Here is a 72,089-nt window from a genome sequence, read left to right on the forward strand (position 1 = left end):
CGATAGAGAGGCATCCAGGCCCTCCATCAATACTGTACCCCGGCATCACTCGAAAAGTACGAAGTCACGGGGGAATGCGCCGGACTTGCAGGATATATTGGAGGACAAGGCAAGACAATCCAGATCTATATATGGATCACGTGGGCGCCCCACGACCCACGACGAATACTGTCGAGCCGGATACAACAACTCCGGCCGGGCCGAACACAGCAGACAACGCTCCCTTGAGCTACGTCGTGATATTGCTCAATACAGAGGCGCCGCACACCCGCTCTGCTTCACTGACGAAGTAATGGATCATCAAATCCCTGAAGGGTTTAAACCCGTAAACATTGAATCCTACGATGGCACGACAGACCCCGCGGTTTGGATCAAAGATTATCTCCTTCACATCCATACGGCCCACGGCGACGATCTCCACGCCATCAAGTATCTCCCACTCAAGCTTAAAGGACCAGCTCGGCATTGGCTCAACAGCTTGCCCACAGAGTCAATTGGGTGTTGGGAAGACCTGGAAGCCGCATTCCTCGACAACTTCCAGGGCACATATGTGCGACCAGCAGACGCCGAGGACCTAAGCCACATAATTCAGCAGCCAGATGAATCAGCCAGACAGTTCTGGACACGGTTCTTAACAAAGAAAAATCAAATCGTCGACTGTCCGGATGCAGAGGCCCTCGCAGCCTTCAAACATAACATCCGCGACGAATGGCTAGCCCGGCACCTAGGACAGGAAAAGTCGAAATCCATGGCAGCCCTCACATCATTAATGACCCGCTTCTGTGCGGGAGAGGATAGATGGCTAGCTCGCAGCAACAACCTCAATAAAAATGCTGGCAGTCCGGATACTAAGGACCACAACGGCAGGTCGCATCGAAGTAAAAACAAATGCCGCGTTAACGGCGACAACAATGAGGATACGGCAGTCAACGCCGGATTCTGAGGCTCTAAACCCGGTCAGCGGAAGAAGCCATTCAAAAGAACCACTCCGGGTCCGTCCAATTTGGACCGAATACTCGACCGCTCATGCCAGATACATGGCACCCCCGAAAAGCCGGCCAACCACACCAACAAAGATTGTTGGGTATTCAAGCAGACATGCAAGTTAATTGCCGAAAATAGTGACAAGGGGCTGCATAGCGATGACGAGGAAGAGAGCCGGCCGCCGAACAATAGAGGACAGAAGGGTTTCCCCCCACAAGTGCGGACGGTAAACATGATATACGCAACCCATATATCCAAGAGGGAGCCGAAGCATGCACTAAGGGATGTATATGTGATGGAGCCAGTCGCCCCGAAGTTCAATCCATGGTCCTCTTGCCCGATCACTTTCGATCGAAGAGACCATCCGACTAGTATCCGCCATGGAGGATTCGCCGCATTGGTTTTAGACCCAATCGTCGATGGATTTCACCTCACGAGAGTCCTGATGGACGGCGGCAGTAGCCTGAAGCTGCTTTATCAGGATACAGTGTGCAAGATGGGCATAGACCCCTCAAGGATTAAACCTACAAAGACGACCTTCAAAGGCGTCATACCAGGTGTTGAAGCTAATTGTACAGGCTCAGTCACGCTGGAAGTGGTCTTCGGATCCTCGGATAATTTCCGGAGCGAGGAGTCAATCTTCGACATAGTCCCGTTCCGCAGCGGCTATCACGCTCTGCTCGGACGAACCGCGTTCGCAAAGTTCAACGTGGTGCCGCATTACGCATACCTCAAGCTCAAGATGCCAGGCCCTCATGGAGTCATTACGGTCAACAGAAATACAGAACGCTCCCTCCGAACGTAGGAACATACAGCGGCTCTCGCGGCAGAAGTACAGAGCAGCCTTCTAAGGCAATTTTCGAGTCCGGCCATTAAACGACCGGACACAGCCAAACGCGCCCGGAGCAACATCAACCAAGACCACCTGGCACGTTCCGAGCACGCATAGCAATGCGGCCCCAACCCCAGCCCTCGCATGATTGTAAGACCAGCTCTCCGCGTACATCATTACGCTCTGGAGATACCATGGGCATAGGGGGGGCACGACCACAACATACCTAGAGTGCGGCTCGACCACACCAGGGGCTCCCAAGTGTGTCGCTCTTTTTATTTTTTATTTTCCTTCTTTTTATACATAGGACTCCGTTCACCAGAGGCCCTGTCCGGCGGTGAACCCGCCGAACTGATGATGCAACAGCCAGGGAGGGAACAAGGCTGTGACGAACACTCAGGTGGTCTCCATTACGAGCATTAAATTTGATTTTATACACCAGTCCGCAGCCCACGCTGGAGGGGGACATGTTTAATTAGTCCAATCCCTTGCTTACCACACTATTTGTATCATTCCGCACTCATAGCAGAATTCCTTGAATAAATAATGCAGCACTTTTTGCCTATAATTGCATTACTTTACATATATGTTCATTAATGACATCTTGCACCCTTATATTGTGGTACGGCCGAATACACCAGGGGCTTATGTTCCCCGTATTGTGGTGTGATAAGTCTGAACACTTTCACAAGTGCGGCACCCCGAACTTATAGCATTATATGCATCGGCTCCGAATCATGTCTTGGGTCAATAGTTGGGTTTGCCCGGCTCCCATGTTTTGGTACCTTACGTTCCGTTCTGTCGGCTAAGGTAGCACTGGGAGAACCACTGCGATTGCGCCCCGGTTGAGCTGGGCGAGCGCCTCAGTGGAGAAAGCTAAAACTGACTGGCATGATAAGGTGAGAGACTGGTCGCTGTTCGAGAGGTCTTTTCGAGTCCCTAAAGACTTATGCCGCTTCGAGCGAAGAACCGGATAATGTCCGGCCAAGGCGTGGATAGCGCCCCGAACTCGGTCTTCCGAATACTAGGGGCTTCGCCGATATTTAAAATTATAGAATTCTATGGCTAAGTGAGAGTGTTCAAGCATTATAAGTCTGGTTGCCTTGTTCGTTGTGTTGAGCGCCTCCCTAGATGGACCCAAAAATGGTAACAAGAGTGCTCAAGTTTATCCCGAGCACCCCAGCACTCGTGGCATGGGGGCTGAAGCCGACGACTTGCCATCTCTCAGATTTTTTAAAAAAATGGCCGCACAGAAGGTAATATTTTAAATCAATAAGCATTGCTTAGCGCATATGAACAAAGTTTTCAGCGCACAGGATAACACATTGCGAGTTTACTCAATAATTACATCTCTGGGGCACTCATCCGCAATCTTGCGGGCACCCTTCAGGACAGTCTTATAGTACATCTCGGGCGTACGGTACTCATTGCCCGCTGGCGGCGCGTCAGTGATAAGCCTCTCCGCATCCAGCCTGCCCCAATGCACCTTTGCGCAGGCAAGGGCCCGACGAGCACCTTCAATACAGGCGGAGCGCTTGATGACCTCCACCCAGGGGCATGCATCCACCAGCCGCCACACAAGGCCGAAGTAGGTCCCAGGCATGGCCTCTCTAGGCCACAGCCAGACTATGAGGCCCTTCATGGCCTGCTCGGCTACCTTGTGGAGCTCGATCAGCTGCTTCAGCTGGTCGCTAGGGGGCACCGGATGGCCGGCCTCAGCGTACTGAGACCAGAAGACCTTCTCCGTTGAGCTCCCCTCCTCGGCTCGGTAGAATGCGGCGGCATTGGACACACTGCGAGGCAGATCTGCAAACGCCCCTAGAGAGCTCCGAATTCGGGTAAGTATCAGGAAGTTTACATTAACATGCTTGCTTTGCATGAAAAATGCCTTACCCGCCGCTATTTTCTTCACATCCTCAACCTCCTGAAGGGCCTTATGGGCCTCGGCCTTGGCGGCTTTGGCACTTTCGAGTGCCGAGGCAAGCTCGGACTCTCGAGTCTTTGAGTCACGCTCCAAACTCTCATGCTTTTTCATGAGAGCCTGGAGCTCTTCCCGCACCTCCGCCACCCGCGCCTCCTGCTTCTCTCGCTCTGCCCGTTCCGCGGCCGCATTGTGTTCGGCCACGGACACGGCCTCCTTCAGGGTTGCCACCTCATTCGTGGCCCCTGCAGTACCCATGTTATCCTTGTTATTTTTTGTTGCAACCCAAATCCTTTTCTGTAAGGTAACTATTCAAAGAGGTGTTACTCACCTTCTTTGTCCTCGAGCTGCTTCTTGGCACGGTCGAGCTCTTGCTCGGACCGCTCGAGGTCCTGCTTCAAAGCACGGACCTCCGCAGTCAGTGCGGCAGAGGTCAGCAGCGCAGCCTGCAAACCCATATTGACATAATTGTTTAGCAACCCTGCGTATATCTTTTTTAGATCCTTAGTCCGGCTTTTCTTTCCAAACACCGAACTGAGCATCAGGGGCTACTGTCTATGCGGCATTACATTACATATTTTTAACTTCTTACCTGAAAGCCTGTTAGAAGGCTACTGCAGGCTTCGGTCAGCCCACTCTTGGCGAGCTGAACCTTCTGAATCACCGCACTCATGATAGTGTGGTGTTCTTCCTTGATGGAAGCGCCTTTGAGCGCCTCCAACAAGTTGTCCGGCGCCTCCGGTTGGACGGAGGCCGCCGGTGTCACGGTCTTGCCCTTCTTGCGAAGGGGCCGCCTGCCGGACTCCGGAACCACTGCAGGTTCCGGTGTGGAGTCCGGCGCAAAGTCTGCGAAGTTGCCTTGCGGCGCCTCCGGAGCCTCCTCCTGATGGGTCCCTTCCCGGGATCCCACCTTGGCGTCCTCAGCGGCGCGAGGGGTAGAGGCAGTCGGGATGGAATCTACATCCGACGGAGCCAATGACCCGCTCGACGAAGCGGGGAGATCATCATCGGCCGGACTGCAGGCAGTATGCGGCATTAGAAGGACACTATGTGACACAAAATAAATCGCAAATCATTCAGGAATCTGGATACTTACGATCTTGCCGGAGGCCTAGCCCTTGAGGGCCACTCTTCATCACCAACGTTGGCGTTGGTGGAGCTGTCCGGGGGAATAGTTCTTCCCCTCTTGGACACTTCGGCCTCCCCTGTCGGGGAAGCCTTCCTCTTCCTCTCTCCTTCCTCTGGGAGAGAGTCTTCTTCCTCCTCCTCGCCTTCGAGGGAGGAGTCCGCCCCGGAATCGTCAGACACCTGAAAGCGGGAACTCTTTCGAGTACCCGTGGCCACCTTCTTGGCCTTCTTCTCCGGCGCCACATGCGGTGCCGGAGCCAGCAGCCCCGCTAGATGGGCGTCTACTGGGTTTTCTGGCATGGGAGCCGGGCAGATGATCTGCCTGGCCTTCTTCATCCAGTCCTGTCAAAGGAAAAGACAGATTGAAACCTACATAGGGTCAAACTATCAAAAACAAGTGTCCCGTAAAGGGGTAGAATCACTTACCTTGTCAGCTGGTCGCTGCGAGTGAAATCCGCGATCTTCAGTAGCGGATGCGGGAGCTTCGGCGCCCTTGAACAACACCCTCCAGGCGCCTTCGTACATCGTGTCGAAGAGCCCGCTCAATGCCTGGTGCTGTGCTGGATCGAACTCCCACAGGTTGAATGCCCGTTCTTGGCATGGGAGAATCCGGCGGACGAGCATGACTTGGACCACATTAACAAGCCTGAGCTTCTTGTTCACCAGCTTCTGGATACAGGCTTGGAGTCCCGTCACCTCCTCCGAACTACCCCATAGCAAGCCCTTCTCTTTCCAGGAGGTGAGCTGCATGGGGATACCAGATCTGAACTCGGGGGCCACCACCCACGTAGGGTCGCGCGGCTCGGTGATGTAGAACCACCCCGATTGCCACCCCTTGACGGACTCCACAAAGGCCCCTTCGAACCATAGGACGTTGGGCATCTTGCCGAACATGGCACCTCCGCACTCCGCTTGAGTGCCCTTCACTACCTTCGGCTTGACATTGAAGGTCTTGAGCCACAAGCCGAAGTGGGCCTGGATGCAGAGGAAGGCCTCGCACACGACGATAAACGCCGAGATGTTGAGGATGAAGTTCGGCGCCAAATCGTGGAAATCCAGGCCATAGTAGAACATGAGCCCCCGGACAAAGGGGTGAAGTGGAAAGCCCAGTCCGCGGAGGAAGTGGGGACGGAATACGACCCTCTCATGGGGCCTTGTCGGGCAGCCGGTGCGCGATGCTGCGCAGTTTGGCGATGTGCTCCTCCGTAACGGAGGAGGCCAACCATTTACCTCCCGCTCCGGACATGGTCGAAGAAGGTTGAGACGAGATGCGTAGGCTTGGGCGCTGGAGCTTGAGTGCGCGGAAATGGATAAGCAAAGGAGGAAGAAGGCGTAGGTGAAAAGGCGGATCGTTATCCCCTTATATATGGGCCGACGAAGATTATGCGTCCCCACCGGCCTGGTAAAACTCGCTTATCTCCCAAGCGCCACCATCAATGGTGCGGTTGGGTTACCCACGTCCGTATTGATGAGAATCCCGGGATAAGGGGAACACGATCTCTGCTTCGACAAGACGTGCCAAGGAAACCGCTTCGCTAAACGCGCTGAGGTGGTATAATAAAAAACGATTCAAGTAAAGGCTTGGTAGTGGCGTGACGTCATGCCACGGAATACGTCAGCAGATTGAACTTGTGTGCATATTATTGTCTCTACGGTGGAATGTGGAATTTATTTTGCAGAGCCGGACACTATCCTGGTGTTCACAATCTTCTATTGATTATTTGGAGGAGGAACCCGCCTTGCAATGCCGAACATTATGCGCGCCGGACTCATCGTCATTGAAGCCAGGTTCAGGGGCTACTGAGGGAGTCCTGGACTAGGGGGTGTCCGGACAGCCGGACTATCATCGTCCGCCGGACTCCAAGACTATGAAGATACAAGATTGAAGACTCCGTCCCGTGTCTGGATGGGACTTTCCTTGGCGTGGAAGGCAAGCTTGGCGATGCGGATATGTAGATCTCCTACCATTGTAACCGACTCTGTGTAACCCTAGCCCTCTCCGGTGTCTATATAAACCAGAGGGCTTTAGTCCGTAGGACACAACAACCATTACAACAATCATACCATAGGCTAGCTTCTAGGGTTTAGCCTCCTTGATCTCGTGGTAGATCCACTCTTGTACTACCCATATCATCAATATCAATCAAGCAGGAGTAGGGTTTTACCTCCATCGAGAGGGCCCGAACCTGGGTAAAAACATCATGTCCCTTGTCTCCTGTTACCATCCGCCTAGACGCACAGTTCGGGACCCCCTACTCGAGATCCGCCGGTTTTGACACCGACAGGCCCTTAATGGGTATAAAGTGATACATTGTTCATTATGGGCCAGTTTCACCACGGGTCGTTAATGGGTGTAAAGTAATACACTGTTCATTATGGGCCAGTTTCACCACGGGCCGTTAATAGGCCAAGAGTTACATAGGGCCTCATATGGGCCGAAAGACGTCATGGGCCATACATGGGCCAGAAGTGAAAACGGGCTAGAATCATATTCGGTGGCCCAGATGACGCTACTGGGCCTAATTCGGATAGGGCGTAACGGGCCTTGGGTTAGCGGGCTGTAAATGGGCTATATGCGAATAGGCCGTTAACAGGCTTTACATGGGCCGGCCCGCCACCTTTTGACCAAGTCAAACGGGCCGACCTTTTCACAGGAATGGGCCTCTGTTGGGCCGTGCCACGTGTCGACATATCATAGGCGCCTTCTGTCCAATGGGTGGATGACATCTGTCCCAATGGTGAGCCGACATGTGTTTCCTCCAGCCAATGATGATTTTACACATGGAAAATCCCCATTGGTCAGGGTTGTTAACAGGTTACCAAATCCAAAACCCGACCCGATAGCTTAACGATGTTCCGTTACGATGGATGCCACGTGTCTGTCACCCTTGATGAAAGCACTTCTGTGACCCGCGATTTATCGTCATGGAAGTGGACACTTCCATGATGATAATTTTGGTAATGTCATGGAAAACTTCTACGACAGCACAGGTATGACTATCTTGATTCTGTCATAAATTTGTCATGGATGTACATGCATGACAAAAAACGCGACCTACTGTGACAAACACGTATCATCACGGAAGTGTATTTTTTTGTAGTGTTTGTGGGATGTGGATACGCTGGCCCAAAGGATCAAGAGGGCCAGGATTTCAGCAAGTGGCCAGCCCCCGGCAGGCACCTCCAGTACGCCACCAGTGGTGTCGAGCAGCCCAGACAGCAGCCCCCGGCCCAGCCCCCAGCGTAAGTCCCTCACCCATCCCTTGTCAACGTGCGCAACGCATGACGCTTTGGTAGTGACCCTGCCGTGGATGTAGGAGGGGAGCAACACCAAGGGGAGCCGCGGAGGGCTTCTCCCATCATGCCGCCCCCGTCGACCACGCCGCCCCAAGGGGCATCCCTGGCAAGGGCACCAAGCGCCGAGGCCATGCACACAGAAGAGGAGGGGGAGAACACTCGCGTTGGTGGCTTCACCTCGACGCCAGACCTTTGGCGGAGAAGGGACTCCTGCCTCATGGCCCGGCACGGGTAAGCCACTCGCTCTCCACTTCTCCTTGCATTCCCCCTGAGGGAGTCCCGGATTAGGGGGTGTCTGGATAGCCGAACTATCACCTTTGGCCGGACTCCTGGACTATGAAGATACAAGGTTGAAGACTTCGTCCCATGTACGGATGGGACTTTCCTTGGCGTGGAAGGCAAGCTTGGCAATACAGATATGTAGATCTCCTACCATTGTAACTGACTCTGTGTAACCCTAAACCTCTTCGGTGCCTATATAAACCAGAGGGTTTTAGTCCGTAGGACGAACAACAATCATACCATAGGCTAGCTTCTAGGGTTTAGCCTCTCTGATCTCGCGGTAGATCTACTCTTGTACTACCCATATCATCAATATCTATCAAGCAGGAGTAGGGTTTTACCTCCATCAAGAGGGCCCGAACCTGGGTAAAAACATCGTGTCCCTTGTCTCCTGTTACCATCCGCCTAGACGCACAGTTCGGGACCCCCTACCCGAGATCCGCCGGTTTTGACACCGACATTGGTGCTTTCATTGAGAGTTCCTCTATGCCATTGCCATTAGGAAGGATGCCTCATCTCGTCTTTAAAGACGACACTGTTGCTAAAGGAGCTTTGGCTATCGGCCAAACCCTCCGGCTAGGCGGTTTCCTTATGACCGCCTGTCCAGCCGCCGCGCTGACAATGACTTCTCGGGTCATCGAAAGCAATCTTCACGTTAGCTCGGAACTCGCCGAGTAGTTACATCCGATGGATCTCTCTTCCTTAAACGAGCTCTTGGATCGCATCGCTGCCCTGGGAGTCACTACAGACTACGATCAGATTGGGCCTAAACTTGATCTGAGAGAGATTAACTCTCCCCAGGTTACCCACCACGTTGCTGTGGTAGAGGAACAATATGGCAACCCTTCTTCTATCTTAAGGACTAGCTATGTCCGGATAACCGATCCATCCATGCCGGATTCCCACGGAGGGGAGGCTGTTACTCAAGCCCTGAACCAAAAGTCAGGCAGCGGGCTAGATTCGTTGGACAACATCCAAGAACCCAAGCTTCCAAGTTTGGAAACTACTTGGCCCCTGAGTCTTAATGTGGACGGGGTTCTGAATTTAATTCCACCCACCCACCCAAACATAAGCGATCTATCCCAAATCCTGCAAGAGCCCGCAGAAACAGTACACCATTACTGGGTCCGATTCCTCCTGGTTATGAACAGGATAAAGGAATGCCGCGAGGAGGACGTAATTTCATTCTTCTGCAATAATTGCACGGACAAGGGAATCTTCAACGTCGTAAGTCGTCGTGAAATTACACGCTTCACTGACTTGGCTTCCATAGTACGAAAGTACTGTGCGATGGAAAGCGCCTAGAAAACCGAAATCAAATTTTGGGACAATCCGGCCCTGAATACAACCCTAGTCCGAAATAAAAAGGGCGCACTATCGCCAGGCACCTGGGTTAAACACCAAAAAGCAAAAACCCTCTATAGGGCATGGAACGGTACTGGAAGGATGGCTCAATGGACCCTGCAAAATTCATAGTACAGAGGGTGCCACCCCAACTCATAGCCTTAGAGCATGTTGGATACTACGACAGGTGGCCAAAAGTGGCGAAGAGCTTCTAACTCCAGAGCACCAGCCCAAGGATACTAGTACGGTATTAACAGTCTTCGAGACTTTCGCATCAAATAATATGCGGAAATGAACACTCCGCAGCCTTGCCGAAGTCAACCAAGTAGCAACAATAAACCCATGGAGTGACACGACTATTACCTTTGATGCCAGTGACGAACCTAAATTCCGAACAGCCCGAGCACCAGCCGCATTGGTCCTCAGTCCAACAGTGGACGGCTTTCGCCTTACCAAGGTACTCATGGACGGTGGCAGCGGATTGAACCTCATTTACGAGGAAACCCTCCGAAAAATGGAAATAGACTGGAGCTGCATTGAGCGAAGCAGCACAACTTTTAGAGGAATAATCCCCAGTCGGGAAGCATGCTGTACTGGAAAAATCACACTAGATGTGGTGTTCGGCACGCCGGATAATTACAGGTCCGAGGAGGTCACGTTCCAAGTGGCCCCGTTTAGCAGCGGGTATCATGCTCTATTAGGGCGAGAGGCATTCACAATTCTTCAAGCTATACCCCATTACGTGTACATGAAGCTCAAAATGCCCGGGCCCAACGGAATCGTCACTCTTGCTAGTGACCCGGACATAGCACTCCGCGCTGAAAACAAGATAGTCGCACTGGCCATTGAGGTACTATCTGAAGCCCTAGTGGCCGAGGAACTCACTGCGCTGCGCTCCATGGTGAACAGGGACGATGTGATACTCGATAAGAGATCCAAGTCCACCTCCTTCAAACCAGCGGATGAAATAGTCAAATTCCAAGTCCATCAAACGGACCCTACAAAAACGGCCTCCATCAGGGCACAACTAAACCCTGATGTAGACGCCGCACTACGAGAATTCCTACGCGAAAATTGGGACATTTTTGCCTGGCACCCTTCAGACATGCCAGGAATCCCACGCCGGCTGGCCGAGCACAGCCTAAACATCCTAAATGGATTCAAGCCAGTCAAACAGGCTCTTCGGTGTTTCTCTGAACCCAAGAGACAGGCCATGGGAGAGGAGCTAGCCAAATTATTGGAGGCCGGATTCATCAAAGATATAAAACATCCGGACTGGCTAGCAAACCTGGTGATGGTACCAAAGAAGGACAAATCCTGGTGCTTATGCGTCGATTTTAAGGACCTCAACAAGGCTTGCCCAAAGGATCCCTTCCCCCTCCCCCGCATCGATCAAATTATCGATGCTACCGCAGGACACGATTCATTGTGTTTCCTCGACGCATACTCCGGCTACCACCAAATTAAGATGGCAGAGCCCGACCAGGCCGCAACGGCATTCATCACCCCATACGGCCCATTCTGCTTCAACACAATGCCCTTTGGGCTCAAAAACGCCGGCGCAACATATCAGCGCATGATTCAGACATGTCTGGCAAACCAGATCGGCAAAACAGTGGAGGCATACATAGACGATGTGGTCGTCAAAACCAAGCACGTCGAAACTCTAGTAGACGATTTGAGGTTCACGTTCGATAATCTCCGAACATATGACATTAAGCTTAACCCGGAAAATGTGTTTTCGGCGTACCAACCGGAAAGCTCTTGGGCTTCATTGTATCCGGTAGAGGAATTGAAGCAAACCCAGCCAAGATCCGAGCTCTGTCACAATTGGATATCCCAAAGGACCTCAATCAAATACAAAAATTGACGGGATGTGTGGCAGCTTTAAGCCGCTTTATCTCCCGTTTAGGAGGAAAGGCATTACCCCTTTATCGCCTCCTCCGACGCACCGAACACTTCGAGTGGACGGACGCCGCCACGGCCGGACTCGAAGAAATAAAAGCCATATTGGCAACAAACCCGGTCCTGGCCGCGCCCAACATGGGCGAACCAATGCTATTATATATCGCGGCAACTCATCAAGTGGTGAGCGTGGTGCTCGTTGTTGAACGAGAAATGGACAGACACTAGTTCCCCCTTCAAAACCCAGTTTACTACGTGTCCACTGTCCTGACTCCATGCAAGTGACGGTACCCGCATTATCAAAAGATAGCGTACGCGATGTTCATGGCATCCCGGAAGCTACGACACTACTTTCAAGAGTTTTCGATAACAGTAGCCTCCGAAGTACCTCTTAATGACATTATAAACAACTGCGACACGACGGGCCGGATTGCCAAATGGGCCATTGAGCTTCTCCCGTTCGACATAACCTATAATCCACTGCGAGCTAATAAGTCGCAAGTTTTGGCCGACTTCGTTGCCTAATGGACTGAAGTCGAACTCCCTAAAGAGTATGGCGCATATTCCAACTGGATCATGCACTTCGACGGCTCCAAAATGTTGTCTGGTCTGGGGGCTGGCGTCGTTCTGACATCCCCAACCGGGGATATGGTTCAAGAAGTACTCCAGATAATGTATATGGACTCCAACAACGCAGCCGAATACGAGGCCCTTCTACATGGCCTCCGGATGCCAGTCTCCATGGGCATTCAACGCCTAGAGGTGCTTGGGGATTCGAACCTCGCGATATCCCAAATAAATGGAGACTTCGATGCCAAGGATACGAAAATGGCAGCTTATCGCAACGCCGTCCTAAAAATGTCAGCTCGGTTTGAGGGGCTCGAATTTCACCATATAGCCCGGGATAACAACCAGGCAGCAGATGTATTGGCACACATTGGCGCAAAGCGCGATGCCGTCCCTCCCAACCTCTTCCTAGAGAGGATGTTCAAGCCATCCGTACTATGGGAGGTGGAGTCCGGAAATACCAACCCGGACCCAACCACACAGCCCAACACCGAACATTCTGACACAATTGGTGGTTCTGCCAACGAAGTAACATCATCAGCCCACGTAATAATGGCAGTCATTGCCCCGTGGACGGAACCAGTCCTAGCCTACCTAACCAGGCAGGAACTTCCCAAGGACCAAAACAAGGCCCGCTGCATAGTGCGGCGATCTAAAGCCTATAAGGTCCATGAGGGAGAGCTTTACAAGAAAAGCACAACCGGAGTCCTTCAAAGGTGTATCTCCGAAGAGGAAGGGCGGAATCTTCTGGCTGAAACTCATGCCGGACTCAGCAGGCACCACGCTGCAGCTCGGGCCCTTGTAGGCAAGGCCTTCCGTACAGGATTTTATTGGCCGACGGCCCGGGCAGATGTTCAGGACTTAGTCCAACGATGCGTCGGTTGCCAGCTCTTTGCTAATCAAAGCCACATGCCACCCACCACCCTCAAAACTATACCCATAACCTGGCCCGGTCTGGGGGCTTGACATGGTTGGACCCCTTAAAGGAGGAACCCACAAGCAAAAATACCTACTGGTCATGGTGGATAAATTCACCAAATGGATAGAGGCCAAACCTGTTAAGACGGCCGAATCCGGACCGGTGATAGACTTCATATCAGGGGTCGTACACCATTACGACGTCCCCCATAGCATCATCACTGATAACGGCATGAACTTTACGGACGACGAGGTCAAACTCTGGTGCAAAAACATGGGTATCAAGCTCGACTATGCTTCAGTCTATCACCCTCAAACTAACGGTCAAGTCGAGCGAGCAAATGGTCTAATCATGAGCGGCATCAAACCCAGATTAGTGCGGTCCCTCAAGGAATCTAACATGCACTGGGTAGAGGAGCTCGACTCTGTACTCTGGGGGCTGCGGACCACTCCGAATCGCACCACCGGATTTACACCATTCTTTATGGTATACAGCACAGAGGCAGTTCTACCTTGTGACATAATTCATGACTCACCTCACGTGCACATGTACGAAGAAAGAGAAGCCGAGCTCGATCGGCAGGACAGTTTGGATGCATTGGAGGAGGAGCGTGACGTGGCAAAAGCCCGTTCCGCATTCTATCAACAACAAGCTCGAAGATATAAAAGCAGAGAAGTACGGGCCAAAACTTACAACGTTGGCAAGTTAGTTCTACGCCGGCCAGACAAGAAAAAGGACAAACTCAAGCCCAAATGGGAAGGTCCCTTTATCATCGACCAAGTCCTGGCCGATGGAGCGTACCGTCTACAAGATGCATTGGATAACAGACTCGAGCCGAACCCATGGAACGCAGCCCGTCTCCGAAGATTCTATGCCTAGCGCCAGATTCTGAGTTCGTCTCCTTCCTTCGTCTATATTTTACATATTAGCTGTCTTCTGTTTCTCTCCTTCTCCTTCCTTTCTTGCTACAACCTTTGAAAGCTTGTTTGCACATTGTTCGTGCAAACTTGACGCGTTGTCCGCGCTCATTATACCTGGGGGCTTCTTTAACAGAAGCTTATTTATACGGGCCTCATGCCCAACACATGTGTCACACTTCCGCATGTACCTTTTATTCACCATTATATGCATCGATATGACTTAAGTTTTGGCCAAGCTGGGTTGCCTGGCTCCTGTGCTTACCCCTATGTTCCTGATTGTTTGGCTAGGTGGTAAAGGGAGCACCTCTGCGATTGTTACTGCCGGGTCAGCCGGATGTGTACCTCAGACAGGGTGAAGCCGAAAGCTAGCGTTCTTAAGGGAATAATCGGTCGGTGAACTGAAAGACGATTTCTTACCTATTTATTTATCTGCCCCCAGATGTTTTTCTGCTTTTTTCGCAGTCCAGACATGCACTTTAGGGCATGCCTCCCAGGGAAAGGAACCCCTAACGGAACTATTCTCCCTGGAAGATGTTTCTTACTAGCCATGTAATATAACATAACTAGTAGGGCACTTGTCTGATAAAGCACTAATGACCCCTACGCCTGGTCTCCACGCATGCCCCTATTCTTATATAACCGCGAGGGTATTCGGACATACTCCGGACTATTGGGTCCCGAGGTTGAAGCAAAAGGGTCCGCTATGACAAACGATCTACAATCCGTCTAGAAGGCATTTTACATGTCATCTTAAATTACATAGTCAACTTGACTGGGCATATTCCTCTTCAATGCCATCCAGCGGGTTGTCTAGTTTATAGTCCTGTTGGGAATACTTTGCGGCCAATTCTACTTGGCCGTACACTAAGCTCACAGGGATCTCCTTCCCGTCGGGCCCCGTAGGTCCGACCTCGGCCATGTGGTTTGGGTCAGCCTTTGTATACCGCGTCTTCACCATGGCCCAGGCCTCCCTGGCGCCTTGACGGCAGGACGATATCTTCCATAAGCGGAAGCGCTGCCGCGCTCCCTGAAGCTTCTCCGCAAGCTCTCCAAGGCCTTCGGGCTGGGAGACAGACGGCCACAAGGCCTGGGCGATGCCTTTCATCACCTGTCGAACTCGTTCGTGCAGTTGCAAGAGCTAGGGAAGATGGTCACCTGAAGAACCGGGCATTTCCTCTGCAGGACGGCCTGTGAGCATACCTACAGACATAACTCTGTTAGTCGACTTCCTCGCCGAACTCTTTTTTCAAAGTTCGTTCAAGCACTTACTAAAAATGCCGCGTCGAAGCCGCCGATTCTCCTTAACGGAGTCAGACAGCTGGGCACGAACATCCTTTAGTTCCTCACCCAGCTGGGTGTTGGCATCTTGGAGATTATTTTTCTCTTGCCTCACCCTTGTAAGCACTTTCTCGCCGGCCTTTAATCGGCGCATAAGTTATTGCTTGTCCGGATCTATCCCGGCGCCATCTACAATATTATTGTCAGACTTATACACACGCCGCACTTCACTAATTACTCATCTTTTGAAGCATATATTACCGGAGGGGGTCTCTTTGGCTTCCCCCGCTGCGGCTAGTGCGGCCTCAAGTTGGGCCTTGCACTCCTCCAGCTCCTAGGACAGTTGGGTATTCTTTTCCGTAAGATCCTGCACAATAAATGATCCTTAAATCAGTTATTCTAACTATTTCAAGTCTCGGGGGCTACTGGCATATATAACTGTCAAATTTTCTCACCCGTATGTCTTTTACATACTGCTCCGTGGCTCTGGCTAGACCATTTTGAGCGGCACGGAGGTGCGCATCTCCCGAATTGAAGGCATCCAATGCCTCTGGGGAGAAACATGCGTCACGAAGAACTGTCCGGCGACACCTGTGATTCATGGCACTCTCCACCTCGGAATTGGTGGCAGATAACCTGTCGGCATCCTCTGTCGGAGGAGCATCTGACGCACGCCTCGTGTTCGCCTCCGCTTCTGGACCTGGCTTTGGAGCCTGGCGAGCGGAGGATTGATTGGCAACCTCTCTGGATATAGTCCGGCGAGCGCTCTTCTTCCTGAAAAAGCACGAGCGTTAGTATGCCTCCCGGGAATAAAACCTGGGAGCAAGATGACACGCCATACCGTTGCATCGGTGTTTCAATCTGGACTGCACTTCTTTTCGGCCTGTTGGGCCTTGCTGTCCCTTGTTGACCGGCCATCGCAGGCTCCGCCTTCCGCCTCAAGGACTTCCCCTGCGAAACACCATTGGTACACGGTGATCAAAAACATGCACGGATGGGTGATTTTCAAAGTATTGGGACTTCGGTCTCAGTTACCTGTGAGGCGGGAAGTATTTCGGGGTAGTCGGCCGTAATGGCGACCAAGGCATTATCAATGCTCAGTTGGTGGAATACCCCGTCGATCAGCTCCACCGATATATTCGGATCCTCTTGGGAAGTCGGATTGAGGAACCGTTCTGGATCCTCGGGTTGTGGAGGCGGGCTGCTTATATCCTTTACGGCCCGGCGCAATTCCTGCGCCGAAATCACAAAATGAGATACCTGACTATGGGAGTATGGATCGGATAGGCAAAAATAAATGTCTGCTTACCCAGCTTGGAGGATTGTTAATAGAAAATCCGCCCTGCGGATTGACGCGGAGAAATTCCTCCTCTTCTCCCTCGTACAATGCGGACAAGATCTTCATCAGATCGGCGACCGATCCCGGCCCCTTGCGGCCGCAGCGGGTGGCATCATCCTCCCCGTTAAAATCCCACAAGGGGTGGCCTCTATATTGGAGCGGCTGCACCCCCCGCATAATGCATGTGGCCATGACCCTGATCATGGTCAGTCCAGAATGAGCTAATAGCCTAATTCGGCTCATCAGGTAAAGGACGTCCCTGTCATTTTCCTTCTGAGGGCTCCGTGGACGCCAGCTTAGGCGTTTCTGAAAGTGCAACTATCCCTAGGTGGTTTTGGTAATTCATAACAACATCTAGCTCATTGAGCTAATGCTATTCCAAGACTATTATTTTAGGAAAGCTCAATGAATGGCATGGCATGGATGATGAAAGTGGATCCCTCAAAATACTAAGGACTAAGGCTTGGCTCAAGCTCAAAAGCTCAAGACTCTTCATTTTATATTTTAGTGATCCAAGATCACATTGAGTCTATAGGAAAAGCCAATACTATCAAGAAGGGATGAGGTGTTGCTTAATGAGCCTCTTGCTTCATGTGCTTAGTGATATGCTCCAAAACCCTCAGCTACTTACTCACATCCAAAAATGACCTAAACCTAAAGCCAAAATCGGTCACACCGATTCTTCCTATCTGGCGCCACTGATTCCAAAAGTCATAGCCACTGCCACAAACCCTAAGCAAATCGGTCTTACCGATAGGGATCCCGGTCTCACCGAGATGGCATTGTAATCTCTGTGTTTCCCTTCGTAACATTTCGGTCTAACTGAAGTGAGCGATCGGTCCCACCGAGATTGCAATGTAAACTCTCTGTTTCCCTTTTGTAACATTTCGGTCTCACCGAAAAGAGAAAATCGGTCCCACCGAGTTTACTTGACCAACTCTCTGGAAAGCTTATTACCAAAATCGGTCTCACCGAGTTTGTGTAATCAGTCTTACCGAGATTACGTTATGCCCTAACCCTAATCAAATCGGTGACACCGAGTTGCATGTCAGTCCCACCGAAAATCCTAACGGTCACTAGGTTTGCTAAATCGGTCCGACCGAGTCTGTTGAATCGGTCCCACCGAGTTTGGTAAATTGTGTGTAACGGTTAGATTTTGTGTGGTGGCTATATATACCCCTCCACCTCCTCTTCATTCATGGAGAGAGCCATCAGAACAAACCTACACTTCCAGCTTACCATTTCTGAGAGAGAACCACCTACTCATGTGTTGAGGCCAAGATATTCCATTCCTACCATATGAATCTTGATCTCTAGCCTTCCCCAAGATGCTTTCCACTCAAATCTTCTTTCCACCAGATCCAAAACCTATGAGAGAGAGTTGAGTGTTGGGGAGACTATCATTTGAAGCACAAGAGCAAGGAGTTCATCATCATTGCACCATTTGTTACTTCTTGGAGAGTGGTGTCTCCTAGATTGGCTAGGTGTCACTTGGGAGCCTCTGACAAGATTCTGGAGTTGAACCAAGGAGTTTGTAAGGGCAAGGAGATCGCCTACTTCGTGAAGATCTACCACTAGTGAGGCAAGTCCTTCATGGGCGACGGCCATGGTGGGATAGACAAGGTTGCTTCTTCGTGGACCCTTCGTGGGTGGAGCCCTCCGTAGACTCGCGCAACCGTTACCCTTTGCAGGTTGAAGTCTCCATCAACGTGGATGTACGATAGCACCACCTATCGGAACCACGCCAAAAACATCCGTGTCTCCAATTGCGTTTGAATCCTCCAAACCCTTCCCTTTACTTTCTTGCAAGTTGCATGCTTTAATTTCCGCTGCCTATATACTCTTTGCATGCTTGCTTGAATAGTGTGATGATTGCTTGACTTGTCCTAAGATAGCTAAAATCTGCCAAACTCTAAAATTGGGAAAAGGTTAAGTTTTTATTGGTCAAGTAGTCTAATCACCCCCCCTCTAGACATACTTCAAGGTCCTACAAGTGGTATCAGAGCTTTGGTCTCCATTTGCTTTGATTTCCATAGCTTTTGGTGGTCATAGCCTTGGTTTCACAACCTAGGAGAGTATGGCGTCTAGCGAGGGAAATTATCACCGTAGAGGTCCTTACTTTGATGGTACTAATTTTGCTAGTTGGAAGCACAAGATGAAAATGCATATTCTTGGACATAACCCCGCCGTTGGGCAATTATTTGTATTGGCTTGCAAGGTGAATTCTTTGATGGGAGAGAACCGAACCGTGAAGCTAATGCGGAAGAATTGAAGATGCTGCAATACAACGCTCAAGCTTGTGATATCATCTTCAACGGATTGTGCCCCGAAGAATTCAACAAAATCAGCCGTCTTGAGAATGCAAAGGAAATTTGGGATACTTTGATTGATATGCATGAAGGTACCGAATCCGTCAAGGAATCAAGTTGGATGTGCTCCAAAGTCAGCTTGACAAGTTCAAAATGAAGGATGGTGAAGGTGTCGCTGAAATGTACTCTAGGCTTGCTCTTATCACAAATGAGATTGCCGGCTTAGGGAGTGAAGAAATGACCGACGAATTCATCATCAAGAAGATCCTAAGAGCATTGGATGGAAAGTATGATACCGTGTGCACATTGATCCAAATGATGCCAAACTACAAAGATCTCAAGCCAACGGAAGTCATTGGAATAATTGTTGCTCATGAGATGTCACTCAAGGATAAGGAGGAACTTCACAACAAGTCAAGTGGTGCTTACAAAGCCTCAAGTGAAGCCCCCACATCAAGTGAGAAACAAACCTTCAATAAAGAATTAAGCTTAATGGTGAGGAACTTCAACAAATTCTACAAGAGTAGAAGCAAAGAAAGAAGCTCCAAGTCAAGGTCTTACAATGACAAAAGATCTTCTAGTCGAGAGCAAAATTGCTACAATTGTGGGAGACCCGGACACTATTCCAATGAGTGTACGGCACCCTACAAAAGAAGAGAAGATTCTCCAAGAAGAAGAAGAAAAAGAGAAGAATCACCACCAAGAGAGAGAAGGAGTAGAGATGATCGTTATGAACGAAGACCCTCACGGAGAAGCAAGGATTCAAAAAGGAAGGACAAGTCATCAAGGAGCTACACAAAACAAAGACATCAAGTTCATGTTGGTGAATGGGTATCTGGCTCCGACTCCGACAATCACTCTGAGAGAAGCTATCACTCCAACTCTGAATATACTCAAGATGAAGGTGTTGCCGGTCTAGCACTTGTGTCAACCAACTCCTACGACATATTTGATTCACCAAATGAAGGAATTGGAAGATGCTTCATGGCCAAAGGTCCAAAGGTAACACATCCTGAGTATGTTGATTTCAATAGTGATGAAGATGACTTGCTTGTGGATGATGATTTACTTGTTGACAACTCTAGTGATGAATACTATGATGAAACGTCAATTAATCATGCTAATCAAGATAAAACGAATGACAATGATAAGGAGAATATTGAGCTTCTAACTAAAGAACTAAACACTCTTAAGTTAGCTCATGAAACTATCTTCGAAGATCATCGAGAACTTTTAAGGGCTCATGAGAAGTTACGCTTTGAAAATCTCAATCTTGAGCAAGAGCATGAGTTCTTAAAGGCAATCAATGATGATCTCCGTAAGAAAAGTTCTTCTTACATTGCCAAGCGTTTACTCTTATCTACTTACATGCCTCAAGTCAAGTCTAGTAACAAGTACAAGAAAGATACTTCCTCTAGTAGTAACAATAACAATGTCAAATTCAATATTGTTGCTTCTAGTAGCTCTCTTGATTCCACTAATGATTCTCTTAGCCAAGTTACACTTGAGCAAGAAAATAGCTTATTGAAGGGAATTATAGAGAAAGGTGTTTACAAGAGCCTTGCCGGGAGTAAGCAATTCGAGGAAATTGTACGCAAGCAAGGAAGGCACCAAAAGAATCAAGGTGTTGGTTTTGAACGAAAGTTCAATGCCAATGGAGTTGAGTGGGAAGAAGATCAATACCCCAAGATGAAGTTTGTTCCTCAACAAGAGAAGTATGATCCTACTTCCTTCAAGGGAACACAAGCTCAAGATGATCTTCCACCACAAGACCACAAGAACAAAGGCAAGGACAAGCTTCAAGAAGAGATTGATGCATATGAAGAAGCTCTAAAGGCCTTGGTCAAGTGGGTTCCCAAGACTACATCAAGTTCTACTTCATCAAGTACAACTACAACTCCAAGGATTCCCATCAAGATGATGTGGATCCCGAAGAAGAAGAACTAGAGAGTTCTTGAGGGTGACTCCGCCAACATACTTCACTCTTATCGTTTTGGCAATAACAAGTGCAATCAACTTCCACATCTTGGACTAGTTCAAGGAGTCACAAACCCTCTTGTTGGTAAGACAAGGGACAAGATAACCTAATGCTTTCATGGACATCATCTTGTGTGTGCATCACTCTATGTCCATGGGTATTTTTGTTTGTTCCTTGTGGGGCTAACCCATGTAGGTATTGAAATTGCAACTCACTCGAAAGGATTGCTCCAAATGATTTACATCAACATTGAGCATCCACATCTTCAACACCTACATGAAGTCATCATCGACAAAACCCAAGGTTAGTTCATCCCTCTAAGGGGGGATCTCACATCTAGGCGGAGCTTTACTCTAAGAATTGAGTTAAAAGCAACTCTAATGGTGTGAACACATCAATGCATTATGTAAAAGTGGTAACCCCACTTGAGCTTAAACGATGAGTATGACCTATGATCAAATGTTCTCATTTGACTCCAAAGTCAATATACTCATATATAGATGACCTAGTCATCGCCAATTGTTTGATAGCTGCTAGAATTGGTTGTGCATGTTTTGCCACATATTTCATTTGCCATCTTATTGTGTGAGCATGTTGGTGCATATTTTACTCATTCAAGGACATCCACTTGTTGTTTTGATTGTTTGGCTTCTTTTCTTTTTGCCAAGTGGATGAACAAGAATGCCTAAGAAACTTCTCTAGCTATCTATGCTTTTCTCGTCTCAAACTCTATTCATGCTACATCACAAAATTTGATCAAGTCAGATTCAAACCACTCTGTGTGAGGAGCACTCGGAGTCCCCGATTCGTCATAGACTTAAACTTCCAAAACTTCTTTGTGATTCTCGGTCTGATCGATTCCTCCATTTCGGTCCTACCAAGATCATTAAGTCGATCTAAGTTTTCAATCTCGGTGCAACCGATTTGAACTTTTCGGTCACACTGAGTTGCTGTAACTGTACACAGTTATGCATCTCGGTGCCGCCGAGTTGTTCCACTCGGTCACACCGACAGGGTCGGGCTATATATAGTCACGGGCAAAATTTTGGAAATTTCTCCGAACCCTTTTCGCCCGTGCAATAGCTCGCTCTGCCTCGAAGGTCTCCGGATCTTCTCCTTGTCGCCAGCCGCCTCCTGTCGCTGGTCTCCGCCGTCATCAACGGAATTTGACCCCGCCGTTGCCGCCGTAGCGAGTTCATCGCCAAGCTAGGGTATGGACTCGATCATTGTGCTATCCTCATCTGATTCCTAGCACATTGAGTTCTTATTGATTCTTGCCATGATTGAAACACTCCTATCCAGTCAATGCAGTCCGTAGAGTAGATGAGATTCAAAATTTTAGGGTTAGGTTTCCGCCGAAACCATCTTGGACCCACCGAGTTGAAAAACTCGGTCTCACCGATTTGGCTTATGCCATTGCACTAGTAACTCTCGGTCTGACCGAGAATTGCTAATCGGTGCGACCGATTTTAGGACTTTGTGAAACCCTAGCAGTCTCGGTGCCACCGAACTGTGACTCGGTCCAACCGAGTTCATCAGTTTAGGTTCCAAAACTGCTTCGGTATCACCGATTTTGAAAATCGGTTGATCCGAAATGCTTTTTGTGGAAAACTAAAACTGAATTTTTGAATCATTCTTTTTGCAAAAATCTCTGCATTTTGTGATGCTCATCCACTCTATCTCATCTATAACTCTTCACAGGGTCAGCAGTCAGTGTTTGCAGCATGTCAGACCAGAGTGACAGTCAGAACAGGTCAGAAGAGCAGATTGACATGAGCAAGGGCACTAGTCCCTCAAGTTCTACATATGAAGGAAGCAGAAGCACTCCTAGCAACCTGCCCAAGGCTGCTACCAGGCAAAGGAGGAAGAGAACTTCAGACTCAGAGGATGAAGACTACAAAGCTGAAGAAGATGAGGCTACTTCCAAGAAAGTAGTGCTCAAAAAGGAGTATGGCTCAGCACATAGCACAAAGCCTGGACTGAAAAAGAAAGTTCCTACCAAGAGGACACCAATGCCCAAGGCCAGAAGGTCCACTCAAGTGCCAGAACAGACTGAACCCAAAGAGGCACCTGAAAAGAAAGTCACATATTCCAAACCCAAGAAAGTTCCCACTGGAGAAACAATGAAGTTTACCATTGAATCAGAGGATGAAGGTGCTCAGGACAAGAAGAAGAAGAGAGCAAGAACCACAACTGCCCAGGTCCTTGGAAAGCCCTCTATGAGAAGAGATTTTGAAGAGGAAGAAGAGGTTGCTGCACCAGCACCCAAGGCACCAAAGCTTATGGGTGATGCTATTAGATCAGGGGCTGCAACATCTAAGCCCAAGGAAGCACCCAAAGCTACCTCCAAGGCCAAGCTTGCACCAAAGAGGAATACCAGGAGTATTCCAGCTGCTGAAAAGAACAAGGCCCTAGTGCCTAATGTTGCTGATGAAGAAGATGAAGAAGGACAGGTCCTAAGGAAGCTCAAGCCCAAGATACCAGACCACAATGATGCCCATCCTGTTGCTGAGGACATGAGGATCAGGAAGGACTCAGGGTTGAGGATATGGAGGATGGAAGATCCATATGCCTCAAGGAGTAGAACTGCTATTGATTACAGGTTCCATAAAAAGGAACAGCAGGACTTCTATGAGACAATCTTGTTGGATAAGAAGCCCATAATATGTGATATGAGGTGGGTCGACTGGACCTACATCAAGGACAATGAAGAGCACTATCCTGGAGTGCAAGACAGCTTTGTTGCTTGTGGAGTTGCTGATTTTGTTGGGCAAAAGCTCACCAACTGGAATGATGAACTTATCATGCAATTCTACTCCACAACACACTTCTATCCAGATGGAAGGATAGTTTGGATGTCAGAAGGCACCAGATACCAGTCAACTGTTGAGGAATGGGCAAGTCTGATCAATGCCCCAAAGGAGAATGAAGATGACCTGGATATTTATGCCAAGAAGAAGATGGACCACAATTCCATGGCACACATGTACAAGGAGATCCCAGACAAGGCTGTTGAAACACATAAGTTTGGATTAGTCCACTTCCTTCTTTCAGGGCTGCCAACTATCAATTGGATTTTGAGGCACACTCTGTTGCCTAAGTCTGGTGACCACAACATGATCAGAGGGCATGGCATCAACATGTTGCATGTGTTTGATGTGCCACAAAATTTCAAAGTCATGAGCCCTATGATTGAAACCATTAAGAGGACAACAACAGATCAGAAGAGGAGCTGTGGATATGCCCCTCAGATTCAGGAGTTGATTAACTCAAAGATGGGCACAGGGAAATATCAATTGGATAAGGAACATTTACCACTTTATCAAGACTTTGAGGACAATCAAGTTTTCATGAATGAGAATGATCCATCATCAGTTCAAGCTCAAGAGAAGAAAGAGAAGGCAAGGAAGGAGAAGGCTGCCAGGATGCCAACTCAAGAGGAGGCATCTGAGTATTTCTTGAAGAACAAGCAGGAGTAGCTTGGTTACTTGATAGCATCAACACTGAGGATTGAGAAGGGATTGGCCACCCTCACTAAGAATTAGGAGAGCCTGGAGAGAATCATGGAACTCAAATTCCATGACCTTGATGTCAAAGTAACTGAGAGTCAGACGGTTGTACATCAGCTGCAGGATGACATGCAGGAGAGGCAGGGCAAGACTACAACTAATGTGTTTGCCAGAGTGCCCAGAGCCCAGAGGTCAGTTGCAGTGCCTGTGACAGACACTAGAGCAACATCATCTGCACCAGCTACAACACCTACAGCTCCAGTGCAACCAGCTCCAGCATCAACTCCAGCACCCTCTACTTCAACTGAAGCCTTCATTCTTGGAGTTATCCGGACACCACCACCTGAAGATCAAGCCTGAGAGTCGATCTAGCACTATGCATTTTCTATGAACTTTTTGGTAACTTGTTGCCAAAGGGGGAGAAAAATGTATAGATCATAGGCTTCGAGAGAGAGTGTGTTGCTTTTGTTCTCTCTTGTTTTGATTTGGTGGTTAAAACTTGTTTGCTTTTGATTGCTTGAGATACTATGCTTGTGAGACATTGATGATCATGTGTTTGATCATAAGCTACACTTATGCATGTTTGATGATATTATCTTATCTATCCTATGTGATCATTCACTTTGCTTGGTGATGAGTGCATGTATTCAATCTTTATTATTTTGAGCTCCACCAAGATGTATGTGACATGGAAGAGTAACCCATGAGCCTAATTCATTGTGCATTTGCAGTCCAAAGCAAATCTTAAACTATCCACAAATTTAGGGGGAGCTCTTGCTTATCACATACTTCTCAAAGCAACGATGTTGTTAAATCTTATTATCATTTGTCGAAGCTTTGATCTATATGTTGTCATCAATTACCAAGAAGGGGGAGATTGAAAGTGCAACTATCCCTAGGTGGTTTTGGTAATTCATAACAACATGTAGCTCATTGAGCTAATGCTATTCCAAGACTATTATTTCAGGAAAGCTCAATGAATGGCATGGCATGGATGATGAAAGTGGATCCCTCAAAATACTAAGGATAAAGGATTGGCTCAAGCTCAAAAGCTCAAGACTCTTCATTTTATATTTTAGTGATCCAAGATCACATTGAGTCTATAGGAAAAGCCAATACTATCAAGAAGGGATGAGGTGTTACTTAATGAGCCTCTTGCTTCATGTGCTTAGTGATGTGCTCCAAAACCCTCAGCTACTTACTCACATCCACAAATGACCTAAACCTAAAGCGAAAATCAGTCACACCAATTCTTCCTATCCGGCGCCACCGATTCCAAAAGTCATAGCCACTGCCACAAACCCTAAGCAAATCGGTCTTACCGATAGGGATCTCGGTGTCACCGAGATGGGATTGTAATCTCTCTGTTTCCCTTTGTAACGTTTCCGTCTAACCGAAGTGAGCGATCGGTCCCACCGAGATTGCAATGTAAACTCTCTGTTTCCCTTTTGTAACATTTCGGTCTCACCGAAAAGAGCAAATCGGTCCCACCAAGTTTACCTGACCAACTCTCTGGAAAGCTTATTACCAAAATTGGTCTCACCGAGTTTGTATAATCGGTCTTACCGAGATTACGTTATGCCCTAACCCTAATCGAATCGGTCTCACCGAGTTGCATGTCAGTCCCACCGAAAATCCTAACGGTCACTAGGTTTGCTAAATCGGTCCGATCGAGTCTGTTGAATCGGTTCCACCGAGTTTGGTAAATTGTGTGTAATGGTTAGATTTTGAGTGGAGGCTATATATACCCCTCCACCTCCTCTTCATTCATGGATAGAGCCATCAGAACAAACCTACAGTTCCAACTTACCATTTCTGAGAAAGAACCACCTACTCATGTGTTGAGGCCAAGATATTCCATTCCTACCATATGAATCTTGATCTCTAGCCTTCCCCAAGTTGCATTCCACTCAAATCTTCTTTCCACCAGATCCAAAACCTATGAGAGAGAGTTGAGTGTTGGGGATACTATCATTTGAAGCACAAGAGCAAGGAGTTCATCATCATCGCACCATTTGTGGAGTTGAACCAAGGAGTTTGTAAGGGCAAGGAGATCGCCTACTTCGTGAAGATCTACCGCTAGTGAGGCAAGTCCTTTGTGGGCGACGGCCATGGTGGGATAGACAAGGTTGCTTCTTCGTGGACCCTTCGTGGGTGGAGCCCTCCGTGGACTCGTGCAACCGTTACCCTTCGTGGGTTGAAGTCTCCATCAACGTGGATGTACGATAGCACCACCTATCGGAACCACGCCATCCGTGTCTCCAATTGCGTCTGAATCCTCCAAACCCTTCCCTTTACTTTCTTGCAAGTTGCATGCTTTAATTTCCGCTACCTATATACTCTTTGCATGCTTGCTTGAATAGTGTGACGATTGCTTGACTTGTCCTAAGATAGCTAAAATCTGCCAAACTCTAAAATTGGGAAAAGGTTAAGTTTTTATTGGTCAAGTAGTCTAATCACCCCCCTCTAGACATACTTCAAGGTCCTACAATTTCTTCAAAGGAGCGTTATTGAACTCAGGGTGGCCGATCCGAATAGGGTCCGGCAGGGGGACACCTTCTATATAAAACCATTCTGAAGGCTAGTCTTCAGACGCCTTCTTCGGGGTTCCGGATAAATATCCGGTCCCGGCGATGCGCCATAGTTCGGCTCCGCCCACTTGACATATTGACCCCTCTTGAGAACGGGGCACAAGGCAGAACAACTTCTTCCATAGCGCAAAATGAGGCTCGATGCCCAAAAACAGCTCGCAAAGGGCCACGAAGCCCGCAATATGCAAAATGGAGGCAGGCGTAAGGTTGTGCAACTGGAGGCCGTAGAACTTCAGGAGCCCCCGGAGAAACGGATGAATTGGAAATCCGAGCCCTCTTATCAAATAAGAGACAAGTCATACCCGCTCTCCTTTGGAGGGGCTGGGGATGCTCTCTGCTTGTTTTCCGCCCTTATAGGTGGTGAGTCCGGCTCGAACCGGAACCATGAAGGCTGGGGGAAGAAATCCCTTGGTTTGGAGCGTCACTAACTCGCTGTAGGAGACGGAGCATCTCTCCCAATCTCCAGGCCGAGGGCTGGGAGGGCGAGAGGAGGAGCCGCGTCGACTGTCCATGATGGAGTGGATTTCTGTCAGATGCGCTCTGATGAATGCCCGCGAAGGGAGGATGGTGTGATTCGGATCTAGATCCTCGTCTCTTTTATAGGCAGCTCATTTGCGTAGCTAGGGGGGTAAATGCAAAAATACCCTGACTTTTCGCATTCGTTCAACACATGGAAGACGACCATTATTGGGCGTGGAAGCCGAGGAGCGCAATATTCACAGGAAGCCGGACGCTATTCAACAGGTACACAGGATTTGGAGAAGAACCCGCCTTGCAATGTCAAAGACAATTTACGCGCCGGACTCATCGCCATTGAAGCCTGGTTCGGGGGCTACTGAGGGAGTCCCGGATTAGGGGGTGTCCGGATAGCCGAACTATCACCTTTGGCCGGACTCCCGGACTATGAAGATACAAGGTTGAAGACTTCGTCCCGTGTCCGGATGGGAATTTCCTTGGTGTGGAAGGCAAGCTTGGCGATACGGATATGTAGATCTCCTACCATTGTAACCGACTCTGTGTAACCCTAACCCTCTTCGGTGCCTATATAAACCGGAGGGGTTTAGTCCGTAGGATGAACAACAATCATACCATAGGCTAGCTTCTAGGGTTTAGCCTCTCTGATCTCGCGGTAGATCTACGCTTGTACTACCCATATCATTAATATCAATCAAGCAGGAGTAGGGTTTTACCTCCAACGAGAGGGCCCGAATCTAGGTAAAACATCGTGTCCCTTGTCTCCTGTTACCATCCGCCTAGACGCACAGTTCGAGACCCCCTACCGGAGATCCGCCAGTTTTGACACCGACACCCCCTCTTTTTTTCTTTTTTTCCCTTATTGACTTTCGATCTTGGCTCTGTCATGTCGCTTTCTTGGCGTCTAGAGCCCTCCTCAGAGGACGTCGATGCCACCATCAAGGACGTCGCCGTGGATGCCACGGCGGAGGCGGAGAAGATTGCTGCCAAGGAGAGCGCCAGGGGCGCAGCCGAGGACGCCGCCAAGGGGCCCGCTGAAGAGCCCGGCAAGGGGCCTACCGAGGGAGCCGGCAAGGCCACTGCCAAGGAGGTGGCATTTGACGACCTGCCCTCCTCCTCCGTGACCTCTGGCTCTGGTAGGTACCTGCGGGTGAGCGATCAACTCTTTGTTCATATCCTTGGCGCGTCGAGCACCAGGGCCCCCTTTGAGGGAGAGGTGTTCGCGAGGAGGTTCTTGCCGCGGCCGGGCTCGAGGTTGTTGACGAGCCGGGCATTGGTGGCGCCAGCTCCCAGGAGGAGCAGCTGCTCCAGGACATGGGCGCCAGCTTTCGGAAGCTTCAGGCGCTCCAACGCACCCGTCTGGACAAGTCCAAGTCCAGGATGGCGATGGTGGAGAAGGCGGAGGCGGACTTTGAAGGGCGCGTCACTGAGGCGCAAGACTGGTTCCGCCAGGCTCAGGTCGAGCTGAAGGCTGCCCAGGGCGAGCTGGCCAACCGTGAGGTGGAGCTCGCCCTGAAACTGGCCGACATTGAGAAGGCCCAGGAGACGGCGTAGAAATTGGCCGAAGAAGCCGAAGCCGTCCGGTCCCAGCACGAGGCCGCCCTGAAGACCCAGGAGGAGGATCTTGTCGAGCGCGAGGAGAAGCTTGCCGCCACGCTTCGCGGCAAGGACGAAGATGTGGACAAGCTCGTCCTGCAGCAGACCCAAGAGCTGGAGTGGAGGCATCAGGAGGCCCTCAACGCCCTGGCTCAGGCTCACGCCGGCAAGGTGACGGAGCTGGAGGAGCAAGCTCTGAAGCTGGCCCAGGAGAAGCATACGCTCAACGGCGCTCTGACGGTGGCGCAAGGCGAGGTCATCAGCAAGTCTGGAGAGCTCTCTGAGGCCAACATCTCCATCAAAGATCTCAAGCTGAAGCTGGGAGAGCTCGAGGAGACGCTGTCGGGGGCCATGACCCGGGACGGGGTCCTGACCAAGGAGCTGGAGACGGAGAAGCAGCTGCTGATGAATGAGACCGCCAATCTCAAGGACTACAAGGCAGCCAAGAAATGTTGGCTCGGGCGCCTTGCTGTCGTTGCAAACTTGGCCGCCGATTAGCTAGCCATTATGGGGATGCTGGAGATGGGGTACGCCCCTGAAGCGAGCCTGAGCCCCAACGCCAACCTGACCATATACTTCAAGAAGGTCGTCGGCACCCTGAAGCGGCTTCACTCCAACCGGGCGGCCTCCCTGGCCGAGGAATCCTGGATACTCTGCTGGGGGACCATGACCAAGGTGCTCACCAAGATCGCGCACTGGCACCCCGACCTCAACTTTGGAGCTGTGCTGAAGAGCTTGCTGGAGGATGCCGACATCGCGGTGCTCAATGAGCGTATCCAACCCATCCTAAGCCGCATCGACAAAATCAAGAGGGCAGAGGGCCAACGCCGGGACTAGGCATCCCGTTCTCCATCGCCGCTGCAGTTTCATGACCAAGACAATGCTATATTTAGTTAGAACCATGGCGGGAATTTGTGTAACATAACTCTGTAGTGCTCCTGAAACTATGCATGTTATTTCCCTGTTTGATTTTCCTTTGTATGTCCACCCCACGCCAACTAGTTAAGTTTGCCGGCATGTAAACCCAGGGAGCCTCTTTGAGGACGGATCCTCATTAGCCTGCAGGGTGTGCTTGTTGCCGCGCAAAGCACCTTATCGCCCTTGGCGTGGCCGCTCGATCTGTCGAGCTTGACTCGAGTCAGAACCAAGGGCGTTGCTGATGGCAAAAGGCTACCCTGCCGCTCTCGACGCGGCCGCTTGAACTATTGAGCGGACTCGAAATAGAACAAGGGTGTTGCCGATCACAGGAGGGCCCCTTTGCGTACAGGTTTCCCATACATAGGATGAACCATCGAGGATAAAAACCTTATATTTAAGGAGACAAACTCAAAATTCAGCATGACTTAGCTCTCTCGTCGCCGTCTAGGCGTCCTTCGTGCCAGCGGGCAGTGTCGCCTTCTTGGTCGTCTTCTCCACAGGAGCCGTGGCGATGGAGAATAGCTAGGTCGACTCCTATGCCAGATTCTCACAATTGCGCCCCCTACCTGGCGCGCCAAAGATGTCGGTGGGAAACGACCCCTATGGGATCATTGGAATCCCTTCTACGGTTGCGGGGCGCGAGGATCGTGAGGAGAGCGGGACTAGCAGGCGACACAAAGGGATTTTACCCAGGTTCGGGCCGCAAAGATGCGTAAAACCCTACGATCCTGCTTTGGTGGATGTATTAGGTGTTCTTGAGCTCTTGAACTAGCTCTAGGTGTTGTGGGGTTCGAAAGAGCCGAATCCTTCTCCCATGTGCCATGGGCCTCCTTTTATAGGCAAAAGGGGCTGCCATAGTGGCACACAGGAGGTGGAAAGTGCTACAGCGTCGCGAGCTTATCGCTGGTATTATAGGACAAGGCGCATTTAATGCGAGGCTTAGGTGTCCCGTTGCTTTATCAGGGACGGGGGCGAGGCACGTCCCGTCCGTCGCCGCTCCTCCTTGCTTCGACACGCGCCCTGGCCAGCGATGCATGCAGTGCCATGTAGGCAGGCAGGCAGCTGAGGTGGCGCAGTGGTGAACCTTCACGAAGAGCTGCATGTTGCCACGCTGGTGCCTGCACAGCTGGCTGGGTCGGTAGCTACATGCGAAAGGCGGCGAAGACTTGGCTGGTGCGGGCCTGGCAGTGGCCCTGCTGGTGAGCTTGGCGAGGGTCTTGTCGGGTGGCCTGTAGGATCGAAAGTATCTCTAGAGGGGGGGGGGGTGATTAGACTACTTGACCAAATAAAAACTTATCCTTTTTCCCAATTTTAGTCTTTGGCAGATTTTAGCTAACTTAGCACAAGTCAAGCAATCTTAACACAATTCAAGCAAGGATGCAGAGAGTATATGAGCAGCAGAAAGTAAAACATGCAACTTGCAAGAATGTAAGGCGAAGGGTTTGGAGAATTCAAACGCAATTGGAGAGACGAATGTTTTTGTCGTGGTTCCGATAGGTGGTGCTATCGTACATCCACGTTGATGGAGACTTCAATCCACGAAGGGTAACGGTTGCACGAGTCCACGGAGGGCTCCACCCACGAAGGGTCCACGAAGAAGCAACCTTGTCTATCCCACCACGGTCGTCGCCCATGAAGGACTTGCCTCACTAGCGGTAGATCTTCACGAAGTAGGCGATCTCCTTGCCCTTACAAACTCCTTGGTTCAACTCCACAATCTGCTCGGAGGCTCCCAAGTGACACCTAGCCAATCTAGGAGACACCACTCTCCAAGAAGTAACAAATGTTGTGTTGATGATGAACTCCTTGCTCTTGTGCTTCAAATGATAGTCTCCCCAACACTCAACTCTCTCACAGGATTTGGATTTGGTGGAAAGAAGATTTGAGTGGAAAGCAACTTGGGGAAGGCTAGAAATCAAGATTCATATGGTAGGAATGGAATATCTTGGCATCAACACATGAGTAGGTGGTACTCTCTCAGAAAATGTATGTTGGAAGTGTAGGTTCGTTTTGATGGCTTTCTCCACGAATGAAGAGGAGGTGGAGGGGTATATATAGCCTCCACACAAAAACTAACCGTTACACACAACTTGCCAATCTCGGTGGGACCGAATTGAGAAACTTGGTCGGACCGATTTAGCAAATCTAGTGACCGTTAGGATTTTCGGTGGGACCGACATGCAACTTAGTAGGACCGATATGTTTAGGGTAAGGGCATAATGTAATCTGGGTGAGACCGATTACTCAAACTCGGTAGGACCGATTTTGGTAATAAGCTAACCAGAGAGTTGGTCAGGTAAACTTTGTGGGACCGATTCACTCATCTCGGTGAGACCGAAGTGTTACGAAAAGGAAACAGAGAGTTTACATTGCAATCACGGGGGGACCGATCGCTCATCTCGGTGGTACCGAAACATTATGAAGGGAAACAGAGAGATTACAATCCCATCTCGGTGAGATTGAGATCCCTATCGGTGAGACCGATTTGCCTAGGGTTTGTGGCAGTGGCTATGACATCTGAACTCGGTGGCGCCGGATAGAAAGAATCGGTAGGGTCGAGTTTGACTTTTTGTTTAGGTCATATGTGGATGTGGGGAAGTAGTTGAGGGCTTTGTAGCATATCACTAAGCACTTTGGGAAAGAACCTCATTAAGCAACACCTCATCCCTCCTTGATAGTATTGGCTTTTCCTATAGACTCAATGTGATCTTGGATCACTAAAATATAAAATGTAGAGTCTTGAGCTTTGAGCTTGAGCCAATCCTTTTGTCCTTAGCACTTTGAGGGGTCCACTTTTCTCATCCATGCCATGCCGTTCATTGAGCTTTTCCTGAAATATTTATCTTGGAGTAATGTTAGCTCAATGAGCTATATGTTGTCAGGAATTACCAAAACCACCTAGGGATAGTTGTACTTTCAATCTCCCCCTTTTTGGTAATTGATGACAACATATAGATCAAAGCTTCGACAAATAATAATAAGAGTGAAAAAACATTGTCGCTTTGAGAAGTATGTGATAAGCAAGAGCCCCCCCTAAATTTGTGCATAGTTTAAGATTTGCTTTGAACTGCAAATGCACAAAGAGTTAGGCTCATGGGTTACTCTTCCATGTCACATACATCTTGGTGGAGCGCTCAAAATGATAATAATTGAATACATACACTCATCACCAAGCAAAGTGAATGATCATATAGGGATAAAAGGATAATGTCATCCAACAAGCATTAATGTAGCATATGATCAAACACATGATCATCCAAGTATCACACAGACATAAAGTATCTCAAACAAGCAAAATCAAACAAAGTTCAACCACCAAAACAAGAGAGAATAAAAAGCAACGCTCTCTCTCGAAGCCTATGATCTATACATTTTTCTCCCCCTTTGGCAACAAGATACCAAAAAGTTCATAGAAAATGCATAGCACTAAATCGTCGCTCAGACTTGATCTTCAGGTGGTGGTGTAGAGATGGCTGCTTGGACGAAGACTTCAGTAGATGTGGATGGAGCTGGAGGAGTAGGTGCTGGAGCTGGTTGCACTGAGGCTGTAGCTGGTGCAGATGAAGTTGCTCTTGTGTCTGTGATTGGCACTGCAGCTGATCTCTGAGCTCTAGGCACTCTGGCAAAAGCATCAGTGGTTGTCTTGCCCTTCCTCTCCTACATATCATCCTGGAGTTGCTCAACAATAGACTGGATCTCAGTTACCTTCACATCCAAGTCATAGAAATTTTGCTCCATGATCCTCTCCAGGCTCTCCTGGTTTTGAGTTAGGGTGGCCAACCCCTTCTCTATCCTTAGAGTGGATGCAATCAAGTAGCCAAGTTGATCTTGCTTGCCCTTCAGGAAGTACTCAGATGCCTCTTCCATTATTGGCATCTTGGCAGCCTTCTCAGTCCTTGCCTTCTCCTTCTTTTCTTGAGCTTGCACAGAAGATGGTTCATCTTCATCCATAACCACTTGGTTGTCCTCAAAATCTGGATAGATAGGCATGTGATCCTTGTCCAACAAGTATGTGCCAGTGCCCATCTTGGAGTTAATCAGCTCCTAGATCTGTGGGGCATACCCACAACTTCTCTTTTGGTCAGCAGCTGTCCTCTTGATAGTTTCAACCATAAGACTCATGACCTTGAACTTTTGTGGCACATCAAATAAGTGTAGCAGATTTATTGCATGGCCTCTGATCATATTGTGATCTCCTGACTTGGGCAAAAGAGTGTGCCTGAGGATCCAGTTGATGGTTGGCAGTCCTGATAGAAGGTAGTGTACTGATCCAAACTTGTGTGTCTCAACAGCAGCATCTGGGATCTCCTTGTACATATGTGACATAGTGTTATGATCCATCTTCTTCTTGGCATAGACATCCAAGTCATCCTCTTTCTCCTTAGGTGCAGTGATCAGATTAGCCCATTCTTCAATTGATGATTGGTACCTAGTACCCTCAGACATCCATACTATTCTGCCATCTGGATAGAAGTGTGCTGTGGAGTAGAATTGCATTATAAGCTCATCATTCCATTTTGTGAGCTTCTGTCCAACAAAGTATGCCACTCCACAGGCACTGAAACTATCATACACACTAGGATAGTGTTCTTCATTCTCCTTGATGTATTTCCAGTTCACCCATCTCATGTCACACACTGTTGGCTTCTTATCCAACAGCACTATCTCATAGAAATCCTGTTGTTCCTTTGTATGGAACCTGTAGTCCACAACAGTTCTCCTCTTGATCACTGCATAAGGATCAGTCAGCCTCCATGGTCTGAGGCATGCATCCTTTCTTAGCTTCATGTTCTCAGCTACAGGATGAGCATCATTATGATCTAGAATTTTAGGCTTCAATTTTCTCAAGACATGTTCCTCATCATCTTCTTCTTCAACAGCAGCTTCAGGCACTGGGGCCTTGTTCTTCTCAGCAGCTGATATGTTCCTAGTATTCCTCTTAGGTGCAGTCTTGGGCTTGGAAGCAGCCTTGGGTGTTTCTTTGGGATTTGATGAAGCAGCCCCTAACTTAATGGCATCACCCATAAGCTTCTAAGCTTTAGGTGCTAGTGCAAAAACCTCTTCTTCTTCCTCTTATGAGTCTCTCCTCATAGAGGGATTGCCAAGCACTTTGGCAGTAGTGGTTCTGCCTCGTTTCTTCTTCTTGTCCTGGCCAACAGCTTCATCTTCTGACTCAAGGGTGAATTTCATGGTTTCTCCAGTGGCAACCTTCCTAGGTTTGGAAGTGGGAATCCTTCTTGCAGGTGCCTTCTTTTGCATTCCTGGCTTAGTGGCTGCAGCTGAGCCATATTCTTTCTTGAGCACCTTGTTCTTGGAAGTGGCCTCATCCTCAACAGCCGCATAGTCTTCATCCTCTGAATCTGAGGTTTTCATTTTTCTGGCTCTAGTGGCTGCCTTGGGTAAGTTGCTTGGTGTGCTCCTGCTACCCTCATCATAGCTGCTTGAGGGACTAGTGCCCTCACTCATCTGAACCTGCTCCTCTTCCCGGTTCTGGCTGTCACTTTGATCAAACATATTGCAAACACTAACAGCAGACCCTGTGAATAGATGTAGATGAGATAGAGTGGATGAGCATCACAAAATATAGAGGTTTTTGCTAAAGAATGAGTCAAAAACTTAGTTTTAGTTTTCCACAAAAAGCATTACCGATTTGTAAACTCGGTGATACCGAAGCAGATTTTGGAACCTAAACTAGTGAACTCGATTAGACCGAGTCACAGTTCGGTGGCACCGAGACTGCTAGGGTTTCACAAAGTCCTGAACTCGGTCACACCGATTTGCAATTCCCGGTCAGACCGAGAGTTACATGTGCAATGGCCTTAGCCGAATCGGTGGTACCAAGTTCTACAGCTCGGTTGGTCCGAGATGGTTTCGGTGGAAACCTAACCCTAAATTTTCAATCCAAACCTAATCTACAGAGTGTTTTGACTAGATGAGATAGTTTCAATCGTGGCAAGATTCATGGCGAACACAATGTGCTAGGAATCAGATAGGGATAGCACAGTGATCAAGTCCATACCCTAGTTCGGCGATGGACTCGGTACGGCGGCAATGGCGGAGACGAATTCCATTGACCGCGGCAGAGACCAGCGGCGGGAGGCAGCTGGCTACGAGGAGGACGATCCGGAGACCCAGGGGAGGCAGAGCAGGCTGAGCGCGGGCGAAAGAGTTCGGAGAAATTTCCAAAATTTTGGCCTGTGGATATATATAGCCTGACCATGTCGGTGTGACCGAGTGGAACAACTTGGTGTGACCGAATAGTTCAAATCGGTTGCATCGAGATTGAAAACCTAGATTGACTTAGTGATGTCGGTATGACCGAAATGGAAGAATCGATCAGACCGAAACGCACAAAGAAGTTTTGGAAGTTTAAGTCTATGACGAATCGGGGACTCTGAGTGCTCCTCACACAGAGTGGTTCAAACCTGACTTGATCAAATTTTGTCATGTAGCATGAATAGAGTTGGAGACAAGAAAAGCACAGATAGCTAGAGAAGGTTCTTAGGCATTCTTGTCCATCCACTTGGAAAAAGAAAAAGAAACCAATCAATCAAAACAACAAGTGAATGTCCTCGAATGAGTAAAATATGCAACCAACATGCTCACACAATAAAATGGCAAATGAAATATGTGGCAAAGCATGCACAACCAATTCTAGCATCTATCAATCAATTGGTGATGACTAGGTCATCTATATATGAGTATATTGACTTTGGAGTCAAATGAGAACATTTGATCATAGGTCATACTCATCGTTTAAGCTCAAGTGGGGTTACCACTTTTACATAATGCATTGATGTGTTCACACCATTAGAGTTGCTTTTAACTCAATTCTTAGAGTAAAGCTCCGCCTAGATGTGAGATCCCCCCTTAGAGGGATGAACTAACCTTGGGTTTTGTCGATGATGACTTCATGTAGGTGTTGAAGATGTGGATGCTCAATGTTGATGTAAATCATTTGGAGCAATCCTTTGGAGTGAGTTGCAATTTCAATACCTACATGGGTTAGCCCCACAAGGAACAAACAAAAATACCCATGGACATAGAGTGATGCACACACAAGATGATGTCCATGAAAGCATTAGGTTATCTTGTCCCTTGTCTTACCAACAAGAGGGTTTGTGACTCCTTGAACTAGTCCAAGATGTGGAAGTTGATTGCACTTGTTATTGCCAAAATGATAAGAGTGAAGTATGTTGGCGGAGTCACCCTCAAGAACTCTCTAGTTCTTCTTCTTCGGGATCCACATCATCTTGATGGGAATCCTTGGAGTTGTAGTTGTACTTGATGAAGTAGAACTTGATGTAGTCTTGGGAACCCACTTGACCAAGGCCTTTAGAGCTTCTTCAAATGCATCAATCTCCTCTTGAAGCTTGTCCTTGCCTTTTTGCTTATGGTCTGGTGGTGGAAGATCATCTTGAGCTTGTGTCCCTTTGAAGGAAGTAGGATCATACTTCTCTTGTTGAGGAACAAACTTCATCTTGGGGTATTGATCTTCTTCCCACTCAAGTCCATTGGCATTGAACTTTCGTTCAAAACCAACACCTTGGTTCTTCCGGTGCCTTCCTTGCTTGCGTACAATTTCCTTGAATTGCTTACTCCCGGCAAGGCTCTTGTAAACACCTTTCTCTATAATTACCTTCAATAAGCTATTTTATTGCTCAAGTGTAACTTGGCTAATAGAATAATTAGTGTAATCAAGAGAACTACTAGAAGCAACATCATTGGCTTTAGCATGATTATTGTTACTATTAGAGGAAGAATCCTTCTTGTTCTTGTTACTAGTTTTGACTTGAGGCATGTAAGTAGATAAGAGTAAATGCTTGGCGATGTAAGAAGAACTTTTCTTACGAAGATCATCATTGATTGCCTTTAAGAACTCATGCTCTTGCTCAAGGTTAAGCTTTTCAAAGCGTAACTTCTCATGAGTCCTTAAAAGTTCTCGATGAGCTTCTAAGATAGTCTCATGAGCTAACTTAAGAGTGTTTAGTTCTTTAGTTAGAAGATCAATCTTCTCCTTATCATTGTCATTCGTTTTATCTTGATTTGCATGATTAATTGACATTTCATCATAGTATTCATCACTAGAGTTATCAACAAGTAAATCATCATCACCTAACAAGTCATCTTCATCACTATTGAACTCAACATACTCGGGGTGTGATACCTTTGGGCCTTTAGCCATGAAGCATCTTCCAAGTCCTTCATTTGGTGAATCAAATATGTCGTAGGAGTTGGTTGACACAAGTGCTAGACCGGCAACACCTTCATCTTGAGTATATTCGGAGTCAGAGTGATAGCTTCTCTCGGAGTGATTGTCGGAGTCGGAGCCGGATACCCTCTCGGAGTGATTGTCAGAGTCGGAGCCGGATACCCATTCACCAACATGAGCTTGATGTCTTCGTTTTGTGTAGCTCCATGATGACTTGTCCTTCCTTTCCGAATCCTTGCTTCTCCGAGATGTTCTTCGTTCATAACGATCATCTCTACTCCTTCTCTCTCTTGGTGGTGATTCTTCTCTTCTACTTCTCCTCTTAGGTGATTCTTCTCTTCTTTTGTAGGGTGTCGTACACTCATTGGAATAGTGTCCGGGTCTTCCACAATTGTAGCAATTACATTCTCGACTAGAAGATCTTTTGTCATTGTAGGACCTTGACTTCGAGCTTTTCTCTTTGCTTCTACTCTTGTAGAACATGTTGAAGTTCTTCACCATTAAGCCCAATTCTTCATTGAAGGTTTGTTTCTCACTTGATGATGTGGGGGCTTCACATGAGGCTTTGTAAGCACCACTTGACTTGTTGTCAAGTTCCTTCTTATCCTTGAGTGACATCTCATGAGCAACAATTCTTCCAATGACTTCCGTTGGCTTGAGATCTTTGTAATTGGGGATCATTTGGATCAATGTGCACACGGTATCATATTTTCCGTCCAAAGCTCTTAGGATCTTCTTGATGATGAATTTTTCGGTCATCTCTTCACTTCCTAAGCCGGCAATCTCATTTGTGATAAGAGCAAGCCTAGAGTACATTTCAGCGACACCTTCACCATCCTTCATTTTGAACTTGTCAAGTTGACTTTCAAGCACGTCCAACTTGGATTCCTTGACGGAGTCGGTACCTTCATGCATATCAATCAAAGTGTCCCAAATTTCCTTTGCATTCTCAAGACGGCTGATTTTGTTGAATTCTTCGGGGCACAATCCGTTGAAGAGGATATCACAAGCTTGAGCATTGTATTGCAGCATCTTCAACTCTTCCGCGCTAGCTTCACAGTTTGGTTCTCTCCCATCAAAGAATTCACCTTGCAAGCCAATACACACAATAGCCCAAACGGCGGGGTTATGTCCAAGAATATGCATTTTCATCTTATGCTTCCAACTAGCAAAATTAGTACCATCAAAGTAAGGACCTCTACGGTGATAATTTCCCTCGCTAGACGCCATACTCTCCTAGGTTGTGAAACCAAGGCTATGACTACCAAAAGCTATGGAAATCAAAGCAAATGGAGACCAAGCTCTGATACTACTTGTAGGATCGAAAGTATGTCTGGAGGGGGCGGTCATTAGACTACTTGACCAAATAAAAACTTATCCTTTTCCCAATTTTAGTCTTTGGCAGATTTTAGCTAACTTAGCACAAGTCAAGCAATCTTAACACAATTCAAGCAAGTATGCAAAGAGTATATGAGAAGCTGAAAGTAAAGCATGCAACTTGCAAGAATGTAAGGGGAAGGGTTTGGAGAATTCAAACGTAATTGGAGACACAGATGTTTTTGTCGTTGACGGTGTCCTGGACTAGGGGGTACTTAACACGTCATCTCCCGATCTGTTAGATTGGGCCGAGGACCCCTGTGGTCGTATACTCATGGGCCAGTTCAGACAGCTGCCGCATACAAGGAAGATTCCACAAGACTTTGTGATCAAGACAAGGACTCCCCCCACCGGCGTATTCGGCTAGGACTCTTGTTATCCTAGGCCTCTGGTGCATTATATAAACCGAGGCCAGGCTAGTCAATAGAGATATACAACAATCATACCATAGGCTAGCTTCTAGGGTTTAGCCTCCTCGATCTCGTGGTAGATCTACTCTTGTACTACCCATATCATCAATATTAATCAAGCAGGAGTAGTGTTTTACCTCCACCGAGTGGGCCCGAACCTGGGTAAAAACATCGTGTCCCTTGTCTCCTGTTACCATCCGCCTAGACGCACAGTTCGGGACCCCCTACCCGAGATCCGCTGGTTTTGACACCGATATTGGTGCTTTCATTGAGAGTTCCACTGTGTGTTCGGCAAAAGGTCGATGACTCGCCTGCAGATCAACTGCGACTTGGGCATCTTCGTCACCAGCTCGACTGGTCCCCTTGGTTCGACAAAGGACCGCACCCTACCTTCGATCGTCATGTTCGGATGAGGTCTTTCATCAACATCAACTCCGATCTCTATCAAGATCACGGAGGGATCATCCAAGGAGCCCGGGGGCTCAACGTCAACATTGCCCTTGGGCGACCGTGCTGTTTCTCTAGATAGCAAACTTGTATCCATTGTCACCGCCTCCTCGAGCATCGGTTTGACGATTGCTTCGGTGGAATAGTGCGGAATTGAGTCTACAACAACCCTAGAAAATTTTGTTGAGTTCCGATGGAGGAATCTCTGGCAATCCATGGTATACCGGAGCCCTGTCAAATCTGGACGAGAATCTGGACGAGTTTAGGGCGTGGTGTCCAGCTTCCAGCTCGGACGTCCTTTGGAAGATCCAACCGTTGATCGGCTGCGGAATACCTATATCTACCACCCCTCCAAATTTCAGCTCGATCCGACCGTCCAAACTCCGGGAACCTTCCGATTAGTGCATCACTTTTCGGATCTGTTTTCTGCGCGAAAACGAATCCGACCCGAGTTCGTCTTTTTTATGAACGGGATTTAGGACATCCTTTTTGAAGGAAGTTTTGTATGGGGTATTGTGTTTTTTTCCGAACACATCCCACTAACTTAACAATCTTTCGAACATGATCTTCAACATCATGCTGGTGTCAAACCAGTCCGGCAATATTGTTCCACGGCTGCCGACCTGCGCTAGACACGTCGTCACTTTGTTGAGCCGCGTTCTACTTCTTCGGATCATCATCTCGGCAAGCGGAACAAGAGACCGGTATCGCGAAGGATAAATCATCACCAACATCGCCGCCCAACGGATTACACGGAGCGGGCACACCTGCATCACCGCACGGTCACTTCATCAAGCCGGCATCGACCACGTCACGACCTGCATCGGCAGGGCCGCACTGTTGCTTTTTCAAGCTGGTGTCCATCACGCCGACCTACTTCGACTCATCGGCTGACACCGAGGCTTCATCACGTTAGCTGGACTGGGGGCTTTATCATCTCTTCATCAACCTACTCCGGAGACTTCGGCGTCACTAGCCGACCAGCTTCATCACGTTAGCTGGACCGAGGGCTTTGCCTCGGTGAGCCAACCCTGGTCAGCATCATCATGCCGTCGCTTTATCGCCCGTCAGGCAATGGGTGTGCGGATCGAGTCCCAATTTTGGGAATCACCTTTCTTCAGATTGCTACAACAAATAAACTAGGTGCTATTAATCCTAGTATTTTTTGCTTGTTTGGGTTCATTTTTCCCAATGAATTATTACTCTGGTTTGTCAATCATATGTACGCAGGTCTATCAAATAGTCGCCGCATTAACGACGGTAGCATGGTGGTTCGGTCATTTTCCGTACATAGTCCGGCGAACGCCACATCCGAACTCGAATCGACCTGTGAATTCAGGCCTTGCCATGCCTTTACCGCATCACGCCACCGCCCTGCATCGACATTGACTTCGGTGCCAGGCCATATTTCTTTTATTACTCACTTTGCATAAATTATTTATTATGCAACGATTTTTTTATTATTATTACTATTATCTCCGGTTTGCACTATTTTTTGTGCACAGAAAAATGATCCAGCCAGACTATATCCTTTGGCGTCACCTCGGCTGGACGGGGGGCTTCGTCAACACTTCATTACCCCATGCCGGGGACTTCGGCATCACTCTACCATCCTGCATTGACCATGCTATGTCACCACTTCGGAATGCCGAGCTCTTTGCTCCGCCACCTCAGGACCGTCTTGGGGGATGGAACCTTGTCCCGCATCAAGCTCGGACCACGTCGTCAATACCGAACACATTAACCAGCCAAGTTGCCTTCATGCTCAAAGTTTTAAATTTTGAACTTGTGTTCAGCTCGACCAAGCATTATACTTTTTTGGAAAAAAGTTTCTTGTAAATTTTTTCCTTGTCCAAACTTTGTTTGTGACGTGCAAATTCTAATACCCCGTTTACTTGGGGGCTTCCTTCATGAAGCTTTTCCACTTGCATATGATTATACTTGTACTGCTTCGTTCCTTGTTCGTGTATTACGCCACAATATGCACCATATTGACTTAAGCGATTTGCAAGATGGGTTGCCTCGCTCCTGTGTTTACCCCTACGTTCCCGATTGTTCGGCTAGGGAGTAAAGGGAGCAACTCTGCGATTGTCACGATCGGGTCATCCGAGCCGGACCTCAGACTGGGTGAAGCCGAAAGCTAGCGCTCTTATAGTTTTCAATGATGGTCGGCACACAATGGAACTCATGAGTACAAAAAATCTATTGCACAAGTCTCATAATAACAATGACCACCGAAGAAAGGTATCGGTGGGGGTACTATTTTCTTAGAAGATGCTTCTTACACTTTGCAGTAATATAGCATAAGTTCCCTTAGCGCGCTTTGTCTGTTACAGCCTTATGGCCTGATTGCCTGGTTATTGGAAACACCATCGATATTCTCGACAGATGGAGTACATAACACTTTTCTGTCCTTAACCGAAGAGGGAGAAGCCGATGGTCGGTTAAGACGCATTTAAAGTTCGGTTGAACATAGATATGATATAAGTACTTCGGTACATACAATCATTCTTTTACCCAAGTCACTTGGGGGCTCTTAAATTTATATGAGCCGTTTTATGATAAGTGTTCTTCTTCTTAGTCGTTGCAAAGTTTTATTATTATTATTATTATTATTTATCACTCCTTTGTTCGACACGGGTGTGCGGTCACTAGCCGGGGAGCCTAATTTCTCTCTCAAAAACCGCTAGAGTATAGTTTTCTAAACTGGCCTAATGAGAAGTACTCCGCCTTCGGGATGGGAGACTGAAGTCGTAGGATGACCCGCTTGAAGTCTTGAGATAGGATGTGCCATGTTAAAGCACGGCAGAAGCACTTTTTTCTTCTAAAGTCCAATTTTCGGATTGGCACCGAACACTTGATCTTGTTCGGACGTCATGTTTTTACTGACGTTTTTTGGTTTTCCAAGCTTTTGGCACTTTTAGAGATTCGGCAAAAACATTCTTGGATATTGCTATATATGCATCGGTTTCGAATTGTGTATTCGGTCAATAGTTGGGTTGCCCGGCTCCTGCGCTTGCCTCCTACGTTCCGCTTTGTTCCGCTTTGTCCTACAATGCAGTAATGCCACAATGCAGTAATGCCAACACTAAAAATAAAATAGTTATTACATGCCATCTAATTTCTTACCGCTGCATGACGAAAACTCGGCTGGAAGTAGATGCCGAATAGCTTGCCAGTTGCAAGGGTGCTGGCGCATCTTGACTTGCACAGTCGACATAGTGGTGGTGGTTGTGGTGCCCTTTTTCCTAAAGCAATATGAGCAAAGGATTAATGATCCACGAGATATTTTTGGTTCTTGCGCGAGAAGCAATTTGATGGACAATTATAATCCTAAGATCTAGTAACATATTAGATGACAAGGTACCACCTACATTTTGCTTATCCATGTACCTATCCATGTACAGAAAAAATAACAATAAAATGGTGCATACTAAATCAACTAAATGAACTAGCCTACTAAATCAACTAAATCAAAATGTTCTAAATCAACTAAATGAACTAGCCTACTAAACCAACTAAATCAAAATGTTCTAAATCAACTAAATGAACTAGCCTACTAAATCAACTAAATCAAAATGTTCTAAATCAACTAGCCTACGAAATCAACTAAATCATATCAACTAAATCAAAATGTTGCATATGAACTAGCCTACAAAATCAAAATGTAGCAGGTAGGAGGGAGAAGGAGGGGCGACTCAAGGAGGGAGAAGAGAGTACGTAGGACGGAGGAGGAAGGCAGAGTGAGGAGGGGCCGGCCGGCGGCCAGTGGAGGGAGGACGGAGGAGGAAGGCAGGGCGAGGAGGGGTCGGCCAGCAGCGAGTGGAGAGGGAGGACAGAGGAGGAGGCCGGTACCGAGTCCAGCAAGGAGGAGGAGGTGACGGCGGCGCAGAGGGAGGAGGGGCGACGGGGGTGGACCGGCGCGGGGGATTGAGAGGGGATCCAGTGAGTGTGTGACTATGAGTGGATCGGATAGAGGATATGGGGGGGGTGGGAGATGGAATGGCTTAGAAGTAGCATGCTATAGAGAAAGACGCTACTGCTAAGATACCTAGCAGCAGCGCATTTCACAAAGAAGCGCTACTGCTATGGATCAGCATGTAAAAATAGACTTTGTTCAATGTATCAAAAATACATTGATCATCAACGATCTTTTTGTGTACAATCTGATTTGTCAATATGAGTCCTCATCGGTTTAGGAATAGGTGAAGACTCATATTGCAGCCACAAAATTCTACACATAGAGTTCAATGAAGACCAAGTGCTTGTCAAAGTTTGAGAAGTAACATATTTAAGGTGGTAGAAACTCTCTTCACGGAGCGAGGTGGGACTAAATTTTTGTAGTAAACTTAGCAGTAGCGCTTATTGGCGAAATGCGCTGCTACTATGCTACGTAGCAGTAGCGCCCATCGTTATAACGTGTTGCTGCTATAACTAGCCTCGCGGCGGCCTCATGGGAATTATAGCAGTAGTGCATCTTTGAGCGGGCGCGCTACTGCTATATTTGTTTCAGTAGGGAGTTACTCTTGAGCACGCTGCTGCTAATTAGCAGCAATGCCTTATTTTAAAGCGCGCTGCTGATAAGATTCTATGTATAGGATTTTCCCTAGTAGTGGTAGTTGAGGGCTTTGTACCATATCACTAAGCACTTTGAGCAAGAACCTCATTAAGCAACACCTCATCCCTCCATGATAATATTGGCTTTTCCTATAGACTCAATGTGATCTTGGATCACTAAAATAGAAAATGTAGAGTCTTGAGCTTTGAGCTTGAGCCAATCCTTTTGTCCTGAGCATTTTGAGGGGTCCACTTTTCTCATCCATGCCATGCCAATCATTGAGCTCTTCCTGAAATATTTATCTTGGAATAATGTTAGATCAATGAGCTATATGTTGTTAGGAATTACCAAAACCACCTAGGGATAGTTGCACTTTCATGGCCCGGTAAGGGTCTTGCCGTGGCGCACTGGCGTCCCCGACAAGAATCTTGCCGGGGGTCTTGTGGGTTTCCTTGGCGAGGATGGTTGCCTTCCTATCCTCATTTGATCTTGAGCATTCTATGTCTTCACAAAGATCTGCATGCCATCATGGAGGTGCCTCCTGAGCCCTGTCCTGACGCGTTTGCAATGTTGGTGGGCTCAAAGGTGGCTCGCTCGGCTGGTGGGGGCGAGCTCCCCCGGCAAGGGCCTTGCCGGGGTCACTGAGGCTGCCCCGGCAGGGTCCTTGCCGGGGAAACCTGCTCCGTCCATCTGATTTTTGTGGTCTTAGTCCTTGTGGTTGCTTTGTTTTGTCTTGTGGCTTCGGCTTCTTCCGGTTTCCCTTTCCTGCCATGTCTATGCGTGGCCGTGGCTGAGGCTCTGACTGCCCGTGCACAAGTAAAGGGGTCAAAAGCAGAGCCCCTACTTTTGTACACCGACAGTCTTATCTCAAAATTTTAGTTTTTCCATTTTATAAGGCTCAATTTGGTTATTCCCCAACACATGTTCAGATTCCAAGGTGCATGAAATCATTGCATGCAAGTATTAAGAGAAAATTGACCAATGCATGTACTTTATGCATGCATGCATTGCAATTAATGCATTGATAAACATAATTTTTTGAGAAAAACAAGAGCATTAATTAGGTGCTTTTGCAAACTACAAAAAATATTCCACCACTCACCATCTTGGTTTGTGAGATTTTTGAATTATGCCCTATAAACCGGAAAGAAGGGAGTACTGCTGTGTACGTGCAATAACTGGCACCGTCGTATACATATCTTACGGTTAATGGGGCGTTCGACAGGAATAGCCGCATGGTGAGCTCTAGGCTAGTCTTTTTTCAGACGCATTAAACCTATCTCTTGGGACTTCTCGCACGCACCATCGTGCCACCCACAAAAACTTGTACTCTGAGTTTAGGAGTACGTTATACAGGAAGAGAAGAGGTGCACGCGCGCACTCGTCCTCTCACACATGCGTCGTTTCTCGAAAAGGAGGATGATGACCCCCGTCCTGTGCATCTGGGAGTCACACACGCATCTATAGCTACGAATTGTAGTGTTCTCAACCATCTGATTGGCTCTATCATGGATGTACCTATATACTAAAACATGTCTAGATACATCTATATTTTGACAAATGGAAGGCATGTATTGTGGAACGGAGGGAGTGCTTGTCATCAAAATGGATAAAAAGGGACGTATCTAGAACTAAAATACGTCTACATACATCTCCTTTTATCCATTTTGATGACAAGTAGTACTTCTTACCCAAAGGAACTACAAAATATCGGTTCGACTATTGGAAATTACTGATCTGATGTAGAAGTAATTGCTGCATCGCCACCAAAACCCACCATTTCTTAAGCTAAAGTAGACCAAGGTAATCCCTATATTAGCATATTACTAAGATAAAAAGAAGGCATTGTATAAACATTTAGGACGTGGGCTTGTCAATCTGAATGTGGTGGGACACCAGCTTAGCCCCGGCCAGCAGCTTGAGCGGAACTATCAAGAAGTCAGCTCCTGCACGTCGATGTTGCCGGGATCCTTGCTGCTTGTCACCTCCATTTCCACCTTGACAGCGTCGGTCGTGCCTTTCGGCTTCCCTGGCGGGCCGTTCACCCACATCTTGGCCACGTAGTGCGGCAGTGGGGACGCCCCCGCTCTGATGCAGATGACCGACATGGCGATAGGCGCGCCGATGTCGAGCATGCCACCAACCAAGAAAAACGCGTGGTCGTCCTCCTCCGCGAACAGCAAGAGCCGTGGCTCCGACAGTGGAACTTGCAGCTGGAGCACCTTGCCGTACTGGATCCTGTGCACGGGCATGGGATGCGCGGTGCTGATGTGGTGGTAGAGCGCCGGCAGTGGGCCTTCATAGCCACAGACGAGCACGGGGCATTTGCAGGGCGCGAGCGGATACATGCTCTGGTGATCGGTGAGCTTGTGGTATGTGACGTAGAGCCCACAGCCTTTGTGCGGGCACTCCACCCTCACCGATGAAAGGACGGAGTCCACCGCCGTGTTCCGCACGTCGAAGCCACCGCCGCGCTCGCACTTCTGGCGCTGTCGCTGGTTCCCGGGGTGCTCGACGCGGCAGTCCGCGTAGGCCAGGTGCCCTCCCTTGCACTGCAGAAATCAATCGAACAGCACATCAATTAAGAAACCTGCACCTTGCTCAATCAGCCAAACGGACGAGGTGTATTCGAACCTCATACACTGGAGGTGTCAAGGAGCGAAGGCACAAGGGGTAGTGGAGCACAGTGAGGTCCATCGAGACCTTAGAGAGCTCCATCATCGGGTCCTGTTCGGTCTGCATGATCTCGCCCTCCTCGTGCACAACCATCTCTCGACTTGGGCCGGGGCATTACAAAGCTTTACCGTCACATATTTTATACTACTTCAAGGTGCATTAAATCAACACATGCAAGTATCAAAAGGAGAATCACGGCATGCATGCATGTGTTGTAATTAATGAATCGGTAAACGCAAATTATTGAAATATATCATGTGCAGTGCTTTGATGTGTCACGTCAACTCGTACATCAACGAGAAGTTTGATTATCCTCTCCCTTGTGGACTTAACTGCACCTGCCTTTGGCTGTATGACAGGTTGGCCACACACCTGTCAGGCCCACCTGTCATACACGCAAAGGCAGGAGCATCCCTCCCTCCCCCATGAGCATGGTGGCTGGCAAAACAAGGAGAAGCTTTCGCTACACGCTCTCCCTCCCGCATGCGGTGGACATGTAGCAGTTCAATCAATGTCAGATGGCCAAAAGCGCACTGTAGTACCCCTCCAGTGCAGTAGTACTCCATCATTGTTCGACTTCTCGAAGAGGCGAAGAGCCAAGCGCAGCCCGGATGCTCGTGTGGCAGTTTCATGTGTAGAGTACTACTAGTCTAGGATAGCGTGTACTGTGCTTGTAAGCTTAAAATCGTTGGGGTCGGCTCCATGCTATGTGGCCGTCTCGAAGTTTTTTTAAAAAAAATAAAATAGTCTTCTGGCCCTACCTGTCACCCTGGAGATTGTAGTTTGCACGCTCATCTGGTCAAGACAGGAATATATATTTTAATTTGTTTCTTTTTCGAAAAGTGGGGACTCCCCAGCCTCTGCATCAGAACGATGCATACGGCCACATATATTTTAATTTGTGGTGGGTAAATGTTAGAGGTTGCAGCAAATATGTTGTACACTACGGGTCTTTCAGCCAAGTTTAGAGGCAAGCATGTGGGGCTAGTGCTATGATGTGTCGCATCAACTCGTACAACAAGGAGAAGCTTGATTTTACTACTACACGCCTTCTCCCTCGCCCATGCGTGCGGTTGCTCGTGAACGAGGACAGCTTTTGCTTAGTAGTACTTCTACAACAAGCTATCTGTCCCGCTCGCGGTGGACGAACATGCAGCAGTAGATTCGACACTGTAGAAGCAGCAGTAGTAACATCATTGTTCGTCGTCTCGAAGAGGCGAAGAGCCAAGCGCAAATCGAACGTTGCAGTAGCGAACATTGGAGCACGCATATAGCCAGGCTCTTGCATCAGACAAAATTGCTATATGAGCCCACTATTGTACTAGTTGTTGGAAATATGCCCTAGAGGCAATAATAAAACGATTATTATTATATTTCCTTGTTCATGATAATTGTCTATTGTTCATGCTATAATTGTATTAACTGGAAACCGTAATACATGTGTGAATACATAGACCACAACATGTCCCTAGTGAGCCTCTAGTTGACTAGCTCGTTGATCAATAGATAGTTATGGTTTCCTGACCATGGACATTGGATGTCATTGATAACGGGATCACATCATTAGGAGAATGATGTGATGGACAAGACCCAATCCTAAGCATAGAACAAGATCGTGTAGTTCGTTTGCTAAAAGCTTTTCTAATGTCAAGTATCATTTCCTTAGACCATGAGATTGTGCAACTCCCGGATACCGTAGGAATGCTTTGGGTGTGCCAGACGTCACAACGTAACTGGGTGGCTATAAAGGTGCACTACGGGTATCTCCGAAAGTGTCTGTTGGGTTGGCACGAATCGAGATTGGGATTTGTCACTCCGTGTGACGGAGAGGTATCTCCGGGCCCACTCGGTAATGCATCATCATAATGAGCTCAATGTGACTAAGTAGTTAGTCACAGGATCATGCATTACGGAACGAGTAAAGTGACTTTCCGGTAACGAGATTGAATGAGGTATTGGGATACCAATGATCGAATCTCGGGCAAGTAACGTACCGATTGACAAAGGGAATTGTATACGGGATTGCTTGAATCCTTGACATCATGGTTCATCCGATGAGATCATCGTGGAACATGTGGGAGCCAACATGGGTATCCAGATCCTGTTGTTGGTTATTGGCCAGAGAGCTGTCTCGGTCATGTCTGCATGATTCCCGAACCCGTAGGGTCTACACACTTAAGGTTCGGTGACGCTATAGTTGTTATGGGAATTAGTGTGCAGTTACCGAATGTTGTTAGGAGTCCTGGATATGATCCCGGAGGTCACGAGGAGTTCCGGAATGGTCCGAAGGTAAAGATTTATATATGGGAAGTCCTATTTTGACCACCGGAAAATGTTCAGGATTTTTCGGTATTGTACCGGGAAGGTTCTAGAAGGTTTCGGAGTGGGGCCCACCTGCGTGAGGGGACCCACATGAACGTGGGTAGTGGGGGCAAGGCCCCACACCCCTGGTCAAGGCGCACCAAGATCCTCCCTTAGAAGGAATGAGATCATATCCCAAAGGGATAAGATCAAGATCCCTAAAAAAGGGGGATAATAATCGGTGGGGAAGGAAATGATGGGATTTCTTTCCTCCCACCTTTGCCAATGCCCCAATGGACTTGGAGGGCAAGAAACCAGCCCCCTCCACCCCTATATATAGTGGGGAGGCGCATGGTTGCTTCACCCTTCCCCTGACGCAGCCCTCTCCCTCCCCAACACCTCCTCCTCCTCCGTAGTGCTTAGCGAAGCTCTGCCGGAGAACTGCAAGCTCCACCACCACACCGTCGTGCTGCCGTAGCTCTCCCTCAACTTCTCCTCTCCCCTTGCTGGATCAATAAGGAGGAGACGTTCCCGGGCTGTACGTGTGTTGAATGCGGAGGCACCGTTGTTCGGCGCTTAGATCGGATTCGGCCGCGATATGAATCGCTTAGTGAACGACTCCACCGACCGCGTTCTTGCAACGCTTCCGCGTCGCGATCATCAAGGGTATGAAGATGCACTCCCCTCTCTCTCATTGCTAGTTAATCCATAGATTGATCTTGGTGATGCGTAGAAAATTTTGAATTTCTGCTACGTTCCCCAACAGTGGTATCAGAGCTAGGTCTATTGCGTAGATTCTATGCACGAGTAGAACACAAGTAGTTGTGGGCGTTGGTTTGTTCAATTTGCTTACCGTTATTAGTCCTATCTTGATTCAGCGGCATCGTGGGATGAAGCGGCCCGTACCGACCTTACACGTACGCTTACGTGAGACAGGTTCCACCGACTGACATGCACTTGTTGCATAAGGTGGCTAGCGGGTGCCAGTCTCTCCCACTTTAGTCGGATCGGATTCAATGAAAAGGGTCCTTATGAAAGGTAAATAGCAATTGGCATATCAGCGTTGTGGCTTTGCGTAGGTAAGAAACGTTCTTGCTAGAAACCCGTAGCAGCCACGTAAAACATGCAACAACAATTAGAGGATATCTAACTTGTTTTTGCTGGGTATGCTATGTGATGTGATATGGCCCAAAAGAATGTGATGAATGATATATGTAATGTATGAGATTGATCATGTTCTTGTAATAGGAATCACGACTTGCATGTCGATGAGTATGACAACCGGCAGGAGCCATAGGAGTTGTCTTAATTTCTTGTATGACCTGCGTGTCATTGAATAACGCCATGTAATTACTTTACTTTATTGCTAAACCGTTAGCCATAGTAGTAGAAGTAATAGTTGGCGAGACAACTTCATGAAGACATGATGATGGAGATCATGATGATGGAGATCATGATGATGGAGATCATGGTGTCATGCCGGTGAAGAAGGTGATCATGTCGTGCCTCAAGATGGAGATCAAAGGCGCAAGATGATATTGGCCATATCATGTCACCTTATGATTTGCATGTGATGTTTGTCATGTCTACATCTTATTTGCTTAGAACTACGGTAGCATAAATAAGATGATCCCTCACTAAAATTTCAAGAAAGTGTTCCCCCTAACTGTGCACCGTTGCGAAGGTTCGTTGTTTCGAAGCACCACATGATGATCAGGTGTGATAGATTCTAACGTTCGCATACAACGGGTGTAAGCCATATTTACACAAGCGAAACACTTAGGTTGACTTGACGAGCCTAGCATGTACAGACATGGCCACGGAACACAAGAGACCGAAAGGTCGAACATGAGTCGTATAGTAGATACGATCAACATGAAAATGTTCACCGATGATGACTAGTCCGTCTCACATGATGATCGGACACGGCCTAGTTGACTCGGATCATGTATCACTTAGATGACTAGAGGGATGTCTATCTAAGTGGGAGTTCATTAAATTAGATGAACTTAATTATCATGAACATAGTCAAAAGGTCTTTGCAAATTATGTCGTAACTTGCGCTTTAGTTCTACTATTTTAGATATGTTCCTAGAGAAAATTTAGTTGAAAGTTGATAGTAGCAATTATGCGGACTAGGTCCGTAAACTGAGGATTGTCCACATTGCTACGCAGAAGGCTTATGTCCTTAATACACCGCTCGGTGTGTTGAACCTCGAACAACGTCTGTGGATGTTGCGAACATCTAACATACACGTTTTGATGACTACATGATAGTTCAGTAATGTTAAACAGTTTAGAATCTTGGCGCCAAAGACATTTTTTGAGACGTCGCGGAACATATGAGATGTTCCAAGGGATGAAATTGGGATTTCAGGCTCGTGCCCACGTCAAGAGGTATGAGACCTCCGACGAGTTTCTTAGCCTACAAACTAAGGGAGAAGAGCTCAATTATTGAGCATGTGCTCAGATTGTCTGAGTACTACAATCGCTTGAATTGAGTGGGAGTTAATCTTCCAGATAAGATAGTGATGGTTCCCCAAAGTCACTGCCACCAAGATACTAGAGCTTCGTGATGAACTATAACATATCAGGGATAGATATGATGATGCTTGAGCTATTCGCGATGTTTGACACCGCGAAAGTAGAAATGAAGAAGGAACATCAATTGTTGATGGTTAGTGAAACCACTAGTTTCAAGAAGGGCAAGGGCAAGAAGGGATACTTCATGAAATGGCAAATCAGTTGCTGCTCTAGTGAAGAAACACAAGGTTGAAACCAAACCCGAGACTAAGTGCTTCTGTAATGAGGGGAACGGTCACTGAAGCAGGACTACCCTAGATACTTGGTAGATGAGAAGGTTGGCAAAGTCGACAGAAGTATATTGGATATACATTATATTAATGTGTACTTTACTAGTACTCCTAGTAGCACGAGGGTATTAGATACCGGTTCGGTTGCTAAGTGTTGGTAACTCAAAATAAAAGCTGCGGAATAAATGGAGACTAGGTAAAGGTGAGATGACGATATGTGTTGGAAATGTTTCCAAGGTTGATGTGATCAAGCATCGCATGCTCCCTCTACCATCGAGATTGGTGTTAAACCTAAATAATTGTTATTTGGTGTTTGCGTTGAGCATAGACATGATTGGATTATGTCTATCACAATACGGTCATTCATTTAAGGAGAATAATAGTTACTCTGTTTATTTGAATAATAACTTCAATGGTCTTGCACCTAAAATGAATGGTTTATTGAATCTCGATCGTAGTGATACACATGTTCATGCCAAAAGATATAAGATAGTGATGATAGTACCACATACTTGTGGCACTGCCATTTGAGTCATATTGGTATAAAATGCATGAAGAAGCTCCATGTTGATGGATCTTTGGACTCACTAGTTTTTGAAAAGATTAAGACATGTGAACCATGTCTATTGGTATATATGCATGAAGAAACTCCATACGGATGGATCGTTTGGACTCGCTTGATTTTGAATCACTTGAGACATGCAAATCATACCACATGGGCAAGATGACTAAAAGGCCTCATTTTCAGTAAGATGGAACAAGAGAGCAACTTGTTGGAAGTAATACATTTTGATGTGTGCAATCCAATGAGTGCTGAGGCATGCAGTGGATATTGTTAGGTTCTTACTTCACAGATGATTCGAGTAGATGCTAAGTATATTTACTTGATGAAACACAAGTCTAAAATATTGAAAGGTTCAAGTAATTTCAGAGTGAAGTTGAAGATCGTCGTGACAAGAGGATAAAATATCTATGATATGATCATAGAGATAAATATCTAAGTTATGAGTTTGGTACACAATTAAGACATTGTGGAAATTGTTTCATAACTAATACCGCCTGGAACACCATAGTGTGATGGTGTGTCCGAACATCATAAGTGCACCCTATTGGATATGGTGCATACCATGATGTCTCTTATCGAATTACCACTATCGTTTATGGGTTAGGCATTAAAGACAACCGCATTCACTTTAAATAGGGCACCACGTAATTCTATTGATATGACACCGTATGAACTATGGTTTAGAGAAACCTAAACTGTCATTTCTTAAAAGTTTGGGGCTATGATGCTTATGTAAAAAGATTTGCCTGATAAGCTCGAACCCAAAGCGGATAAAATGCATCTTCATAGGACACCCAAAACAGTTGGGTATACCTCCTAATTCAGATCCGAAAGCAAAAGTGATTGTTTCCAGAAACGGGTCCTTTCTCGAGGAAAAGTTTCTCTCAAAAGAATTGAGTGGGAGGATGGTGGAGATTTGATGAGGTTATTGAACCATCACTTGAACTAGTGTGTAGCAGGGCACGGGAAGTAGTTCCTATGGCGCCTACACCAATTGAAGTGGAAGCTGATGATAGTAATCATGAAACATCAGATCAAGTCACTACCAAACCTCGTAGGTCGACAAGGATGCGTACTACTTCAGAGTGGTATGTAATCCTGTCTTAGAGGTCATGTTACTAGACAACAATGAACCTACGAGCTATGGAGAAGCGATGGTGGGCCTGGACTCCGACGAATGGCTTGAGGCCATAAAATCCGAGAGAGGATCCATGTATGAAAACAAAGTATAGACTTTCGAAGAACTACTTGATGGTCATAAGGCTGTTGGGTACAGATGGATTTTAAAAGGGAAGACAAACAATGATGTTAAGTGTCACCATTAAGAAAGCTCGACTTGTCACTAAGATGTTTTCCGACAAGTTCAAGGAGTTGACTATGATGAGACTTTCTCACTCATAGCGATGCTAAGAGTCTGTTGAAATTATATTAGCAGTTCCTGCATTGTTTATGAAATCTTGCAGATAGGATGTCAAAACATTGTTTCCTCAATGATTTTCTTGAGGAAAGGTTGTATGTGATACAACCAAAAGGTTTAGTCAATCCTAAAAGATGCTAACAAGTATGAAAAGCTCCAGCAATCCTTCTAAGGACTGGAGTAAGCATCTCGGAGTTGGAATATACGCTTTGATGAGATGATCAAAGAATTTGGGTTTATACAAAGTTTATTTGAAACTTGTATTTCCAAAGAAGTGAGTGGGAGCACTATAGCATTTCTGATAAGTATATGTTGTTGACATATTGTTGATTGGAAATTATGTAGAATTTCTGGAAAGCATATAGGGTTATTTGAAAAGTGTTTTTCAATGGAAAACCTGGATTAATCTACTTGAACATTGAGCATCAATATCTATAAGGATAGATCAAAATCGCTTGATAGTACTTTCAAATGAGTACGCACCGTGACAAGATTTTGAAGAAGTTCAAAATAGATCGGCAAAGAAGGAGTTCTTTGCTGTGTTATAAGGTGTGAGTATTGAGTAAGACTCAAGACCTGACCACGGCAGAAGAGAGAGAAAGGACGAAGGTCGTCCCCTATGCTTTAGAAGTAGGCTCCTCATTATGCTATGCTGTGTACCGCACCTAAAGTGTGCCTTGCCATGAGTCAGTCAAGGGGTACAAGTGTGATCTAGCAATGGTCACAGGAGAGCGGTCAAGTTTAGTAACTAGTGGACTAACACTACTAGGGAAAAGCCTATACACAGAATCTTACCAGCAGCGCTCTTCAAAATACCACGCTACTACTACTTAGCAGCAGCGCGTGTCTACGAAACGCGCTGCTGACTTGGAAATAGCAGTAGCACGTGTATCGCATACAACGCTACTGCTATAGTTGCCATGACCTTGCCCCCCCCCCGCTAGCTATAGCAGTAGCGCGCTTTATTGTAGAGCGCTACTGCTACTCAGGTTAGCTGTAGCACGTTTTGGCAAACGCGCTACAACTATCCCTACCTTATCCCCACGCGCACGACCGGCCCTCTCACTCACACTCTCACTCTCGCCCGCGTCAACCGTCGTCGTGCGTCGTCGCCATCGCCGCCTTCGTCCGTCCGCCGCCGAGGTACTCCCCTCCTTACGTCCCTCCTCCATCCTCCTCGCACATCCTCCCTCCGCCTGCGGCCGCCCCTCCCTGCTCCACCGCTGCCCTCCTCCCTCCGCCTGCGGCCGCCCCTCCTCCCTCCTCCGCCGGCAGCCCTCCTCCCACCGCCCTCGACCTCGCCGCCCCTAGCTACCTCTCCGTCGCCCCCACCCCCTGCCACTAGTTAGTACTAGATTTAGTAGTAGTAGATGTTAATTTAGGGTTAGCTAGTACTAGATGTTGCTTAGTTAGTACTAGATTTTTAGTAGTAGTAGTAGTGGTAGTTGAACTACTTTAGTTGTAGTTGAACTAGTTTAGTAAGTAAATTAATAAACTAGTTGAACTAGTTGAATTAACAGAACTAATCTATTTTTAGTAAGATAATTAATATAACTAGTTGAACTACTTTATTTTTAGAAAGAACTAGTCTTTTTTCTATTTATAGTAAGTTTATATTTAGTAAGAACTAGTTGAATTAATAAAACTAGTTGAACATGTCATGTTTGTTGCTAGTGATAACTTATATGGTTTCAGGTGACCTCCGTCGTCCCCGTCACCGACCCCCTCCGACATCCCCGCCGTCGTCCCAGTCACCGACCCCCTCCGACATCGAGGTGAGACCAGCCAAATATCCTTGTATTTCTTGTGTTGTTGCTCAAATTGGATATGTGGTTGCCCAAGTGGCCGTTCATGTTCAGTTTACATCTCCGAGTGGCCTATGTTTTGCCGGAGTGTTTATTAATTTCCATTCCGGCAAATTTCAGGCGCTCGATGTGTCCTTTTTTAGCAAAGGTCATGCCGGATTTTGTCGTGAATTCTGGCATGACTTGTGCTAGAATATGTACAAGTTTAATCTTTGAATTATGATTGTAGGAAATGTCGTACTCGGACGACGACGGTCTCCCGGGGGAGTGTAGCTGGTGCCACGATGATCGAGGTATGTGCGACAGGTTCGTTCGGCTAGACGAAGATCAGCGCTTCGGCATTAAGCTCGAGAGACCTTCGATTGTGAAACGGTACGCAACAACGACAAGTGTTTTTTCTCCATTAAGCATGACTTCAACTATTTCAACGTCTAATTTTCATATTTTACAATTTGACTAGCTTATCCCATGCCATGCAAGACGCTATGTCTTGGAGAGGATGGGTTTTGAAGACCATGAAAATTTCGAAACAAAGAAAATACACCTAAGGACCCATCATGATATGGATTTTGAAGTAAATCTGTGCAATGCTCAGAGCGTAACCCATTTTGGTTGCCAAAATTGGGAAGCACTTTGCAAAATGTATGGTTTTTATGAGGGTATGATTGTCACCATGAATCTTGGTGATCCTGACAGCGAGGAAGACAATATGGACATTTGGGTCCTTGCTGATACGCTTCCGATTGTACCACTATGTGAGTTTCTCAAACATAGTTATTAACTAATTTATATTGTTTATTTCAAAATAGTTGATAGCTTATTTCCATTGACAGCTTATTTTGATTCTTCAAAGACTGTGCGGAAGATGGTAGATAAAACCCACTACACCGAAGGCACCCAATTAACGTATAAGGAGAAAAATCATCTGATCGCATTTTGTACTCTTCTTGAGAATTACAATGACTATTATCGAACTCCTCCAAATTATGGTGAATACGTGCCACTAGTGCATGTGTTGAACAACGATAACTTCTCTGGAGATACCCTGGTAAGATTTTTTACTATTACGAGATCCGTGCATTTTTTGCATACTTCTAACACTAGTACATCATTGCTAACTACGAAGTTATTATTATGTTTTTCAATAGAAACTCCCAATGGATTGTGTGCCTCATCTGATGTCTCTGCATGGTCGCCTCTCAGTTCTGAACATACTGCCAGGTAAATCTATGGAGCTCACCTGTGCATATTGGATTTCTAAAACCCGTGAACACATGATCATCAGAGAATGGAAGAAATGTATGGACATTCGCAAGGAGGTTCTTGGAAGTAACATTCAGCGAAAGGCAAGAATGGGAGACAGGCTAATCTCCATTCTCCATAGGAGAGTCAGGGGCTATCTTGTTTTTTGTTATTTTACCTTAGAAAATGTAGTAGGTCTTAATCGAATGTAATAGGTCCTATGAGGTACAATATGTTTATTATGTGGTAATGTGTTAGAGTTGATAATGATGATCTTGAGGAGGTGTTATGTGATGTCAATGATGAAAACGATGATATTGAGGAGGTGTTATATGAAAATGATGTATTATGATGCTAAGTTGTTAATGATATGATGATGATGATGATATTATTATATCATTGGGTGAAAGAACCGCGGATTAGTTTCAAGTGGATGGACATCCACTTAAAACTAGTCCACGGTTCTTTCACCCCATGATGTAATAACTCATTATGATGTAAGAACAATCTCTAAATTCCTGTTGTATGAAAACTTGTGTAAAGGTGTATGAATACAACATGAAAAAGAAAAGAAATAAAATACTAAATAATAGTAGTAGCGCGGGTAAGGAGAAGCGCTACTACTAATTACTAGTAGTGATGTTCTAAAGAACCGCTGCTACTAAGTCAATTTAGCAGTAGCGTGGGTCAAGACGCGCTATTGCTAAGCATTAGCTATAGCGCCTTATCAGTAGCGCTCCTGCCCACGCTACTGATAGGCCCAAAACCCGCGCTGCTGCTAGGCTTTTCCGTAGTAGTGTAAGGAATTTTCTCGATTATGGAGGTGGTAAAAGAGTTCGTCGTAAAGGGTTACGCTAATGCAAACTTTGACACAAATCTGGATGACTCTGAGTAGTAGACCGGATTCGTATAGTAGAGCAGTTATTTGGAATAGTTCCAAATAGCGCGTGGTAGCTGCATTAGGAGATGACATAGAGATTTGTAAAGCACACACGGATCTGAAAGATTCAGACCCGTTGTCTAATAACCTCTCTCACAAGCAAGATATGATCAAACCCAATGGGTGTTGGATTCATTACAATCACATAGTGATGTGAACTAGATTATTGATTCTAGTGCAAGTGGGAGACTGTTGGAAACATGCCCTAGAGGCAATAATAAAATGGTTATTATTATATTTCCTTGTTCATGATAATTCTCTATTGTTCATGCTATAATTGTATTAACTGGAAACCGTAATACATGTGTGAATACATAGACCACAACATGTCCCTAGTGAGCCTCTAGTTGACTAGCTCGTTGATCAATAGATGGTTATGGTTTCCTGACCATGGACATTGGATGTCATTGATAACGGGATCACATCATTAGGAGAATGATGTGATGGACAAGACCCAATCCTAAGCATAGAACAAGATCGTGTAGTTTGTTTGCTAAAAGCTTTTCTAATGTCAAGTATCATTTCCTTAGACCATGAGATTGTGCAACTCCCGGATACCGTAGGAATGCTTTGGGTGTGCCAAACGTCACAACGTAACTGGGTGGCTATAAAGGTGCACTACGGGTATCTCCGGAAGTGTATGTTGGGTTGGCACGAATCGAGACTGGGATTTGTCACTCCGTGTGACGGAGAGGTATCTCTGGGCCCACTCGGTCATGCATCATCATAATGAGCTCAATGTGACTAAGTAGTTAGTCACGGGATCATGCAATACGAAACGAGTCAAGTGAGTTGCCGGTAACGAGATTGAACGAGGTATTGGGATACCGATGATCGAATCTCGGGAAAGTAACGTACCGATTGACAAAGGGAATTGTATACGGGATTGCTTGAATCCTTGACATCATGGTTCATCCGATCAGATCATCGTGGAACATGTGGGAGACAACATGGGTATCCAGATCCTGTTGTTGGTTATTGGCCAGAGAGCTGTCTCGGTCATGTCTGCATGATTCCCGAACTCGTAGGGTCTACACACTTAAGGTTCGGTGACTATAGAGTTGTTATGGCAATTAGTGTGCAGTTACCGAATGTTGTTCGGAGTCCCGGATAAGATCCCGAACGTCACGAGGAGTTCCGGAATGGTCCGGAGGTAAAGATTTATATATGGGAAGTCCTATTTTGGCCACCGGAAAATGTTGGGGATTTTTCGGTATTGTATCGGGAAGGTTCTAGAAGGTTCCAGAGTGGGGCCCACCTACGTGGGTGGACCCACATGAACGTGGGTAGTAGGGGAAAGGCCCCACACCCCTGGTCAAGGCGCACCAAGATCCCCCCTTAGAAGGAATAAGATCATATCCCGAAGGGATAAGATCAAGATCCCTAAAAAAGAGGGATAACAATCGGTGGGGAAGGAAATGATGGGATTTCTTTCCTCCCACCTTTGCCAACTCCCCAATGGACTTGGAGGGCAAGAAACCAGCCCCCTCCACCCCTATATATAGTGGGGAGGCGCATGGGAGCTTCACCGTTCCCCTGGCGCAGCCCTCTCCCTCCCCAACACCTCCTCCGTAGTAGTAGTGCTTGGCGAAGCTCTGCCAGATAACTGCAAGCTCCACCACCACGCCGTCGTGCTGCTGGAGCTCTCCCTCAACTTCTCCTCTCCCCTTGCTGGATCAAGAAGGAGGAGACGTCCCCGGGCTGTACGTGTGTTGAACACAGAGGCACCGTTGTTCGGTGCTTAGATCGGATTCGGCTGCGATCTGAATCGCTTAGTGAACGGCTCCACCGACCGCGTTCTTGCAACGCTTCCGCATTGCAATCTTCAAGGGTATAAAGATGCACTCCCCTCTCTCTCGTTTCTAGTTACTCCATAGATTGATCTTGGTGATGCGTAGAAAATTTTGAATTTCTACTACGTTCCCCAACACTAGTACGTACAACTACTTGCTAGTATAGCCCTGTAAACCAGAAAGGAGTATTTGCCCTTCTAGAGATTTCAACAAGTGACTAGACTACACCGAGACGGAGTACATATGGAGCAAAATGAGTGAATCTGCATCGTAAATAAATACGTATCATTTTCCTCTCCGAGGTGCACAATATTGAGAATACTGACTAGTCTCTTTTTGACACGCATTTACGTTTTTTTGACACAGTACAGACGCAAGCGCTCATATACACGCGCATACACTCACCCCTATGAACACACACACGCAGGGCACTATCATCTTGAAATTTATGAAGTCACCAAAGGCACCTCGTCGTAAACGGGTCCATAGGTGCTTGAATGCCAAGGAGGGAGAGGGTAGCGGTTCCCGAGACATTGAACGGTCAATGATGCATCCTCAATTACATGCAAAGGGAATTAATTGGAAAAGCAGAATAGAGCCAGCACGATGTGAATGCAACAGAGTTTGGTCTCATATAATAAAGGCGCCCCACCACTCCAATCCATCTACTCCCAAGTCTCTGCGCAACACTGCTCACTCCAATCCAAGACCAAGTGACCAGAAGCCACAAGCACCTATGGAGGTGATGGACGCGAGCGGCAGTCGGCTGTGCCAAATCATGCAAGGTGCCGGCCTGCGGCCCCGCACCATGCAGCGTTTCCAGACGGTGCTGGCGACCGCTGGCATTGTAGCCCTCGCCGACGCTGGCTTCGCCTCTCGCATGGACGACATGACGGTCAATTCCATCTGCAAGTTCATCGCCGTCAAGAAGCGCGCGGACGACCTTGCCGTACTGCTCCAGCCCGCGCGCCTAGGATCCTCATTGCCTGCCACCCTCATCGGCCTCCATGGTGATGAACTCTTTCAAGCCCTGGTGACCCTGCAGGTGCCGGAGGTCGCGACGAAGAATGTGCACCTCGAGGCCGCGCTCGCCGCGCAGCGCCTCGCCATGCAAGAAACCATCGACTTGCACATCCACATCTACAAGGAAATTGTCTACGAAGAAAGACGTTGGCCTTCTTCTAGCGGCTGGAACCTTTGGACGCCATTGTTAAGAAGCACGTCGACCTAGCCACGAAAGTCGATGCTACTTAGGCGCCGCTCGGTGGGCCGGCGCCCTGAGTCGAGGAGGTGGACGTCGTCGACGGATGCATCTCGTCTTCTTGCCTCCTGTAACCAGCACTGCATCGCCTCATGGCCTTAATGTTTTATTAGTATAGTACTCCCTCCGTTCCCAAATATAAGTCTTTCTAAAGATTCTAGCAAGTGACTACTACATACGGAGCAAAATGAGTGAATCTACACTCTAAACTATGTCTACTACATATGTATGTTGTATTCCATTTGAAATAGTATCTAAAAAGGCTTATATTTAGGAACGGAGGGAGTATATGGCATTTTTATTCCAGTCGTAACGTTTTCACTGTGAGGTGGGGCCGTAGTTGAGGAAACCCACCCCGCCCACCGAGCATCGGCCGAGTTTAGAATTAGAAGAGAGAAACGAGGGAGGAGAGCTAGCCATAGCACGGACGTTGTTGTCGGATGGGACTCGTGTTTATCGAATAGGTGTACTAAGCACTCGCGACTCTCTTTTTTTGAGGGAAAAATTAGTCGTGTTTCTAGTACCACTAGTTGGGTGCGTGCGACCTATAGCTGTCATCACATTAGGTCTCGTTTTCGAACCGCAGCTACACTTCACAGTACATATTTTTTCACGCATTTATCCTCCTATATGTACTCCTAGGCTATTTCCACGTGCTCCCATTCGCCGACATGTGGGACATAGAGCATCTGGGTCGTAGTGCATGCATGACTCGGAGCATATGATGGGGTACTTTACATTTCAGACCTCATGAATTACATGCAAACCCCCCGCAGAAGAATAAATAAATGAATGAATTACTACATGAAACTGGATTATTTTCGCGGAAACCGGAGCACATTCATTAAATTTTGGACATAACACGTTTATAAAAAATGACCGGACCTAAACCAGTCTAAGGGCCTCTTTGATTTTTCCCGCAAAAAAGGGCCTCTTTGATTCGCAGGATACTGAAAACACAGGAATGGGGAAAGTATGATGGCGATGAACCGAGACGAGGAGAACTCTAACTCAGGCCCTATTTGGATCCCTAAGTTAGAGTTAGTTTTAGTTAGTTGGGGCTCAAATAACCCAAAAGTATCCAAACATGATGGGTTAGTTTGGATTAGTTGGATCTAACCCACCCCAAAAAACTAGCCCACACTAGATGAGCTTATTTGGGTTAGTTCTCCTTGGCCCACTACAAAAATTAGTAAAAAAAGACACCCCTCCCATTCAAACAGGGTCCAAAGTAGTCAAATGATTGAGAAATAATATTTATTGTCAATCTAACCCTACCATCCAAACAACTTTTTTGTTAGAGTTAGTTTAGGGTTAGTTTAGAGTTAGAATCTACATCTAACCTCTAACTGAGTTAACTGAGTTAGAGTATCCAAATAGGGCCTCAGTTAGAGGTTAGAGTTAGATTCTAACCCTGAACTAAGTCTAAACCAAAGAGGTGTATGGATGGCAAGGTTAGATTGACAATAAATGATCTTTCTCAATCATTTGACTACTTTGGACCCTATTTCCTGTCGGATTTGGTGTGGCCGGCTCTTCTGTGGCCTCCTCCCGCTCACAATTGACAGAAACGAACCATCTATACAAATCAAGCATGCAAAACATGATAATTTTTACTTTTTCCACACAAATGAGATATCCCACTTAAACATACAAGTCGTCAATCAAGCTTCACAAAATAAAAAACACTTCATGAAACAAAGCATGAGCTAACTCATCACGGAAGTCATTCACGATAGGGAGGGAGCCCGGAGCCCCTCACGCACCGAGGGAGGAGCTCGCCATCCTCGCTCTGGAGGAAGGCTCTGTAGAGCCGAAGCCCCGGGAACCCCTCCGACGCTGGCCCTTGCGAGTTGAGGTTGACACCAGCATGGGTAGCAGGGCCGCTTGCCACCGACTGGGAACTTAATCTTTGGGCCTCTAGAAATAATGCAAGCCTGTAACTAAAATATCTAGAAAGGTGAACTGAATCTTTGGGCCTCTAGAAATAATGCAAGCCTAAAACTGAAATACCTAGAAAGGTGAACTGAATCTTTGGGCCTCTAGAAATAATGCAAGCCTGAAATTGAAATACCTAGAAAGGTGAACCGAATCTTTGGGCCTCTAGAAATATGTATTACCTCCTCAAGCAGCATCAAACAATTCCATGCGTGCTCACAAATCTATACCAAGTTTAATCAGGATCTACTTTTCCAAATCAGAATTAGCGCTAGAGCAAGCAAGATCAATGATATGGCCGTGAGACAGAGAAGGAACGAACAAACTCACCCCTCTCGCGACCTCCCTGGTAGATGCGCCGCCGCCGCGCACGACAGAGGGAGAAAAACGACTGGTGAAGGGGGAGCGGGGCAACCTTCGAAGGCCGAATGGAGAGGGCAGCCAGAGTAGGGCGGTGGAGGCTGGAAGGAGAGGGCGGCCGGAGGAGAGAGAGGGCGAGCGGCGTTTGGGCGGGCGGCCCTATGGGGATCAGAGAGGAGTCGTGCAAGAGGGGGGGAGCGATCTGGTGCAGGCAGGGGAGATTTTTTTAGTTCTCTTTTAGTGGGCCCGAGGATAACTAACCCAACTAGAACCTCTCAACCGGGCTAGTTTTCTAGCTGGGTTAGAGCAAACTAGCTCAAACTAACCCCTCTTGTTTCGATAATTTGAGGCTATTTCAACCCAAACTAGCTCTAACTCAGGGACCCAAACAAAGAGGAGTGTTACTGTACATGCTACAGTGTGATCCGTAGCACATCGTTTTTTATGGCCATATCACCACATTGTTTTCCACTGCTGGTTCACTGGGCTACCGTGGTTCGCACTGCTGGTTCACTGGGCTGTCGTGGTTCGCACTCCTCCGACCTGAGTAGTAGTAGGGCATGTACAATGGTTCTATCTTAGCAAGGCCACGTAGGATAAATGATGAAGTGGATGAGAGAGAAATCATAAGAGCAGGCTTGTCTTGTCTTAATTAAGAGAAGGCAAGAGATGATCTCTTAACACAATATGTGTCACCATGTTTTTAGGAATAACTAGTTATTGAAGATAAGGCTAAGAGATGACCCATTGTAGACATGTTTTTTTGTCATCTCTAAATTACATGCAAGATTTAAGATAACGCTAACTTATCGACCATTGTACTTGCCCGTAGTACTAGTATATACCGCATCATTCTTTGCTCCTTCTTACTACTCCGACATGAGCCAGCATCCGGGTCGACGTGTCATGCACCAGATTAGAGCGCGGAACGGAAGGGGGGCATCACCCCGGTCGGAGCGCCAATAATTGATGACTATAGTGAGTGGTCATATCACAAGTCTTTCCAGCAGTAACGCGCCGTCAAATCACACAACCCGACCATTGGAGCAGTATGTTTGAGAATCCTCCACTCGCTCACCCTCCTCGCCTCTTTGTCAAACCGCCTACCCGAAAACTTCCACGCGTACTGCCCGGGAAAAGCCCCTCCCTCAACTTTTAACTACGCGAAAATAGTTCGAGCTTGTTCGTTCTATATAAATACAGTACTTACTGTATGTTTATTCACCCGTGGGGTTGTTCAATGAATGTAGGGGTGGGGAGCACAAGTGAACAATATTGTAGTACTACTACTAGTAGTAAGTAGGAGTCGTACAGTAGTCACCTTAAATTGAGAGTTTCTCTTCTTTAAGGCCACATACACAAATTGAAACGCTTGTTGTGGAGAGAAAAAAGATAATCACTCCACTATATATGGACGCAGGGGCCTAGGTGCTTGCTTTACTAGGGTTGCACTCTTCATTCTCTCATCCACTCCAGATATAAACAAGACAGCGGTAGCGACATTTTCTATCTGCTCACCGCTGGTCACAGATCCGGCCGAATCCCTTCGGCCGGTGTGTGTAGAGGACTAAAAGGCGAATCGTTCACGCGGTCATCACCGCCGAGGGAGGCAACCCACAGCTGCCGGAAGGGCCCGATCCTCTGCCATGTCGTTCTCTCCAACACAGCACCGGCTCGAGAGGTCCTCCAACCCTCTTCCTCCCTGTCGTATTGTCCGCAGATCCGACCTGCCGCCGCCGACATCCCGGCGACCCTCAGGTATAAGTTCTTCGAAATCAGCCTTGCTCTACTGCCCCAGCTCCCCACGTGTCTACATGTGCATCTTTTTCTACTCGCATCAGCTCTTCCAAAGCCACCTAAATTTTTAGTATTATTAGAGGTAAAGCTACTTCATGCATTCGAATCTAGGGCTTTGTTCAAACAATAAAGAAAGGGGGAAAGTTGTAGCATGAATCTAGGACATGATTCAAAGAGGAAATAATATGGTGAAAGTTGTAGAGACCGGATACCCAACCGGTCTCTTGGTTGAATAGGAAAATAATGGGAAAACGTAGTACAAACTGGATAAGGAACAGATCTATTATTGGTTGAAAAAAGGATATAAAGTGGCAGCTGGTGGACAAGTCAACAGAGTATGTCCAGGATTGGATTTGCTGCCATCACATAGTAAAAGGTCTCCAGGATTAGATTTGCTGCCCTCACGTAGTAAAAGGTCTCCAGGATTAGATTTGTATCCCTCACATAGTAAAAGGTCTCCAGGATTAGATTTGCTGCCCTCACATAGTAAAAGGTCTCCAGGATTAGATTTTCTGCCCTCACATAGTACAAGGTCTCCAGGATTAGGTTTGCTGCCCTCACATAGCATGAACAAACTCGGCATCACCACTTTATTCCTCCTTGTAGGTACATTGTGTTGATGCATCCACTGTTGCATGGCCTTATACCAACCTTTTGATGTTGTTAATGTAAGGGCGCATGTAAAATGAAGCGATCACACTATTACCTTAGGGACATGTCTAACCAGTGTTATTGTTAATCTAATGCCTCCAGTGATAAGATGCAATTAAACTGTGTTACAAATGGCACTACTATTGTTTTCCCCAGTATGATAAGTAAGTTGCTCCTTTACGCTGCTGAGTGTCTTGGTGTCCCCACGGTCCCATGCCCTTAAACCAACTCTTTAGCTGTTGTTGATTTACTGTGTCTGGTAAACAAGCAATGCCACCATTAAAGTAATCCCATATTTGAGGAATCTCAGTGTTGATCGTAATGCTTCTGGTAACATGAAGCATTGCTGACATTTTAAAATTTCTAGTTTCCTTGCGTGATTGCCATGAACACAATTAAGATGCTTCTTTTCATTTTGTATATGTTTCGTATATACTTATTGACCAGCAACTATTTACTTTCTATCTTTTTGTGCAAATAGGGATATCCATTTCACCTTGTTGCTATTGTGACCTTTTGGTGAACTGCACAAAACACTTTTTTGGAATGAGTGTCTTGTGCAGTTCAACTAAAATGTCACGTGGGCAACATCTCTCAATTTTGGTGGAACTGCAAAAAATGGTGATTGGAGTTTCCGAAATCTCTGTCAAGTTCTGCTGGTAATCTCGTGCAAAATTTTATTAGCCTTTGCAAGATGGAGCCGTCACTGTCACCACAATGGCACTTTATTTTAGTGGAACTGCACAAAAGGATAAGAAAATTATAGTTGCACCTTACATGAGCCGGACAACCAACCTTAATGTTCCTCAATTTTAGTGCAACTACTAAAGAAGAACCTCCCAGCTCACGAGAGCAAGTACTTCTTGCTAGATTAATGATGCAATCTTTGCTTCATTTCAGGTGAACTGTAGAAAAAGGCGCATGAATTGAATCATGGAACTCCAGGCAGACCTCATACTAGTGGAGCTGCAGGTTGAGTTCAAGGAGACCGCTATTAAAGCGAAATCATGCTCTCCTGTCTCCTTGTTTGTGCTACGCAAACAGGAATACTCAACTACAGATGTTGTGACGGTCAAGAGCATTCGCCAAGTTCTTCGACTGTACGACATGGCTAGCCAAGATGGATTTAATCCCGATATTCACTTTATCAAAAGGCTCTAATGGGTTGGTTCTGAATCTTGCAAGCTAGGAATCAATGAGATGTGTAGGCATCTTTGTTGTACTTATTATTTGAATCTTATTTGTTGGTTCTGAATCTTGCAAGTTGGGAATCAATGAGATGTGTAGGCATCTTTGTTGTACTTATTATTTGGATCTTATTTGTTGGTTCTGAATCTTGCAAGCTGGGAATCAATGAGATGTGTAGGCATCTTTGTTGTACTTATTATTTGGATCTTATTTGTTGGTTCTTAATCTTGCAAGCTGGGAAACACGGCATGATGATGCAGAGGACAACAACCATAACAAACAGTTCAAACTTGGTAGTATTATCTTTGTGAAAGTGCGACAAATGTGTTGATCGTGTGCGACCTGAGAATAATAATTCTAATTGTTGTGCATGTTGATCCCGTGCCACTGATAGAACGAGCCAATGCATTGGTTGTTTTAATTCTAAATTTCTATTAAAGCTAATTAAATTTAAGTAAAGTGACCATTAACTCCTGTTATTACAGTACCAACACAGACCCGCTCGTGAACCGACGTGTGGCCGGAGTAGGTTTCTTAATGGAGGCGTTTGAATGCGCCGAGGGTGCATCTTCTGCCGGGCGTGCAGCGGACAAGGGAGGGGTAGTAACTGTTGTCGCATGTACACACTCAGCTTACTGTTGAATCCAGTTCCCCAAGAGCTAAAAAACGAACTGCTGCCGCCGCCTACACACTCATTCACTCGAAGAGACTCTAATGGCGATCCGAGGGGTGAGCCTGCTAGATATGGACTTCAGCAAGGAGTTCCCCTTTGAGTTCGCCGTTCAGTCCTATGGTTGCACCAAGTTGAATGTGATGTACACCAACGATACGGACTCGGTGAAGCTCTGCCTCGCCTCAGTCCTATGGCTGCACCAGGTTCTGGAGCATTCGCCCATTTCATCAGTAGCACCGACTGCACCTTCGCTACGGTGGAGAGAAGGAAGAATGCGACGATTCGGCCATCTGGTGCAACAAGCTTGTCGGCATCCAGAAGCAATACAAGATCATCAGCAACGGGCAGGAGAAGGACTCTGTGGTTGACCTTGCTGAGACCATCATTGACCCCTGATACACCAACATGAAAGAAGACGACCTGAACACGTGGGAGGTACCTCTGAATCTAGCCTACATAACCTACGCGGCCAAGGACGCATACGCATGCTACGACATGTACAGGCAGATCTTGGACATGAGGGCGTGTCTGCTTCCCGTAACTGATGAATACACGGACAGCCGCACCGTCATGATCAAGCATGCCAGGAAGGTCTAGATGTTGTACTTTATCTGTTTATAAGCACCTTTATCATCTGAGTGTTTCATGCATTAGCCTATGTGTCGTAATTATCTGTTTTGTCCGAAATATTTCTTTTAAGAACCCATTAACCTTATTGCTTTTTTAGTGGCTATTTGCTTATGTATGTAACTAGTTCACTTGTCCATTAAAAAAACTAGTTCACTCGGCTGCCGTGCTTTGAATCTCCTTCCTCCCAACATATTCCCCTCCTCAGGTGGACCCAGCAGGTCTCTGAATTTTCTCCCACTTTCTTTTTTGATGTAAACTGAGTTTTCTCCCAGTACTTTTCCCTAGAACCAACTCAACTGTCCCACGTCTAGCCTAAAAAATAATAATACCCCACGTACTATTAACTCGTTAAATTTAAATGATATTTTATTTCATAAGTTGAAAGTTCTTACAAAACAATATTAATAATTGTTTATATATAACTTGGCAAGTTAACTCCTAGTGCTTGCATACATAAGCTTGCAAAGATTTTACTAACCAATGCTGTAATAGACGTGCAATCATGTGTTTATGTTTTTATAACATTTCTCCATCTAGACCAACATGATATTTTCACCCAGCCCAGCAAGTCCATGGATTTCGAGAAAAATGCAAATGGGATTTAAATGGGCTGCATAGATGCTACATCATTGTTTCACCCAGCCCACCAAATGGACTAAAAAACAAATGGACTGGCTGACATGTGGGCCAGTAGGTCGAAGCCTAAGAAGGCGTTGGATTTACATACAATGGCCGGCATTCTTCTTCAATCTCTCGTCTTCTTCCGCCAGCGCAGCCGGAACCATCTGCTCTAGCCTTCGGCGTCCAGCGGCGTTGTTTTGTGCTCCTCAGCGAAATGCTACCCCACCGACGGCCAAGCCATCCCTCCACTCCGCACCTCCTGTTATTCTCTGCCGAGTGTAGGCCCACCCCGCACCCGAACCAGTCAAGTTTCCCACTCCTCTCCTTGTGTGACTCCACTGCCGCATCTTCCCCATCTCCGGGTCGTTCCAGTCTGGAGCCTCGCTGTCGTCCACCGCCTCAGTGTGCTCGGTGCGGCGTGGTCAACATACGAGAGTCATCGGAAGAGGACTGTACGTGGAGATCCTGACGGCTGGGACCCACGAGGTCCATGGTCGCATGCAAGGAAAGTTCCTCCTTATTATGCACTATACGTGGACTGTACGTGGGAAGGGCTTCTGTATTTTGCGAAAAAAATGTTCCCCCGCTGACAGGTCGGACCCACCAGCTATATCTTCCCATGCAAGGAAGTGCCTCCTTATTACGCACAAAAAATGAATACCCCCTGCTAGCTGGGACCCACCATAGTGGGTGGCTGACTTGTGGGCCTACTAAGTTGACGAGGATGGAGGGCTTTGTCAACTTAGTCTATATGAACGATTCTAGCTCCATTGACCATACGATGTCCATCCAACGGCCAAAGTGCTTCTTCAACCTCTGGTCTTCTTGCTCCAGCCACCCAAAGTAGCGCCGGTCGTGCCGCGTGCTCCTACCTCTCATGGCCGGATGTGATGCCGCGGAGGCCTCACCGCCCCCTACTGCTCCCACCGCTGGCCCAGGGCATCCCTCTACTCACCCACACCCCCTGTTATTCTACGGCGACGGCAGCCTCACACCGCAGCCGAACCAGTGAACCCTCGTACTCCTCTCCGCTTGGGCATCCATTGTCGCGTCTTCCCCGGCTCCACGTTGTCCCGTTCCTAGGCCTCACTGTCATCCACAGCCTTGGTGCTCTCCGCGCGGCGTGGAAAACGTGGTTAAGGAACGACTTCCATCGGAAGAGTACTGTATGTGGAGAGGCTGACAGCTGGGTCCATGGCCACAGCCTAGTTTTTTTGTGATTTGCCAAGTAAGTTGCTTTGTCAGGCCTATTGGGCTGCAAATCTTTCAAGATGAGGAGAGCTTCATTCGGTTGGCCAAGAAAATGGCCTATCAGTAATGAGAAATGGGTTGTACATTTTTAAAACATAGCAAACCAGCAATTAGTTTCAAATATCTTTTATTCATTTTGAGATTTTAAATTGCATTTATTTTTATGCATGGACAATTTGTTGGATTTTATATTGATATACATTTATTTTTAAAATAATTTTGAATGTGACTCGAAATTTCGGGATTAAAAACAGTTTGGACCGCACCGAAATATGCAAAATTTTGTATAATTTTTTAACCGTGGCCACAATATGGGATGTAATGCTAACAAAAAGAATATGGGCTCCAAAAAAACCATAAGAATTAGCAAATGGGCTATAAATTATTAGAAATAATGGTAGATGGGCTGTATGCTATTTTCCACAGATTTGAGGCTTTACTAAAAAAAGGTTGACGCACAAGCAGTGACTAAAAAAAGATTTCCATCCAACGGCTGTCGTGCTTCTTCAATCTCTGCTCTTCCTGCTCCAGTCGCTCAAACAAGTGCCAGTGGGACTGCCTTCTCCCTCCTCCCCGCGGCCAGCTGTGCTGCCACGCAGGCCTCACCGCCCCACCGTACTCCCATCGCTGGCCTAGACATCCCTCTACTCATCCACACTTGCTGTTATTCTCCGGCGACGGCAGACGAACCAGTAAACCCTCGTACAGTCGTACTCCCCTCCGCGTGGGAAACAACTGCCGAGTCTTCCCTGCCTCCGTGTTGTTCCCTTCATAGGCCTCGCCGTCGTCCACCACCCTGGTGCTCTCGGCGCGGCCTGGTCAACGTGGTCAACGACTGACATGCATCTGAAGTGGACTGTACGTGGAGAGGCTGACAGCTGGGTCCACGGCCGCACGCAAGGAAATGCCTCCTTATTACGCACAAAATAATGATTCCTCCACCTGGCATCTGGGACCGACCGAAAGGGGCTCTGTATTTCGTGAAAAAAACATTACCGCCGCTGACAGCTTGGACCCACCAGCTATATCTTCGCACGCAAGGAAGTTCCTCCTTATTACGCAAAAAAATGAA

The sequence above is a fragment of the Triticum aestivum genome, chromosome 7B (genome assembly GCF_018294505.1).
Source record: "Triticum aestivum cultivar Chinese Spring chromosome 7B, IWGSC CS RefSeq v2.1, whole genome shotgun sequence".
Classification (NCBI taxonomy): domain Eukaryota; kingdom Viridiplantae; phylum Streptophyta; class Magnoliopsida; order Poales; family Poaceae; genus Triticum; species Triticum aestivum.